This window comes from Oryx dammah, unplaced genomic scaffold (assembly GCF_014754425.2).
Source record: "Oryx dammah isolate SB20612 unplaced genomic scaffold, SCBI_Odam_1.1 HiC_scaffold_25, whole genome shotgun sequence".
NCBI lineage: Eukaryota > Metazoa > Chordata > Mammalia > Artiodactyla > Bovidae > Oryx > Oryx dammah.
In genome coordinates this window covers 8,553,496-8,625,584 of record NW_024070209.1, presented here as the reverse complement: position 1 = coordinate 8,625,584, position 72,089 = coordinate 8,553,496, and positions in this window count along the sequence as shown.

Here is a 72,089-nt window from a genome sequence, read left to right as displayed (position 1 = left end):
CCGGTGGCCCAGAGAAGGTCCCAAGCCCAAACTTCCATGCACTCTGCTTTCTTCTTTCTCAGGACCGGCCCATGGCCCATGGCCACACAATTTATTATCCAATTTTACTGGTCATCAGGAACTGAACATGTTAAAAAAAAAAATTCTGGTGTGTCCTGGAGCCGGGGACCTGATCCAATTGTCTTCTGTAAATCAAAGAAAGACCAGCTTAGCATGGCACAAATCTGCATTCTCCACCCCAGAATCTGTTGTCACACTCACAAAAAAAAAAAAAAAAAAAGCCGTTCAGACCTCAGGAACAATCTCCCCTCTCAGCCGAGCGGCGATGATGTCAGCTTTCTGATTACAAACTGCTTATTTATGCTTCAACAGCTGCCAAGAGCAGCAAATAAGTGGCTAAAAGAGTGTCTAGACCAGGCTTTCAGGCCTCTATTGTCTGGAGGTTGTTACCTGGTTGACAGCCATGGGTCCAGCTGCCTGGTGTGAAAGGGAGCAGAGATGGGGAGGCCGTGATTGACAGCCGGGCCCTGGGGGTCAGCCCGGATGGCCCCACGTCTTTATCCTCCCGGCTCTAAAGTGAAAGCCAGGGCCCTGCCTTGAGGTTGGAGGTGAAAGGAGATGTTGGAGGGTAATGAAAAAAATCTTTTGGCCAAATTTGCCATCATGAACACCTCCCCCAGAGGGGAATAGAAGCCAGAGCAAGTGGCCACCGAGTAGCCAGGAGTGGGCCCCCAGAGCCAAGGGGGGCAAGAATTTCTGGTAAACGTCGGGGGCCCCTGGAGGGACCATCCGTCAGCACACACACATTCACTGTCTTCTCTTCTTTTTTTCTTTCATTTTGTTCTCTGATATGGGGTAGTTAATCTCCAGCAAATGCATCTGTGGTCACCTTTTAAATTCACCATTCTGATGGTTCCACGAGCATTTCAGAAGCGTTCTCTGTTAGGACATTTCAGTCGAAGATGGACACAACCTGAAACACTCCAACATTTGGGAAAACAAGGAGCTTTGCAAGCTGACGTAAATGTCTCATTAGAATTTTCTACCACCACTTGCAACCTTCGAATCTCCTTTCCCATTTGTTCCCAGCCATGCACTCCATCTTAGCATTTCTGGGGTGGGGGGGTCTGCATGTGCCAGTCTCCCCCTTCACCGCCCAGCCACACGACTCACTGCTGTGATCAGCATCGAACATTTGTGGCTTCATTTCTGCTCCCCTCTCGTTTTAGAGTTTGGGTTTCCTGAGAAGAAAAGAATGCTGCTAAATAATCATCAGTGAGAAGCACTAACCTGAGCATAGTAATAATAATAAAAGAACTTCCTCCACGTTACACTCTCACCAAGGTACTGCTACTCAAATGCTCTGTGTCATCTTGGAAACTGTAGTGTTATTATTTAGACACCCTTGTTCCTACAGAGACAACTAAAAAGTCTAACCCCCAGGGAGTGTGGCAACTAAGACAGATCCTTTCACGTTTTTGATCTGATTAATTTTTTCCCCAAGCATTAAAAATAATATTTCTTCCATAAGTTGGCCATGATCAAAGATGCAAACAGTACAACTCTGATGGTTCTGTAGCCGTAAAAATTGTTAAGTTAGGGAAAAAAAAAAAAAAGACGACGACAAAGAGACAGCTTTCCACTCTGTGAAAAATAACATCCATTTAAAACATGGTAATTCCCAGAAGCTTCCAGATTTGAATGAAATGCAAGGGGGCACCTGAGGAGTCAGAACTTAATTTGTGTATACAGTTGGCTTTCTCCGTAATATCCGATTCAGACTCTGGAACGAAAATGAAATCACGTTAAATTAACTGTAAAAAATAAGTTGATTTAATTAAGCACAGAAAGACTTAATAGATATAATAAAATGTTAAAAAGTCAAATGATGTGCAGTTACATTTCAGTTAACACTGCTCAACAAATGTATTAAATTTATTCCTTTCAATAATGATGTGTTTTGAACATTTAATTAGATAAATAATGTCTAATCACTTCAGCAAATCTGAACTGGAAGAATCCTTGTCATCAGAGGTGACTCAAGCTCGTCACATGTACCTTTTAAGGGAAGGTGAAACAGACAAACTTCAGCGCTTTTCAAGGAGATGAGCAGAAACTATGATAAAGTCTGTCTTTCAAGCCTCATTAAAATGCAGGGTTTGCTAAACAAACTAGTATTTACAGTAGGATGAGTGTTCTTCGGAATAGACTTTTGCTTGTTTGTCTTTTTTTTTTTTAAACATCAGAAACTATAAGCAGCTGATAAGAAAAGGTATTCAGTGCAAGAAGTCCTATAATTCATCGTAATACTGTTTCCTTTAATAACTACTTTGCTCAAGTGATTGGCATGATTACAAGAAAATTACTTCAAATTATTCATCTCTTATCTTTCCTCTAAGATGTCCTAAGTTGGGTGATAGTTAGCATAATGGGGCTCTATTAATTACTAATGTGGAAAGTCCTTCACAATTTGGATAGAGTTTGTAGCCCAAATAAAGAGAATAGTGCCAAGTACAAGCTTGCATCATCTGCTTCTTAAGATGGTGCCACCCACTGTCTATTAAATGGAATGTCAAGGACATTTATTTCTTCATTGGGTATTTGCTATGATGAGCCCAGCCTGTTCAGGAAAAATATTCACATCTAGAGATGCAGACACACACCTATGCCTATGTGTGCGCACTCACACACACACACACACAAGCACACTAGTGCATTGCACAGAAGTATCTATGCATTCTGAAATACAGAAGATGATTAACATAAAATTACCATTTCAAGTTTATGGTGTTAATTCATCCATATCTTTCTGGGGAAAAAATTTCTTGGTACAGAATCTTTCCATTTATGATATTGCCTCAACTGATTTGTTTTGGGAAATTTACCTATAAATCTATTTAGTGCATTCCAAGCCATAACATAGTATGAAATTCCGTTAAACTCCAAGAATATTTTGAACGTATGGATAGATTATTGTTAAAAATATCTTCTATTTCTTCCTTTACTTTGAGAGTGGCTGCATAAATAGAACCCCAACTAAACATACAAACTCAGAATTTTCATTCATAAACAGTCAACTGTTTCAAGTTATGTTCCTATCTATATGATGCTTTGTGGAATAATTTCTTTTTTAGCATTGCTTATTTTCTATTTCCAAAATCTTTTTTTCCTCTGAGTATATAAGTTTTGTAAATCAATGCTGAGAATGCAGGCTTATGTAAGGTCAAGCCTAGCAAGGTTAGCATTTTAAATATAAAGATTATCTTTGAATGTAAATAACAACACTGAGTAGTTAGGGCTAATTTTATCTGCCTTGAAAATTTTCACCTTTTTACTGTATAAACTTAAAACATTCAAAGTTGCATTTGTAACATATATATGTATATACACATATACATTTAAAATTATATTGTAAGATACATTGACAGAAGTTTTACTTGTATGTATGTTTCATGGCCTTCTTCACCAGAATATAATCAAGATATAATTAAACATGAATATTTACCTTTATGTATATATATATATGTATATTTATATACAAGCATACTCACATATACATAGAGTTCAACATAAAAATCGAGAAACCATGACCAATATTGAAAACTAGAAAGAGAAATTAATTATCACTGATTCTATTTACTGGAGCTAAGTGTTTTACTGGGTTTCCCACTTTGCGCTAATGGTAAAGAGTCTGCTGGCCAGTGCAGGAAACACAGGGACTTGGATTTGATCCCTGTATCAGGAAGATCTCCTGGAGAAGGAAATGGCTACCCTCTCCAGTATTCTTGCCTGGAGAATCCCATAGACAGAGGAGCTTGTGGGCTACATTTCGCGGGGTCGCGAAGACTGGGACAAGACTGAACATTCATGCAGTGAGTGTTTTGCTAACAATCTCACTTCCCTGGGTCTACTCTCACCGGCAGCTGTAGTTAGAATGCTCTCTAACTGCACTTCAAACCCCATACAAACCTTCAGCGCTAGGACATCCCACCACGATCCCCTGGAACTTCCCCTACCAGGGACTAGGTGAGGAGACCACAGGCAAACAGCATTTGACCTAAGCTCAGAACTGTTTGGGGTCAAAGGCCTTCCTCTTTCCTCCCGTGTCTCTTTCATTCCTCTTCACCGGGTCTGTGAGTTTGTCTGCTTCTGTTGTTTTTGAGCAGAACTTCTTGATGCTTATCTGCATCAGCTTTGTAGTCATCACTGGGGTTTTAACCTGGGGGGCCACTTCTGGGGATCTTACCCAGGTGTCTTATCTTGCTACAGTATTGCCCATCTTTAGGCTGGGACAAAACTGTGAAGGGTAAAATATACTCTAGAGTAGACATCATGTTCAAATATACCGTACAGCAAAACAGTAGGAAAACTGTAATGTGAGATGCAAACGCAAGCTCCTGTTATGGTGGTTTGCTCAGATGTCCATCAGTTAGGTAACATTTTGCTAAGAGTAAGGGTGAGCTCTGTCGAAATTTTAAGTTTATTTATGGTTACCAGGGGAAGGTTAAGGGGAAGGGATAGTTAGGGAGTTTGAGATGGACATGTATACACTACTATATTTAAAATGTATAACCAACAAGGTCCTACTGCTCAATGTTATGTGGCAGCCTGGGCGGGGGGGGAGTTTAGGGGGAACGGGTACATGTACATGTATGGCTGAGTCCCTTTGCTGTGCATCTGAAACTCACAACATTGTTAATCGGTTATATTCCAGTATAAAGTAAACAGTTAAAAAAAGAGCTATGTAAATTTTTTAAAGTTCATAATTGAGCATGAAACACATAAAAGGTGAATACTGATACTTAATGATGTCTTGGTTGTATATTGTAGTGAAGCCATGAAACCTACATACAAGTAAAAATTTTTTTAAAAATTTCTAGCAAGCACAATGCATCTTACAATATAATTTAAATATTGTAAAGAAGGTGTTTTTCGTTCTCATTCTCGTCATCATTTTCCAGCTTATTTGTCCATCTGTGTGCCTATACTATAGGATTTTTGCACAGTAAAACTCGGAATTTTATGCTTACTTGCAGGCAATTTGAGACTTCTATTTAAAATTCAGGAAAGTAGTCTTGTTTGGGTTGCCTTTTCATGTGTAAGTTGCATAGTCTGGAACTTGGCCCTTCTCTGGAATAAATTAAGCTTCCAAAGTCCACGGGAGCCTGGGCTTAGCCATGAGGGGCCCTGAGAGAAGGGCCTCATCACTCTCTGCCTCAGTGTTTCCATTTACGAGTGACCCACCTTTCTTAGCAAGACTGTTTTTAAAGCTCACACTTATGAGAGAGTAATACGGCTTGGAAAAAAGATAATATGTATTACTAAAGCTTGCTATTTTAGAACACAAGAATTGGAAAAAAAAATACATAGAAGGAAAGAAAGAACTGGATTTTATCTGTCCTTTGAATGGGCTTATTTAAACATCTTAGAGATTCTGCCCAGACCATCCATGAATTAAAGAAAGAAAGAAAAGAAGGAAGAGAGGGAGAGAAAAAGAGAGGGAGGTAGGAAGAAGAAAGAAAACATATAGGGTTTGAATTGGACATGATGTGGACACAAGATGATTTAGGGCCAGGATTCTGAGCTGACAGAAGCCCAGGTCTTCTGCTCTGAAACCATCCAGCTGGCCTTGCCCTTGGAAGGTCACTACCCTTCAGGGAAGCCCACTCCTCCACTGTACATGCTGTTTCAGGAAGGATGTTCACAGTAACTGAGCTTCAACGAGAAGCAAAACCTAAGGCGACAAAGAGGCAGAAATGATGGTCTTTTTTCCCCTCAAATTCAATTGGTTAGAATATTATTGTTTTAGCCTTTCTGAGTAAGACTACAGGAAGAATATTTGTGTTGCCCAAATCAAGGAAGTGTAATGTACAAGAAATACAGAATAGCTGTGATTCTTCCAGAGTCTACTAAGAGTACTTTGAAACATCCATTTCAGATTTGTGGCCGGAAGAGGCCTTCTGGGCACAGTGCAAAGTGAGAAAGGCAGAATTTCCCTTTGGACCCTCTTCCAGACACTAAACCTGGCAAACCTGGGACCATGGCCGTGGCCCCACAGTCGTGGTCCCACTAGCATCTGTCTTTGGGTAGAAAAGTACCCAGGGAGACACTAGTAGTGGTGGGGTGGTTGTGTCTGATTCTTTGCGATCTCATGGACTGTAGCCTGCCAGGCTCCTCTGTCCATGGCGTTTCCCGGGCAAGAATCCTGGAATAGGTTGCCATTCCCTCCCCCAGGGAATCTTCCGGAACCCAGAACGACACTGGATCCTTCAAAGCCAGAATTCAATGCACATTCCTCGTGGTGGGGAGCCCGCAGTAAGACTGTCAGCTGCCAATGGCACCACTATAGTGGTAACAGGGAAGAATAAAAGACATGCAAACGTGTTCAATTATTGAAACCAAAGGGGTTATAAAATTGGTGCAAAGTTTTATCTCAGTGTTCTCTCTTCAACTGTGAAACAAGTTTCCTCAGGTCCTCCCTAGGAAATTAATAGCACCCTCAAGCATTAGAAAGAGTCCACTTATTTGAAAAATGAAACTTATGCAGATCAACCATTATAAAAAATTTTAAATCCGTGCATTTTATTATCAAGCTTATGTCTTTCATTAATGTATTAACTCATCTAGATAATTATATTTTTAAATTGAAGTATAGCTAATTTATAATGTGTTCATTTCAGGTGTCCAGCACAGTGATTCAGTTATACGTTCATGTACATATATACATAATTTATTCCTTTTTCAGATTCTTTTCCCTTATAGGTAATTATAAAAACACTGAGTATAGGTCCCTGTGTTATACAGTAGGTCCTTGTTGGTTATGTATTTTGTATATAGCAATGTATATTTGTTAATCTCAAACTTGCTATTTATCCCTCTCTTCTTTCCCTTTTGGTAACCATAAGTTTGTTTTCTATGTCTATGAGTTTACTTTTGTTTTGTAAATAAGTTCACTGGTATTTATTTTTGGATTCCATATATAAGTGGTATCTGGATAACCATCTTACAAGTGTTAAATGTAGGATTTCCACATATTTAAAGTGTACATGTTGACTATCCATTGATAGTAAGCTGATGTTATAGAATTTATATTTGTAACATCCTCAAAAGTCTGATTTAAACAATGTTATCTAAAATTAGCCAAAATGATAGATCCAACTTAAACAAATTTTTGTCTATGAGTTTGGCCAATGAAATATGGAAATATGTATATTTTAGGGGAGCTGGTTACATAAGGTCCATAAGTCAGGCAGGCTCATTTTCATTTATTCACTCAACAAACATAAACTGAACATCTATAACTAACAGCCTCTTGTATATTTCTGGGACTAGAGTTGCATTTCTGATTTTTCCTATTTTCCTGTTGCTCATGGCTTGTGAGCTAGACACCAACAAGTCTTTAAATATAATGCAATAAAAGTCAAAATAAAGGTATATCTCTGTTGCTACAAGAACAGAGAGAAGAGTTGTGGGCTCTGAAGTCAGAAAAAGACAGTCTCCTGGTAGGCCAGAGGAAAATCAGCAACTGGAGCAAAGTCAAGTCCAGAGAGGTTAGCCATCAAAGAGAGAAGGAGCCAGGTATCTTAGACCTAGGAAAGCCACCCAAAGTCCAGGATGTCTCTTTGCAAATCATGATCTAGTTAGCAAATTGGCATCCAAAAAAGGCTGGGTTCAGGGAAAGTTTTGGCAACAAAGGAAGAGAAATGAACTCAGGAAGGTCCAGGCAAGAAGATGAAATCTCAGTGGGAAGACTGGATGGTGGATGAGGGTGTGCAACTTGTTAACAGTGCACTGGAGAACTTCCTGAGCTGTTCCGTCCTTTTAGGAACTTCCTGCTAAAGCCCCTGTTTGAACATGTTTGATGGAGATTGTCTACCTAGAGAACCCCTCTTCTACAGTAGTGGCAGGAACCTGGGCCAGAGGGATGATGCTGACTCACATTGGTCTCGATTCAACACAGATGTAACTCCTAGGAACTGGGTGTTTGCTGGTGTCTCCTCTCTAACCCCACTGCAAGTGGAATGATTGCCCAGGAAAACCCCCATAGTCAGACCTAAGTTCTTGAAGACTCTCTGATATTAACATTTGGATACCCATCCATCCACATCTCTATAGATGGATCAATATCCCTTGTGAGCCCATCAAATCTGCTACCTGTACTCTCCCTAAAGGTTCATGAAGGATGGTGGTGTGTGTGCTTAGTCATGTCCAACTCTGCAACTCTATGGACTGTAGTTCACCAGGCTTCTCTGTCCATGGGATTTTCCAGGCAACAATACTGGAGCAGATTGCCATTTCCTACTGCAGGGGGTCTTCCCAACCCTGGGATCAAACCTGAGACTCTTGTGTCTCCTATATTGGCCAGTAGGTTCTTTACCATTAGAGCTGAAAACAGGGAAGAAAGATTCTCTGAAGATTAATAGACTTGGCGATTGTGTAAGAAGCATACAGACAAACATGGGAGGCAGTGTAGATGGCTGTCTGTGACAGAGAAAGAAGAGAGTGATTGTTATTCCCACCCAGTAATGATTGGGAGAAAACTCTGGCCCTAAGAAACTATTCTGCGTAAAAATCTGAAAAAAAAAAAAAAAAAAAAAAAAACAAAAAACAGGTAACTATCTGATAAGGCTGAGTAGAGCTCACAGCTCTTTGTTAATTGGCCAAGGTCCTGGATGGCCCAAGTTTAGTAAGTGCTGCTGGCAGGCTTTGTCTGAATAAGGGAGTCACTTCCTTCCTTCCTACACCACCTACTGTCTTAAGAGTGTTAAAAGATTTGGAACAGGGCAGAAAAGACATTTTTGACAGCATAATGGTTTTAAGGTAACAATACAGCTCAAAAGAAGTAAAGCAAATAATAAGATGATTTTCCAAGGACCGATGCCTTCCTCTCCTTTAGATAATTTGGTGGCATTGAGGCTATTGTTTTCCCTACACAGGTCAGAGAGGAGGGTGCCATTCCCATGTATGAGCATGTCCAACATAGAGTAAGCCTCTTGTGCTATTGATAATTATCTTCAGCTGGTGATGGAACCAAGTCACATCAACAGAAAGTCATCTTTTGTGAAGAACACAAAAAAATTATTGCAGTGATCCTGCCAATTCCTTGAAATTGTAAGACGTTTCAAAATAGTCACCATTTTTAGAGAAGAATACTTGCTCTAAAATTTAAAAGCAGCTATGAAAAGCCATAAGGTCAAAAGGTATAAACTTTCACTTATATTAATAAACAATTTCTAGGGGGATGAGTGTCCAGGATGCTGACTGTTTTAACAATACTGTTTCCTATATTTGAAAGTTGCTAAGAGAGTAGGGCTTAAAAGCCCTCAACATAAAGGAAAAAATTGTAACTGTGTATGTTGAAGAACATTCACTACACTTGTGGTAATCATTTCATGGCATATTTACACATCAAATCATTATGTTGTGTAACTTAAACTTATACAATGTTATGTCAATTGTATTTCAATAAAACTGGAAAAACAGCTATTAAAATGGAGAAAAAGAGACTAATGAATTACTGTAGTACACTATGTACATACAAATGCTTCAGAGTAAAATATTTTTCTTCTTGTTCAAATTCAACAGTAATTCTAAAAGTGGTAATTGCTGTGTGTGCATACATAGGCACACACACATATGTGTGTCTGTGTCTGTGTTTGTATGTTGTGAAGAAACAGGAAAATACTTGATTCTTTGTTATTTTGTTCTATTGTTGGTGTTGCTGTTGTTTAGTTGCTCAGTCGTGTCTGACTCACTTGTGACCCCATGGACTGTAGCCCGCCAGGCTCCTCTGTCCATGGGATTCTCCAGGCAAGACTACTGGAGTGGGTTGCCATTTCCTCCTCCAGGGGATCTTCCCCACCTAGGGATCAAACCTGACTCTCCCGTGTATTGTGCATTGGCAGGTGGATTCTTTACCACTGAGCCGCCTGGGAAGCCCTTTTTGTGAGTGGTCATCGACTGACCCACTGGAAAAGACCCTGATGCTGGGAGGGATTGGGGGCAGGAGGAGAAGGGGACGACCGAGGATGAGACGGCTGGAGGGCATCACCCACTCGATGGACAGGAGTTTGAGCAAGCTCTGGGAGTTGATGATGGACAGGGAAGCCTGGCGTGCTGCAATCCACAGGATCGCAAAGAGTTGGACATAACTGAGTGGCTGAACTGAACCGATAGATTATTTTGAAAGTTTAACTGAATGTCAACTTAATAATCCCCAGAAATACAGGCCAGATGGTTTTCTAAGAGGACGTGAGGCCACATGGTAGTGAGATGCTATAGGTGACACTATTCAGAGGTGTATTCAGGGCCAATGAAGGTGGTCAGATCCACCTGCTCAGACCTCTGAAACAGAGCCTGGTGGTACCCAGGAGCCATGGGGACAGGAGTAGGCTAGGGCATGGTTTGGAAGAGCAAAGTTCTACCTAGAAGGAAAGGGGTTATGCCAGAAAGAAAAAAGACTAAATTAAAAATCAAATAAATAATATAACAAAATAGAACAGAATTTCTTTCCTTTTGTTGCTCTTGTTTTATCCTGGCTTCAAGGACGTAGTCTCCGAAAACATAGCCACAGCGACTGCACGTGGTTCTTCCCCAGTTTTCTGTGGGCTCAATCCTGAAGAAAAGCAACCCTGAATATTCATTGGAAGGACTGATGCTGAAACTGAAGCTCCAATACTTTGGCCACCTGATGTGAAGAGCCGACTCATTAGAAAAGACCCGGATGCTGGGAAAGATTGAGGGCAGGAAGAGAAGGGCGTGACAGAGAATGATATGATTGGTTGGCATCACAGACTTGATGGACATGAGTTTGAGCAAACTCTAGGAGATAGTGAAGGACAGGGAAGCCTGTCATGCTGCAATCCATGGAGTTGCAGAGCTGGACATGACTTAGCGACTGAACAACAACAATAAATCAACACCTTGGATTTCTGGGTATTTTGCATCAACATACTATGTCGTGTTATGTTCTGAGGCTGTTTCCTAAACAGTGCAGTCACGACCTCAACAGAGAAGGCAGACCCCAAATCACGCCTGAGCTACCCTGGGGAGGCTGAGCTCTGCAGGCAACCTTGAACTGGAAGAAAACTTGCAGGTTAACCAAGTTCTTGCTTACAGTGAATGGAATTGCAGCTAGGTCATGGAACAGTAGATAGGACCTGAGGGGTCACACCACGCAATCTCCTCGTCCTGTGGGGGAGGAAACTGGGATCCCAGGCACACACCTGTGAGGACAATCAAGGACCCTCCTTGGCGTGACTTCCTCTCAAATCCCTTCCTGGATTCCTGGATTAAAAGTAGACATCTCCAGCCTCTCTCAGAGCTGAGCAGTGTCTGAAAGGTAGCCTGTGGAGTACTCACTGATGCTTTAGAGTGGGTCAGAATGTGGTCCCTGAGCGGCCCTGCCCCCAGCGGAACCTGTGCAGCTCAAGGATCGCACACCTGCCCGCCTCCAGGGATGCTCATGGCCAAGGTCAGAGAATGGGAGGAGGTGCCATGAAGGGGAATATGCCCCTGGGGATGTACCAACCACAGCCCAAACCAGCAGAATGAAGGCAGCCAGGGAAGATACAGTTTGTATTTCTGAAAGTAATAAATGAAAATAGAAGGTTATAAAAACAATAGTTCTGAGACAGAATTCTATTTCAGTTTGGCTAAAAATCACTTTATCAACTTTTTAGAAAGAGTTTCAGATTAACACCTGCTACAATCATCATCATTTCCCATCAAAATGTTACAAATGATCATAGTTCTCTATTATGTTATCACAGTATTCATTTCATTTTCAGATTGGTGGAAATTCAATGGCTTCATTAAAATATTCATTTTTTGCTTTGGAAAATATTTATTTTTCTCTTTTTTCCACATTCTTGAAGAACAATGAATTTAATAACAATTAGAAGGAGAATTAAGTGAAAAAAATCACAAAGAAAACACTGGCCATCAAATGCATCTCTCGAGGAAGCACTGAAGCTTCCTCCTGCAGGATTTTTGATGAGAAGTGAGGAGGTCTATGTTCCAGCAGCTCCCTTAGCTCTTGTACACTAATGGGTGAGCTTTCTCATTTCGAGTTACTCAAACTGAGGCCACTGTATATTTCACACTCCAGCATCAAATACGTCCTGGCCTCCTGAGAGAGAGCCAAAAGTCAGTTTTAAAAAAATGAGTAAATGATCAGTGAAACCGATACTGCTTTTATTTTTTAAAAATATAAGTTTTCTATCATGTCTCCCACTGTGACACCTTGGCCCCCCCTCCCCTCAACCCCTTCCCTCTGTGTTGGAAAGAAAAGCCGGGGCCCCAGCCGTCACGGCGCTGAGCAGGCTGAGGGGTGCGGGGTGCAGCCTGGAGCCTTCACCAAGGATGATAAGCCTGCATGAATTTTACGAGTCTCAGTATCAAGGTTGCCCTAGCCCGAGGGATTTAAGAATAAGGGGGGGGAGAAAAGAGAAGGCAGATGTATGAATAACTGGCATTGTAAATCTTCACCGTGGCAACCCACAGCTCGAAAAAGTCTGTGATGGGTTCATGACTTGGGAAGAAAGCGACGCAGCAGAATGTGAATGGATTTTCTTCAGCTACTTAATACACTGCTTAGAGCAGCTTAAGGGGGTGCCTGTAAGGGTGTGTGTGTGCGTGTGTGTGTGTGTCTGTGTGTGTGTGAGAGAGAGAGAGAGAAAGCCTGTGTAAGAGGAGGAGCTCTCTGGAAATTCGTTAGAAGGAATTACCAGTGCTCTACAGCTTGCCAGCTTTGGGGGCAAAAAGAGGACCGTTTAGCCTCAGAATATAAATGACCGGATTTTGCTTGGGGGAGGGAGGAAAAAAAAGGGCCGCGGGGGAGGGGCACAGGATTATGAAGCGAGTCACAATGAGCAAATTGGACCCTCCGCCACACAGCGCAAGGTCACAGGGAAAGTCACGGTGGTGTTGGTGGAGGTGGTTGATAGGAGAAAGTGGCTCATGATAAATCGGTTCCCATTTTGCAAAATCTGGCAGCTAATGAAAATAAGATGCATTTGAGTAGTCTCTGTGAACACCTGATTTTTCCGTCTCTCTCTCTCCCTGAACACACACGCACACACACGCACACACGCGCAGGGCCTGCTGATGTATGAAAGCAGAGCCCCGGCTCTAATTGTGCAATTATAAAACGGAAATGAGGCAGGTTTGGCAACACCGGGAACGAAGGAAGCTCAATAACATTGTTTAATAACAAGCAAATAAAGCTCAGAGGGGAAAGAGGTGACTCTCTCTGCTTTAGACTCATTAAGGAGCCTGCAACATATTGTAAAAGAGTGATATTTAATTATGGGCCGGACTGATAACAGAGAGCAGGGCCTCACTGGGAGAAAGAGACCCCGTGCTCCTAGGAGCCCGCAGCTCCAAACATCAATTACCATGATTATCTACCCGGTGCTTACAAAATGCACGGGCTCCGTGTTCCATCAGCGACCCGTAAACAGGCTTCGCATAGGCAAATTTATGGGCACAGCAGCCAGGGCCAGGTGGGAAAGCCAGCCTCCCATTGGTGGTTCCCCAGTGAAGGAGGAAAGAAGCAGAGGAAAGAAAAATCTGTCTTTTGCACTGCTGAAAGAACAATTTATTACAGAGCATTTGTGGAAGACAGCGTTGGTTGCCCTGCTGTTTGCTTTCTTTCTCTCTCTCTCTTTTTTTTTTTTTCCTCAGCTGCCTGTCTGGATGAGGAATGAAGGAATATTCAGCAAGTCCTAGTGACGGGACCATGTGGCATGGTCCCATCAAACTTTCTAGTACTGTAGAGACCATGAGTGAAGGACAGGGAAGCCTGGTGTGCTGCAGTCCGTGGGGTTGCAAAGAGTCGGCCACGACAGCCGCTGAACAAGAGACCATGGTTCCAAGCCACCAGGAGTCAGGAGTGAAAGGCTGCCTTCTCCCTTTACCCTCAGATTCTAGGAGTGGGGAGCTTGACCTATCAGCTTGTGCACGTGACCTTAAAATTTGGTAGAATGACAAGTGCCCAGAGGAGGCAAGTGACTTATTTTGCAGACCTTGGGAAGTATCTTCAGGGGGTGATATGCTTTCCTGGTATAGATTCCATTTCCAGTGTGGACTGTGGAAATTCTGAGGGATTAAAAATGCTTGGAGATTGTTGCACTATCCAATCTTTTTTTTTTTTTTTAACTTTTAAACTTTCTATATTGGAGTATATTGGTGCCACTGGTAAAGAATTTGCCTGCCAATGCAGGAGACGCAAGAAACTCGGGTTCAGTCCTTAGGTGGGGAAGATCCCTTGAAGAAGGAAATGGCAACCCACTCCAGTATTATTGCCTGGGAAATCCCATGGACAGGAGAGCCTGGAGGGCTACAGTCCATGGGGCCACAAAGAGTTGGATACGACTTAGTGATTGAGTGTAGTATAGTTGATTAACAATATTGTGCTCTTTACAGGTGTACAGCAAAGTGACACAGTTATACATATATATCTATTCTTTTTCAAATTCTTTTAACAATTAGCTAAATACTAACACTGTGTGTATCTATTTGTCCAAGGAAATACTCAGTCCCTTTATGTTCAAATCATTCCAACAACTGGCAGAAATGTTGACACAATTACTCAGATATTTTTCATATATTATATTTGACAATAGAGAATGTCTTCCTACTTTACCTTTACAGCACAATTTTGTGAGGTGGTAGTAACCTCCTGAGGCAAGGACATAGCACTTTTTCTCTCTTTGTAGTTGGAATATAGTTGATTTAAAATATTGTGTTAGTTTCAAATGTATGGTAAAGTGATTCAGTGATATACACATGCATTTAAAGATTATTTTTATTATAGGTTATTACAGATATTGAATGTACTTCCCTGTGCTATACAGTAGGTCCTTGTTTATTTTATGTATGGTAGTTTGTATCTGTTAATCTAAATTCCTAATTTTTCCATGCCCCCCCTTTCACCTTTTGTAACCATAAGCTTGTTTTCTATGTCTGTGAATCTGCTTCTGGTTTTTTTTTGTCCCCATTGTGGTTTATCATGGGATATTGACTATAGTTCCCTCTGCTATCCAGTAGGACCTTGCTCTTTATCCATCCTACATACAATAGTTTGCATCTGCTAATCGCAGACTCCAAATCCATCCCACCCTCCCCCCATCCCTCTTGGAACTAGAAGTCTGTTCTCTATGTCTGTGAGTCAATTTCTGTTTCATAGATAAGTCCATTTGCAGAAGACACCCCACTTAAACTTACTCAAGCTCTTTTGTGACCACTTTGAATAAGGTTGTCTCTGAACCATGTGTGCTGAGCGGTGGACAGCAGGTGACTGGACAGAGCCATGGTGGGTGTAATTGGTCTGCAGGGCAAGTCCTGCTAGTCCTGCTCTACCTCCATGTACCCCTGGAGCCGGAATTTCTTGTGCTTTGCAACTTGCTAAGGACTGGGGAACACTACCGGCGGTGAATGTTCTTGTCAGCCCCATCTTGAAGAACAAAGGAAATTTGGGCTACTTTTTAATTCTGCCCTCTCAGCTCATCAACACTTGGTTTGCATTAAAATGTAAGAACATTACACTCCACACTCTGCTAATAATCAGAAAGTACTGCTTTGAAGTTTCCCTATTTCTCAGCTACTACCCATGACAGATGTTTGCCAGAGAAAAACTCAGGGGGCATTTTCTTGCAAGCATTTTGGCTGAGAACGGTACCCATTGTGCCACTTAATATTTCAGTGATCTCTAGAGTAATCAGGAAATAGCAGTGACTTATTTATCTCACGTCTTACTCCTTGCGAGCCCCTCACCACCACGGGCACGACCTCTGAAGGCACACATTAATTTCACCTCTGTATTTCTATAGCATCAATTAATAAAAACTGACTACGTTTCTAACAAATGCACATGTCCTGATAAATGAGGGTCCTGACTTAATTGCTCTGTAAATTAAGAGCTCACAATAGATAGTGTAGGTGGTGACAATAGGGAAGAGTTTTAATATTTAAAAACTCATTAAATTGGTGTACTTTTTGAATAATTAAAGTCACAGGACCACTTTAAGGAGCTAATTTCTGTTTCATTCTTAAATGTTGTGATGACAATTCACGTGCTCCAAAAAAGTTAGAACTGTTCTTGGAATTACTACATTGATTACTTTTTGTCCTGATTTGTAATGGGCTCTCTTTTCTTCTTTCTCTTCTCTTTCCTCCTCCTTCTCTTTTTCTAATTCTAGTGACAATGGCTGAATTAAGACCATTCGGATAAAAGGTTTTAAGGTCAAGTTATCCGTTTACTCAAAGATATAGATCAAAAGGCAAATGTCACCTGGTTGATTTTTATCTTTTCTATCTCAACCAAATCTTTTCGTTTCCATTCCATTACTTTCATTTGACACACGTGCAAATTTTTAGGTATAAATATTTTTCAGGGAAAAAGTTTCTGTTGTTTTTGTTTATGATTTACAGCTAGGGAAACATCTAAATGCTGAAGTATGTGTCGTGATGACAAGCCTTGAAGGAATCCGGGCTGACAACAAATCTTGAGGTTTATGAAAGGGAGATCCTAGAAAGAGCTCCCATCTAAGCTGGGAATTACCACGAAACACACCGAGTGGAGATATTTTTCCCCTTTAAATCAGAAGCTTGACTTTCAAAGTGATGATTTGCTCTGAGAATGATACATGATTCCATAGCCCAGTGTTAACAGTTGGAAAGTAGTCTAATTCTACGTTGACCAGAGCTCCATATTATCCTCACACCTTTTTTGTTTCTTACTTTTCACACGTGTGCATCACACTACCTAGTAGTGTCATCGGTATTCAGCCAGCAATTAAGCTGCCTGTCCTAGTAGTATCATCAATATTCAGCTAGCGATTAAGCTGCCTGTCCTGCTCAGTTTTCCAAGTTCCCTGGACATTCTGAAATGTGAACTCTCTGGAGAAGGCAAACATAAGGAACTCTGTCTGGCATTTGTTTCAGGAAACTTAGAAGCCATTTTTTAAAGTAAATTCTTCTTCTTTCTTTCTTTTTTTTTTTTTGGCCATGCCATGCAGTATGTGGAATCTTAGTTTCCTGACGAGGGTTTGAACCCTTGCATTAGAAGCTCTGAGTCTTAACCCCCGGACCTCAGGGAATTCCAGGAGCCATTTTTTTTTTTTTTTTTTTTAATTTGAGAGAATTATTTTCATGTGAACTTGAGACTTCAGAAAATAGAAACGAAAAATACTGGGGAGGGGAAGTGAAGTGAAGTGAAGGTTGCTCAGTCATGTTCGACTCTTGGTGACACCATGGACTATACAGTCCGTGGGATTCTCCTGGTCAGAACACAGGAGTGGGTAGCCTTTCCCTCCTCCAGGGGATCTTCCTGACCCAGGGATCGAACCCAGGTCTCCCTCATTGCAGGCGGATTCTTTACCAGCTGAGCCAGAGAGGAAGTTTTGATTAAAATAGAACACTGATAGGTCTTCAAACACTTTCCATGGAAAAAAGGCGTGAACGGAGAAAACAATACTATTCATAAAGCACAGTTTTCTCACAGATCAGAGAAAATGAAGTGGTTTTTTTAGGATGTGGGATCAGAGGCAGGCCTGGGGGTTGGGAGGACTGGCATTTTATTCGTGAAACGAGTACTATTCTGATCATTGTCTCTGTAAAGAACTAAGTGAAGGTGGTAGCAATTCAAAGTGTGTGTGCCTGTGTTCTTCTCACAGAAGCAACTGTAAAGAAGCAAAGAATCACTTGTAAAATCGTAGTGAAAAGCAGGCAGAAAAAGCACATGCAGAATGCAAATCCTAAAAGACAAAGCATTTTTTACTCCATCAGTTCATTAACTCAACCCTGCTTCCTGCCCCTCTGTCTTAGATGAGGGTATATCAACCTAGAGTTCTCAACTCTGAGAAGACTATTATAGTAAAATGCTCTCGCAGTGCATCTCGTGGGATTGGGGAAAGCTGGGTTGCAAATGGGATTTTGAACCGTGTGAATTGCCAATCCCCAAAGATTGTGAAATCCTGTGGCTAGGCACCACGTTCAACAAGATGTGCTTCTGTGACAAGGCAATATCACCCCTACATATTATTTTTACCTTTGGCAAGAATTTCATAACACTTGAGAGCACAGCACACTCAAACGTGCTTCTCTAAGGGTGACCCAAATGGAAATGAAGTCTCCCTGGGTGCACTACCATCGTCCATTTATTCATTTGTTCTAATATTGTTTTTATTTGGCTTGGAAAATACATGAACACTTTAGGTTGGGGCTTCCTTCCTGGCTCAGATGGTAAAGAATCTGCCTGCAATGTGAGAGATCTGGGTTTGGTCCCTGCGTTGGAAAGATCCCCTGGAGGAGGGCATGGCAACCCACTCCAGTATTCTTGCCTGGAAAATCCCATGGACAGAGGAGCCTGTCAGGCTCCTGGGACACATGTGGACAGCCTGTGGTCCATGGGATCACACAGAGTTGGACATGACTGAGTGACTGGAACTTTCACTTTCACTTTTAAGTCGCTAGTTCTTCAAAGTCATTCATCTGTTGAAAGCAATAGTGTAGCCAATACTACCCCAGACATTGGAGAGCAAAAGATGAGGAAAAGGAGGAAAATCATCACGGATGGATGCCAGAAAAAAATTCAGGGAGGGAAAGAAGGAGAGATCAAAATATATTTTGTCTTTTTAGCTTCTGGTTTGGCTATGAGCTGAAGAGAAGGGAAAAAGAAAACAATGGGGAGGGAGAAACCCATGGTGGAGAAGACCCCAAGACCACAATGCACACAGCCACATACCCCCCAAAAATGTCTCTTCACATATTAAAAGAGAGGAAGCACAGAATTGCCCATATTAAATGGTTTCTTTATTACAAAGCATTCACCAGGAAGAAAATTGGTTAAATCTGACCACATCATAGTTTGCGTTTTTCAGAAACCTACTTTCAGAAATTCAGTGAAGTCCCCATTTTTACAAAGAACATAATGTGGCTGAGCTGGTAAAGAATCTGCCTGCAGTGTGGGAGACCCGGGTTCAATCCCTGGGTTGGAAAGATCTCCTGGAGAAGGGAAGGGCTGCCCACTCTAGTATTCTGACCTGGAGAATTCCATGGACTCTATAGTCCATGGGATCTCAAAGAGAGGGACACGACTGAGCGACCTTTACTTTCGTGGGCCTGTAGAAATGTGTCTCCATCTACCAGGGGGCAGAAAGGAACCTTTTGATTGGACAGAGGTCTCTGGACTTCAACTTTGATTTTTTTTTAATTTATTTTTTTATTGAAGGATAATTGCTTTACAACAACTTTGATTTTTGAGCAGTGGCAATTTGCATAGCCTTTTCACTGCCAGATATCATTCACTGGGGATGGATCCGCAGAGGCATCTCTAAGAAACTCCATCCTTTAGTGTTAAGCTCTGAGTTTCACTTCGGGTATAATCTTTCTTTCTTTGCACTAAAGACATTGATGAAAGTGTTGGGTGCTCTGTTGGGTGGTCTTCATTTTCTGGTAGGTTTGTTTTTTGAGGCACAAGATATATTTCCTCTCTGTGTCTTTTGCAAGAACGCAGATAGAAATGAATGAATTAATAATTTCAATGTGTGCCATTTTATACAGCATTTTGCACTGAATCTGGTCTCTGAAAACATAAAGTTCTTTGTCCCTCTGTCTTCCTCAGAGGGTTTGGTTCTTTTCATTCATGATGGATCCTTACTTGTGGTTTTGGTTGGGATGTAAGCAGTTTTTTTTTTTGTTTTTTATTTTTTTTTTGAAAGAAGGGACATGCCGCATACCCTGAAGGGATATCAAATCATCCTGTGCTGGCCTCAGTCTGTCCAGGGTGAGTTACTGGTCCTGGCTTACCTCGGTGGCAGAATCAAAGAAAGAGTAGCCATTCAAGAGAAAAGCTAAGTGTTGGAAATCATTAAAATCACTACAACTGGTATACACCCTGGGGAGCCATAAGATGTAGTTTTCTCTGCTGGTGCCAAATGTCTATCTGAACTGAAATGTAAACCTTTGACATCTGAACAAGGAAAAGAAAAAAAAAAAAAACAACCTCTGCCTTGGAAATGGTCATTGCAGTTGGTTGCTCACCACACTGGCGAATAGTGTACATCTGTTGACCAGCCCGAGTCCTACTTAACATATGAAATCTGATGAGAGATCACAGTCTGAATTAATAGATGTGAAATGGTTTGAGTTTAATTAGCACATCTTTATGATTCCGTGTTGAGTATTTGGCATGTAAAGAAAACTAGAGCAGTGTTCAGTAGCACAAACACTCTAGTATGCAGAGATTTAAAAATAAATCATAATAAGAAACACAAAGCCTATTGACTGCCACTAAGAAGCCAAACCACATGGAGGTAGCCAGTCAGAAAGTACAGCCCCTGGAACTGAGTCTAAAAATCTGCCGTACCACTCTGTCTCTACTGCCAGATCCCATAGGACATCACCATGATCTCTGCAGAAGAAATAAAACAATAAAGCAAATCCAGGTGATTTCAGAACCATCCTGATTTCCCTCAAAAACAAGTTTAAAATGTATTCTTTTGGTTGTTGGTGCTATTTCCTGACAGAGATGGGGTTCTCTGGTCCCAAACTTGAACTCTCTGCAAAAGGACACATGCGTAGGTACTCAGGTACCCTTTGCTGCACTGCCTGTGACCAGAAGGCTCCAGTGACGTGGCTGTATCTTCATGACTTTCTGGGATGACGTTGATTAGAGACACATGGCATTCAAGTGGTAAAATCTACAAGAGATAAATCCTCCAGTAATGTAAGGGCTTCCCAGGTGGCTTAGTGGTAGAAGAATCCACCTGCTGATGCAGCAGACATCGGTTTGATCTCCGGGTTGGGAAGATTCCTTGGAGAAGGATATGGCCACCCACTCCAGGATTCTTGCCTGGAAAACTCCATGGACAGAGGCACTTGTCAGGACAGCCCATGGGGTCACAAAGAGCTGGACATGACTGAACAACTGAGTGTGCACCAATAACATATCCATAGGCAAGATGGCCAGTAGCTCAATCTTTCCTAAAATTATATCTCACGTACTCAATAAAAGTTTGCGACATTCAGGGTGTTTTCTATCTATTCTATTCATCTCATTTCTGTTTTTTCAATATTCTAACTTTATGAATGTATTACTCTGATGTGATAACTCTTAAAGCTATCCAGCTTTCAGATTTTGATGAACAGTGATTTTGGTTTTCTTTGTCACATAATCAAGAGGCGTTTCTAAGAGCTCCCGCTTTGTAGGTGAAAATGATGCTACCATTGGATATTAGTAGGCTTTGAGGTATTTTTCTAGATGGATTTATACTGATGGTTTCATTTTTCTCTTCCCTGGTCCTCCATTTCTTCTCCTCCACTATTGCTTTTTTCCAAGAACAATGGGTATATATTGTGTTGTCATTAGGCTTTGTAACAGTCTGAAACTTACAGACCTGTGTGTGTGCTCAGTCACTTCAGTAGTGCCCACTCTTTGTGACCCCATGAACTGTAGCCAATCAGGCTCTTCTGTCCAGGGTATTCTCTAGGCAAGAATGCTAGAGTGGGTTGCCATGTCCTCCTCCAGGGGATCTTCCCTACCCAGGGATCGAACCCATGTCTCCTGCATTGCAGGAGACTCTTTACTCACTGAGACACCTGGGAAGCCCCTTACAGACATAGTTTGATAAAAATATTCATGTCTTGGGCCTCCATGCCCAGTGCTCTATTCAAGAATCAAGCCAACCACAGGAGCCGCATGCTTCTGATACTCTCCAGAAGTATTTTAATTTCATTTGGCTCCCTGTTAGACACTGCAGAATTATGCAACATCATATGTTTAAAAGTCATCTGTGTGGTCAAAAATCTATCCATGAAATTTTTGAAGGTAGTTTCTCAGTGTGGAGGAACAGAACAGTCATGTCAAACCAATTAAAATATATCTACCTAATTGCTTGCACCTTTGAGGCCACTAGGAACTGTCACTTAAAGAGACAGAAGTAGACCTTTGGTGTCCTGTGACTGCCATGAACTTGTAGCTGATGAGGATGGACCTCTTCAATCTTACAGTTCCAGAGACGTTTATATCTATTTTAGGGATAATTCTGGATTCTCAGTGTTAAAATTTTAAGTAGCTTAATATTACCTGAATGAAACAAGATTGAAAAACCTCAGAAAAGAAATTTTTTCTTTGATCTAAATACAAATCCTGCTTGAACTCCAGGAATGTAGATCAAGTCCATTATAATGTAACCAAAAATGATATTCTGATGAAAGTCAGAAATTTACAAATCCTATTCAGATATGGATTCTTACGGTACATCTGGGATCCTTGATGTGAAGGAAAGCACAGGCACTGTTTTAAGCTCCAGGTAAGTGACAAATAATACAAAACTCTATTTCAAGGAAGAAATTTGATCAGCACAAGCTCTGAGTATATGAATGGCTTAACTGTAATTCAGACAGTAATGAATGTCAGGCTAGAGTAGCAACTAGGTGTTGTTATGATAAGTTCTTTAAATGCTCTGCAGCCTAGGGTTTTGTTTTTTGCTCTTTTTTCAAAATCCAGAAATCAAGTTCCAGTGCAATCTTGGAGATTTTCTTCAGAATATCACCCATGACTATATTTTGCTTTTTCTGAAATTGTGGTGTGTCCAGTGGCCTTGTGGTGTGTCCAGTCCTCCCCTGATCACACATTCTTAACCAAATAATGACTAACAGATTCAGGGCTTATTAAAATCCTAAACTATCCATCATTTATCTTTTCTCTGCTTCCTCAATCTTCATCTTTTGGGTCTACCATATCTTCCTTCAACAGAAATCTTCTGAAGGAAACAGTTTGCAGATTATCATCTGTAATTAACTTAAATTCAAAGATTTAAATACACTCCTTTAATTTCTTTTGGGGGTATGATCAGGGAATTCATTAGTAATCAATATATTTAATAAGTGTGTGGTGTGCCTATTGGCTATCACACACAGCATTCTAAACAACATATCATGTAACTCCTGCAGAGTTTCCAAATCTTGATTATTTAAACAAAAGCAGATTTACCTCTGCAAATCTTTACAAAGATTTTCAACAGCCAAAAGAAAAAAAAAAAAAAAACAAATGGTTATTTGGTTTCAATCTAACATGTGCATCTATCTGGACTTAATAATTTCCCTCTGTTTATTTTCCATTAAAGAGGAGGTGGTTATACAATCCAGTGTGAGTATTTATAAAAACTCAGAACTTTGTTTGATAGAGTATGTTATTTCATACCATTTTCCAATCCATTCAGCTCTGAGTGTTTTCTATCACACAAATTGCTGTGTCACTGAGTGTCATTCCAAAGCTGGTGGTGTGAACCCCACATTCATTTCAAAGACTCTCCCTCCCCATCAGGAATTTCCTTTTTGAAAAGATGCACAGATAAAACGGTGATTGCTTAGAAACCAAGTTGCAATGTTCATCACTTTGTAAGTACCATGACAAATTACAGAGCATTGTTGTTTAAATTAAACGTTAAAGTAGGTTAGTCCAGACATTTATAATGGTGCATGTAATTAGCCCCAACACAGATGAAATATCAACAAATTAACTGTTTTCGAAGAAAAAAAAAGTCATCTTCAAAATATTCCCGTATGAGCACTGGAGCCTTTAAACAAATGATGTCACCCAGGCTGGGAGGGCTTTGTCATGTTCAGTAAATTAGCACGACCTAACCACAGCAGAAAATTTCCTTGAGCTGCAATAAAGACTAAATGCTTTCAGACTCCCATGATCCTTTGTAGTCATCATTTTAAAGCACTGCCTTAGTGAGCTAAACCTGTAAAGTTTTCTTTGGAGCGGCTGTGAGTTGATTAGATCTATTTCAGCCTAGTAGTGGTAATAGGCTCCTCTCTGAGAAACTGCTTACCCTCTGCTCCCCGGCAGCTGGAGAGACTGGAATTAATCAGATCTGCTGGGGACTTCCTCTGCGTCTCCACAGGCCAGCAACTCTGGAATCATTTACCGCGGAATCTGACTGTCAACTCTTTGTCATTTAGGCTTTTGATTATGCTTTCTTTCTTTCGTTTTCTTTTTTTTCCCCCCAAGGGGAAAAAAATGGAAATGGATGACAGATTATCCTAATAAAGAAATTTACATGTGACTTATACTGATATCGGTGATCACCTTTGATCTGTCCTTTAAAAAAACAGAGGTGTGTGATAAGGTAGGGAGGATCTGCTATTAAAATTAACTTTTTCCCCACCCTTTGTTAAGATATACATCCAGCCAAAAGAAAGCAGACACGGTTAGGTACATTGTCTTTTGGAGAAGGGTGTATTCGGAGATCTCACTTTTGAAGGACCTTTACGATTCTCTTCGACAGCTTTCTGTAAAATGGTTGGTCTGTGTGTCTAGCTCAAATTTGTCCGTCTCAACATGTACAGAATCACTACCTACAACACAAAGCCTATTAACATTCATGGCAAAGCACTACCAAGTACCCATTGAAATGACAAAGAAACATTCAAGTCCACATAAAAATCTATGAGTCTAATTTCACTACTTGATTTTCTCAGATGCAAATATCTTGATAATTGAGTTGCATGATTTTATGCTTAAAATTAAAAAAATATATATATATTCCCATAATGTCATAACAAAAATAAACCACCCAAAATCAGAGGACAATTTTACATTAAGAATTTTTATCTTGGGGCAACTTTTTCTTCAATTTAGAAACCAAGAATATTTTCTCTTATTTCAGCGTTCTAATTGTTTGACAGTGTACTCTTTCTGAGGGAACGTATACCCAACAGATAGGGTAAAGGCATTTAAATATCTTCTCTAGGGTATAACCATAATAAGTATATGTAAATGCTGGGAACTAATGTTTCTAAAATTGTGATACATAATATTCTAGGATAAATGTAATCCCCCTAAAAGTATTTTTGCAAACAATATTTTCTTTCACTTAATTGGTATGAAGGCTGTAATGAGTCAAATTGAGAAACTGTATATTGTACATGCCAAGATGTTATGGATACATTGGGATCACGCAGCCCAGACCAACAAAAGTGTTACAGAACCAGACAACAGACTAAATGTATTTACCTTACAACATGAATGTCCTGCTTTCTGTACCAGTTTGCAGGGCAGGGCAGCGGATTTCAATAAGGAATTGTGTCTTACATGGGGCTTATGGACTCTATATAAGGCATAGCCTTCTTGTCTGTCCTTCTGATGCTGTTTAAGTCTGGCTGAGCCACAAAACAGCCACAAAGTGAGTGTAGATTTGAGGGCTCACTCTATGTGTGTGTGTGGCAGGTGGAGAGTATGTACCTAAAACACCCCTTCCAAGAAGAGGGAATAACATCTCAGTGGAATGATGGAAAAGGTACATCGCTGATGGACACGGTGCCAACATTGTGGGCTTATGTCGTAGTTTTGAGAATCGTATTTTCTTAAGGGATGCAGGCTCCCTTTGGATCATTCAAATGTGAACAACTGAGCAGAGCGTCTGCTTTCTGGCCCACACTCCTTCCCTCATCTCCTCTCCTCACCCACTCCCTCCCACCCCCGTCTCTGGCTGTGGCTGGCACCTCGCTCTTTCTTCTGTTTGGGTGGGCAGGGTGCCCAGGTGCCTCCCGAGGGGCTTCACCTACATTGCTCATTAGCCCCCCTTCAGAAGGAAAACCTATCCTGCCACGATGCTCTCTGCTGCCTCGCGGTCTCCAAGGCCCTGAGATGCTGACTTCTCCTCTGCTCTCAGTGGTCCCAGGAACTGGGGCTACAAGAGGATGCGGCTGGGGTTCATTTGGCACAGCCCCTTGCAAGAATGCAACTTGCATTTGGCCAGATTCAATGAGGAGCGAGGAGAGAGAGAGGGAAAGAGGAAGAGAGAGAGAGAGAGAGCCCTGCTCACTAATTGAGCTATTTAACAGACTGCAGAGCTACCTGGAGAGCAGCCAATCATTACTCAGTGTCTTAATAGTGCTGAGACTCTAGCATCATTCCAAGTAAGTTTCACATATTTGTTTGTTTGTTTTATTTTAGTTTGTCTTTAGTGGTGGTGGGATGAGGAGAGGGTGGAAATAAGAGCAGAGATGGGGGAGGATATGAAATGAGGACCACTGTGCCTTGTGTATTAATCCAGACACTGAAGGAGGAAAAGCCAGTGTGGTTCTCAGACTGGCAAGAAACAAATTCAAAATGGCAAAAAAAAAAAAAAAAAAAAAAGTTTGAGATTTATTTACAGGACTTTGTCTTCATAATTTTTTTCTTGCCTCCGCTTACATAGGTCACCTTCCCCATCCTGGGGCATCTCTTTGGCTGCTTGTCATTGGCCCTTTCCTGAGTGGCACTGACCTGTCAGGCTGTCCTTGCTGACCTGGTCTCAGGCTGGAGCTCTGCTCACAGGCTGGAACGATTTCCTTCTGAACAGCTCTTGGATGGAGAGGGTTTGTTGACTGGCAAGATGGCTGGAATGGGAAGACCCTGCCAACCTGGAGCCGGCTCTTCTTTCTAGACTTGGCCCCAAAGCTCTCTTCTCCTGGAATCCTCTGGGACGACTCCCTTCTGACTTCTCCATTCTGTACTTTGTAAGCACAGTTGGCATCAGTGTGTCCACGGGGCATCTATTTCGACGCCTCCATTTCTTTTTGAGCCCTTGGTGTCTGCTTCGTCTTCTTGATCAGAATATAAGCCCTCTCACTGTGGGAACCGTATCTTCCAATTCTTCATTTCTTTTTTCTACCATACTTTTTCTCATACTTCGTGAGCTAAAAGCATTTATTAAGGTTTATTTTGACACACAAAAAAGTTGGACACGACTGAGCAACTGAACAACAAACAAGTTTATTTACTGAATGACTGTGAGGAAAAGTAGTTGTTAGATGAAGTTTCCTTTTCGTGGAAATCTTGGCCAGGCATTGACCATTCTCCGTGCCCCACTTGATCAATATTAAGAACAAACACAAGGATGCGTTTTCGAACGTTCTGTGAAAATTAATGGATACTGAGTGGCCATAGCCCAAGATAGTGACTAAGAGGGCTGGCTCTGGAGCCAGGATGCCTGGGTTGAATCCTGGCTCTGTACAGACTAACTGCTCAATAATTATAACACTCTAAATTTTCCAGTTTTAGGCTCAACAGTTACTGAATATTTACTCTGTGCCAGCCACGGTGACGAGCACTTCAGCAGCATTGCCACAGCACCCCTAGGAAACAGATTCAGTTATTATTCCCATTTTACACATGAGTAAGGTCAAGCGGTTAACATGGTGCTTGATGTATGGTGGGTGCTTAATGGTGACATTGAGAACATGTGATGAATTCAAAGTGTACTGAGAGCTGAAGGGAGAGGAGAGGACGAGCTTCCAACTCCTCTCTCCCATCTTCCTCAGCTCATACCTGGGGCCATGGTGTAGGATGCAAGGCAAGCCTGGGACGGTGTATCTGCAACCCCAAGCACAGTTTACAGTGATGGCAGAAATGAACAGAGTGAAGCCTGCTTGCGATCTCGCCAAGCCTGTTCTCTCTCACGGCACATTCCTATCTGAATGTCCCAGCCAAGGACCCATAAAAGGGTTTTACCACTGAGACTGGCTTCTCCTCAAACTGTCAGAGCTATTGCCAAGAGTTGCTGTCAAACAGTGGTACATCTTCTCCCTTTCAAATCCTGCAATTCTCTGTGGCTTAAAAAAAAAAAAGTGCATTTGTCTATGTATGTGTTGTTTGTATTTCTTTGTGTGTGTGTTCTCAGACACCAGGGGTGACTTATGTTTTGGTCTAATTTATAAATGATTATATCAGTAACTGAACTTGTCTGAACACTAACGCACTATAGATGTGTCTAGAATTTAGTGAGCATTTGGTGTGCTTTAAAAATGCTAAAAAAGTGTTTTCTACAGTTTAGTATTTTCATTGTATGACTTTCTTTTAAACATTACAATAATTTTTTTGTTTATACACTTCAGTAATATATTTTTATTTTTAATATTAAAAATAGACATCATGCCATCTCTTTTATTTCTAAATTATTTGATCAGTTTTCTAAAAATGTTAAAGTATACAGTATAAGAGTTTGTAAGATCTAAACTTATTTTTTAAAAAGTGTTCCCAGTTTTATTTTAAAAAAATTACTAAGATTCAAAGATGATTAACATGGTCTCACAGAAATTCAATATGGCATTATTGATTTTTTTTGATATTTTAAAACAAGAACACTTTCTAAAATAATTATATCTTCCACTTACTGAGCAGTTATTAATTCATTCAAAAAGTGCACGTGTGCTCAGCTGTGTTTGACTCTTTGCAAACCTGTGGGCTGCAGCCCGCCCGGCTCTTCTGTCTTTGGGAATTCTTCAGGCAAGAATACTAGTGTGGCTTGCCATGCCCTCCTCCAGGAGATATTTCTGACTCAGGGATCAGACTTGCAACTCTTGTGTCTCCTGCACTGGCAAGCGAGTTCTTTATCACGAGTGCCACCTGGAAATCCCCCATCCAGCTCTCATCTATCTGTTATCATCAGGGTGACATTGGACAAGTTAAATCACTGAATGCCCTATGTGTCTCTCAGTGGGTAGGGATCTCTAGTTATTGCTGAGAGTTTTGGGGGAAAAAAGACACTCTTGATTTGATCCAAACTTTCAGCACTTCTGCAGAAATGATTACATTCCTGAGAGAGGCCATAGCCATCACTTATTTTGCAATCATCATGAGAAATCCCCAAGTACACAGTGCAAAACTAAACTCAGGCTCACTGGAAATGTCCCAGGTGGTGCTAGACAGATTCTGCTTGTCAATGCAGGAGACACAGGGAACTTGAGTTTGATCCCTAGGTTGGGAAGATCCCCTGGAGAAGGAAATGGCAACCCACTCCAGTATTCTTGCCTGGAGATTTCCATGGATGGAGGATCCCGGTGGGCTACAGTTTGTGGGGTTGCAAAGAGTCCTGAGCAACTGAGCACTGGGAGCTTCAAATGCCTGGCTGCCCAGCCTGGCCACCTCCCTGTCATGGCTTGGGCCACATTGTAGGATGAGCACCAGGGTTGGGTGTTGAGATGAACATCACTGTAGGGCCGGATCTGGGTTCAAGAGCCCTTGGGTGGGTTCTAAACTTGTTTCCTCTTCTGTAAACTGTCATAGAGCTTCAGTCATAGCAGGGATTACTTAGAGGTCCTCCAACAGCACCCTCATTAGAGTCATCATTATGAGCACTAGCATCGCACCAGCACGAGTATGCAGGCCTATTGATCAGAGTCGTAGGAAAGTTTCTTGAACTCTTTAAAGCTGTGCTGGCCAGTAACCTCAGGTGACCACTGAGCCCTATATATGTGACGTGCTGTGGCTGTACAATACATACTAGATTTTGAAGACTTAGTATGAAAATGAGGATTTAAAGCATCTCATGGATTAAATGTATCATCACAAGTTGAAATGATAATAATTTGAAAACATTAACTTAATAAAATATATGATTAAGATTATTTTTACCTGTGTTTTTTGACTCATTTTGAATGTAGTTGCTAGAAAATTGAAAATTTTAGTGGTGGCTCCCATCTGCACTAGTATTATGTTTCTATCAGACAGAGCTTCTCTAGGGATCCAAGTTATTGGGTTGGACAAAAAGTTTGTTCTGATTGTTATAGGAAAACCTGAATGAAATTTTTGGTCAACCCAATAAAAGCCTAAAAGGAAATGCAACTCAGCTAAACCCTTTCCTTTTTTGTTCCAGTCCTCCCATCCTTTATCTCTGTGTTCTGGGAGGTTTTGTCCTGCACGATATATTTTAAATATACATATATAAAGAGAGTGAAAGAGGAGAGTGTAAAAGCTGTCCTAAAACTTAAAAAATTCAGAAAATGAAGATCATGCATCTGATCCCATCACTTCATGGCAAATAGATGGGGAAACAATGGAATCAGTGAGACACTTTATTTTCTTGGTCTCCAAAATCACTGTGGACAGTGACTGCAGCCATGGAATTAAGAGATGCTTGCTCCTTGGAAGAAAAGCTATGACAAACCTAGATAGCATATTAAAAAGCAGAGACATCAATTTGCTAACAAAGGTCTGTATAGTCAAAGCTGTGATTTCTCCAGTAGTCATGCATGGATGTGAGAATTGGACCATAAAGAAAGTTGAGTACTGAAGAATTGATGCTTTCAAACTGTAGTGCTGGAGAAGACTCCTGAGAGTCCTTTGGACTGCAAAGAGATCAAGCCAGTCAATACTAAAAGAAACCAACTCTGAATGATCATTGGAAGGACTGAGGCTGAGGCTGAATCTCAAATACTTTGGCCACCTGATGCAAAGAGCTGACTCCTTGGGAAAGACCTGGATGCTAGAAAAGATTGAGAGCAAGAGGAGAAGGGGGCAGACAGAAGAGGAGATGTTTGGATGGCATCACTAACTCAATGGACATGAGTTTGAGCAAACTCTAGGAGACAGTGAAGGACAGGGAAGCCTGGCATGCTACGGTTCCTGGGGTTGCAAAGAGTCGGAATGACTTAGTGACTGAAAAACAACAACAATACATATTTTAAAATACATACATATTTTCTCTACTAAATGGGATAAAGCAGAGCTAACAAGGATGAAACATATAAGACACTTAAAAACAAGTGTTGTGAACACAATTTCATCCATTAAGAGAAGATGATTGTTACTTTGAAATATTTTTAAAGCCTGTAACCAGGTTAAAGATTTACATCTGGATGTATTTTTTGCTTCTGACACATCAAGAAACCTTCAGTGTAAAAGACAAATTGCAGAGTGTACCAAGTAGGATGATACCACCTGGACATTTACTGAAAATGTTGCACCATTTTAGTATTGGTTTGTCTACTGAAAATTCATAGAGGAATAATTGAATAGCATATGTGTGATTATGTGACTCACGGTTTAAAAATTCAGTCTGTATTTATGAGCCAGGATTCCACACTCTTTTCAAATTTTAAAGTGGAGAAAACGTAGAAATATCCACCACTTACTCTACACTGTAGATAAACATTAACGTTTGTCTTTACTTCCTAGGAATGTGAAATTCTGGTGAAGCAATTTTTGTGTGTGTGATAAACAGAAATGCTACAATTATTTTTCTGCTTCACCTCTTTGCTCTGTGCAAAGCTGTTGAACTTGCCCTTTTAAAGATTAATCAAAATCTGCATTTACAATCAGTTGAAGGCTGTCTCTATAATTTTGAGCTCATGTAATGTGATAGGAGTTAATTTGATTAAAACAAAATTAAAGCATGCATAGTCCACAAAAGCAGAACACATTCACAGGCTTCTTAGTGCCAGGGCTGGTGCTGAAAGACTTGCCAAGGAAATGGTTTTGAACTGGAAAGATCTTGCCTCTTAGTAGATGTGAAAGATAAGTGGATGTGACTGGGTGTTTTACTGTAACATTTGATACTCCCAGAATGATCCCATTTTATTAAGAATTGTGAAAAAATAAGAGGGGTAAAGTAGTTTAGAGAAATCCGTTGTTTTTTCACTCCCCAGCATTGCAGTTCTTGGAGTGGGTGCTGACCTGCTATCCATGCTCCCCTCCCTCACTTCTCCGGTTTGGTTGGACCATGTAAGTTTGGGATGGAGTCAGGGAATGAGAGGGCTTCCCCAGTGACTTAGTGGTAAAGAGTCCGCTTGCCAGTGCAGGAGACAACTGGATGTTCGATTGGAGACGAATGCAATGTTCGATCCCTGGGTCAGGAAGGTCCCCTAGAGAAGGAAATGACAACCCACTCCAGTATCCTTGCCTGGAGAATATCATAGACAGAGGAGCCTGGTGGGCTACAGTGCATGGGGTTGCAAAGAGTTGAACGTGACTTAGTAACTAACAGCAATAACAGGGGATGAGAGTGTATTCTTACATACATGCTGTCCACTGGGGTTGAGGAGTTAGCTTGGGCTTTCTCACTTGGTCTTATTTCTGATGTTAATGGTTTCTTCTGCCCATGTGCTGGCCCCTGAATAGATGGTGTGCGTGTGTGCTTTCTCAGTTGAATCTGACTCCTTTCTGACCCCACAGACTATAATCCGTCAGGCTCATCTGTCCATGGGATTTCCCAGGAAAGAGTACTGGAGTGGCTTGCCCTTTCCTCCTCCAGGTTATCTTCCCAACTCAGGAACTGAACCCACATCTCTTGTGTCTCCTGCCGTGGCAGGCAGAGCCCCCTGCATGGATGGTGTGAGGTCTGCATAGGGTGGCACTCCTATGCCTCAGCTGAGGACTCCTCCAAAGATAGGCAGTCCCTGGGGTCCCTCCATTGGTCCATGGCCCTAGCTTTATCTCTGGGAAGGGAGTCCCCTCTTCATCTCTGAGCACCTTCTATGGACCCATGTCCTCTTTTCCTGCCTCTGGGGGCCAGGGGGGGCTTTCCTGGTGTCTCGGATGGTAAAGCGTCTGCCTACAATGCAGGAGACCAGGAGCTAGGGAAGTACTTATGTCAGGCCTACTCTGCTGCCACAGGCTTCCCCAGCAGTCCTCTCGCATCCCCTCTCTCCCCAAAACTACCAGACCAGTTGTAGATACCAGCTCTGGCATTTTCTCTGCCAATTTCAGCCAGGTTATATAACCACCTGTATATAAGCACGTATATACTTATATAAGCATGTATATAAGCATGTATGTGACAGTGTACGCCAGACATGTGAACTAACTTACATGATCAGACATGTGAACACACATTCTCATCTCTGGAAGTTTGTGACTTGAAGGTTCGTATGTGGGGCAATCAGTAGAGCTCTGATCGCTTATGTGTGGAATTGCCTTGAGTCACAATCTCCTCCCCTTTAAAAAAGTGATGAAAACCATTGCATGGCTATATCTTCCAAAGCTCACTGGAGAGAAGGAAGTTGTACTCTGTTCACCTGTGTTCTACTTTCTCAGGTAGGGTCTACAGGGTTCGATGGGCACCAGGTCAAGTGGTTCATACCCAAGGTCGAAGAGTATTGCTCAACTTACCTGCTAGTTGAGCCAAATGTCTGGTGGAAACCATCCACTCTTTCATTTTGCCAGACTCTTAAGGGGAAACATGCAGTAAAACATTCTAGATTTTTTAACATGGGTGTTACACTCTAGATATAAAATTGTGAATCACATACTTGTGAAATACTCTGAATACTGGCAGTTTAAATGGGAGATGGCTTTGAGTAAAAACTACCTACAACACAATAATTAGGGTCTGATGAGTCCTGCCCCGTAGAACTAAATCTAGGAGAATCTCAGGTCTCAAACTGCTACTTAAGTGCCCATGGGCTAAAAGTTGCAAAATGGAATGGGCAAGTAAGGACAGTCATTAAAATTTAAGTAGATGAAAATTGGATAATTGCACGCTGCTTTTTATCCTGACACACATTGTATTAAGAGTTACTGTGTAGAACCATCTTCTTGAGAAATAAAGAGATGAGATGGTTAAACAAGTGACTATTTCTGAATTGTATCAGGGAGAGAGGCACATTGGAGACACAGTCTTACAGCTCATTCCATGCTCAGCTCAGGGCCCCACATGTAACCAGTGGCCCATAAATATTTGTGGAGTTTATTAATGTAGGAAAGTAAACAAATATCTTATCTTTCCATTAAAACTGAGTACAATGGAAGACATTTAAAAATGTAACCCAGAATCAAACACAAATCATTGCAATTTAGCCCTTAATTAGCATGAAGAGTCCATTGTTGTTATTAGTTTTCAAGATCTGTGTAGCGATCATGAGATAGTTGGGCATCTTTATAATGTGTTCTCCAGGTTTAGTTAATGAGAAAATAATATTCTTCCCCATTGCATTCATGTAATTGGCATCTTTTCTGTGAAGTGCTAAAAATACCATTTTGGGGTACATTTTAGAGAGGCTGAGGAAAATAGCTGAACTATAAAATTCAAATTGCAGTCTCCTTTTCAGCTTCAAGCTGCAGAAAGTAGTTCCACGTTGAATATATACGTCCTCTCACATCTTCCAGGGCTTGGGTGTGTTGGAGGTTGCTGATGCAATCTATGCAGTTTTGTGCTCAATGAAAGCTTTCTGACTGACAGATGGATGAAGGGAAGGCTGCAAGGCGGTGTATCTATTCATCTAATTGTCCGGATGATCTGTAGCAGTTAGAAAAGCTTCCCATTGCTGATGGGGGTGAAACTGGGTAATCACAGCTTTCAAGAACTTGAATTTCCAGTTAAAAACAAAAGTTCCTCAGAAAGAGAAGATGACTAGCCAAGGGAGAACCTCTAGGGTGACCAAGGGATTCAACCGAAAACAACAGAGAGGACCTAGAGCTCATTCGCTGTGGTTGCTGCTCTTCACAGAGAAACTCCTCTTTTTTTCATATATATATCTCTATATATCTTTCCGTCTTTTCTTGAGTGTTCCCTCACTCAGTCACGTCTGACTGTTTGTGAACCCATGGACTGTAGCCCTCCAGGCTCCTCTGTCCACGGGATTTCTCTAGATTTAGAATTTCAGGGAGTATCAAATTCCAAAGCGGTAATTACTGAACATTCACTACCATTCTCTGTTTTCATTTTCTCATGCAACGCACTTAGACGTTGAAATATACTTATGCACTTAAATAAGATTTTCCTCTGACTAAATTGCCAATCTCCTGAGAAAAATCTGATAAACTAAATTTTAATTAATCTCTGTTATACCCTTCTCATCTTTCCTCAAATGAATTAATTTTTTTCCCATAGCAACTTAATACCTAATTCACTCAAACACTGTTTTACTTTAGAACCCTTACTTTTGCTTGCGTTTTCTCTGCTTGTATTTTTTTCCCCCAAAGGTCACAGCTTTTAAACACAGGTGTTTTTTTTTTTTTTTCCCTAAGATTCAGGGAATGTTTTATTGTCTAGTTTTTACATTTAATTTATTCACTGAAAAAATAGGTACTAAGCATCCTTCATCACCTTCCTTCTTAGAGGTGATGAGTGACCCAGCATCACTGGCCTGTAAGTAGCAAGGCTGGAATATGAACTCATGCCACCTGGCTGTAGGGTCCGCCATGTGTCTGTCTCTATATGGGTCTGGACTAGAAAGGGACATAAGTAAGGTGTTTCTTTAGCACCATTTGCCATCTGGTAGTACAAGGAGAAAAGGCAAATGGATTGATGGTGTGAGCAAAGGTGATGCACCTCTTGGGTGAGATCTTAGTGTTAAATGACTGGTTCAAAAGATGGAGAGTGTAGAGGAAGACCATGAGTCAAAAGCCAAGAGGTAGTTGTCATTTAAACAATCAAGCTATGACAAACCTAGACAGTGTATTAAAAAGCAGAGATATCACTCTGCTGACAAAGGTCCCGATAGTCAAAGCTATGGTTTTTCTAGTAGTCATGTACAGATGTGAGAGTTGGACCGTAAAGAAGGCTGAGCCCTGAAGAACTGATGCTTTTGAATTGTGATGCCAGAGAAGACTCTTGGGAGTCACTTGGACTACAAGGAGATCAAACGAGTCAGTTCTAAAGGAAATCAGTCCTGAATATTCATTGGAAGGACTCATGCTGAAGCTGAAGCTCCCAAACTTTGGCCAAGAGCCGACTCATTGGAAAAGACCCTGATGCTGGCAAAGATTGAAGGCAGGAGGAGAAGGGGATGACAGAGGATGAGATGGCTGGATGGCATCACTGACTCACTGGACCTGAGTTTGAGCAAACTCTGGGAGATAGTGAAGGATAGTGAAGCCTGGTGTGCTGTAGTCCATGGGGTCTCAAAGAGTCAAACACAACTTAGAGACTAAACAACAACAACATTAATCAAACCTCAAATCAAATGAAAACAAACAATTTCTGATCCCTTGCCAAGTACCAGATACAGTTAGTGGCCCCAGGGCTATAAGCATTCAGAAATCATGGTCCCATCCTCAGGAATGTGGAATGTTGAGTCAGAGTCCTGAGTCACATAGATGACAAATAGTGACAAGTGTGACCTACCAAAGGCAGGAGGGCAACCTACCTGAGTCTGCCAGGTCAGAGAGGCTTCCTGTAGGAAAAGCCACCAAGGTCACTCCAGAAGGATGTATAGGATGTGTGACTCTGAACCTTTTGGAATTCAGATGCCTCAGTTTTGAAAGGAGGATCAAAATAGTCTGACACTGATTGTTTGAGAATCAAATGTGGCAATTCAGCGTGAGCATTTCCACTCAGGGATTTTTCATAGTTGTAAGAGACATTTCTTAAGAGGTTAAACATTTTCTAGTCCTACCTACCTCAGTAAGCATTTCTCTAATTCTTCAACCTTCTTTCTAGAAGCCTATGGCTGTTGCTTAGATTTCACAAACAGCAATGATTTTATTTACTAACCAGTTCTGAAAAATCAACTTCATATTAGAAAATTGTAGAAGTTGAGCATGACGCCAGGGACTTCCCTGGTGGCTCAGACGGTGAGGAATCTGCTTGCAATGCAAGAGATCTGGGTTTGATCTCTGGGTCAGGAAGATCCCTTGGAATAGGAAGTGGCAACCCACTCCAGTATTCTTCCCTGGAGAATCCCATGGACAGAGGAGCCTGGCAGGTTACAGTCCACGGGGTCAGAAAAAGTCAGACAAGACTGAGTAACTAACACATACACGGCATGACACCAAATTATAAATTGCATTGAGCTCAGGAGCAAAGGAGACATTGGGTGCAAATATACTTATGACAATAAAGTTTATGTGATTTTTATTTAAGTGCATTATTTCCCCCCAATCTGGTTATTTCATTGAGTAGCATCTTCAGACTCAAATATGTATTCGAATCTAAGACCGTGTCTTTCCTTGAGAAAGGAAAGTCATCTTCAGGAAGGAGCCCTGCCTTTGCAAGTAGAAATAATTGACTGAACAGGCATAATGTGATTCCCTTTTAAAGACTGTTCTTCACCATGACACTTGGGTAGTAATAGTAACGATCTTTCTTATTTTATGCTCCACTAGGGCATATGTGGCCAATTGTATCGCCAGTGTAAGTCTGGATGACTTTCTATTACTTTCTATTGATAGTTTTTAATAACTGAAGACATTTGGAACTAGAAGGCAGTCAACGGTGCTTGCAACAAAGCAGGGGCAATTAAGATGGGTAAGTATTCTACACCCTGCGTTGGTCTGTGCACACCGGGAGAGGCAAAGTCAGCCATTAAAAAAATTAAACCGTTTGGGGCTGGGGTAAAGGTCTGTGAACTGTTTAATGTCATAATTGCCTGCTGCCTCAGTCATCAAACTGAATGAACTTCTAAGTTGAAATGTCATAAATGCTCAGCATAAAGATTTATATAACCCAGGTATCCGACCTACCGCCACGCTGTGCCTGTGGCAGGAAGTGTTTGTTATGTCTTACTCAACCTTTGGGGAAAAAAAAATAAATAAATCCGGAAATATGCTTGCTCTGGCAATGATCAAAACATTAAGAACTGATTCTGTTATCAGTGTGGTGCGTTCAGAATCTGTGATAAACATAGCCATTCTCTATAAAAAACACTTTAGATCCAGATTCCTTTCATAGATGTGTGTGTTTACTATAACAAATGAAAATGGTCAGTCTGATGTTTTCCCACTGTGCATGTTGCTAAAATGTGAGAGGAACATTTCCAGTTAAAGCTGTGTTATGAAGCTGTTTTATGATTCTGTTTTATGAAGAAGCGCAATATTCTGTGCTTATCACTTCCATTTTGAGCCTTCCTAGAAAAGCCCCCAAATTTTGTATATGATAAAATGTATGTTAAACGTAAAAGAGTAATTTGTAGTTAAATATTATTTGGAATTTCCCCCTTTTTGAAGATTTTTTGGATGTGGATCATTTTTTAAAGTGGTTACTGAATTTGTTACAATACATTTTCTGTTTTCTATTGTGACATTTTGGTTGCCGGGCATTGTGGACTCTTAGCTCAGCCAACAGGGATCAAACCTGCACCTGCTGCATTAGAAGGTGAAGTCTTAACCACTGGACCGCCTGGGAAGTCCTTCCCCTTTCTGTAAAATGTAGGATTATTTTCAAGTCGGAGATTTATGTAACTCAAAATAATGGCACATCTCACTTAAAAATTTAAAATCAATGAATTTCAGAGTCCTTGTGACAAAAGTTCTCATGAAGTTCTATCAAATTTAATGCAGTGCCAACCTATAAATCATATTTCTCAGATTATCAAAATTGTTACACTCTTACAAATCAATAACACAAATTTAAAAATAAATTAAAATGGGCAAAAGACCTGACTGAATCCTTGATAAAAGAAAATGAGTGTGTGCTCAGTTGCTCACTCGTGTCCAACTTTTTGTGACCCCATGGACTGTAGCCCACCAGGCTCCTCTGTACATAGGATTATTCTGGCAAGAATGCTGGAGTGGCTTGCTATTTCTTACTCTAGGGGATCTTTCTAACCCAGGGATTGAATCTGCATCTCCCGTGGCTCCTGCATTGGCAGGTGGATTCTTTACCACTGCCATCTGGGAAACCCGATAAAAGAAAATATGTAAGTGGTTAATAAGTATGTGAAAAGATATTACACCATTCATTCCCAAGGAAACACAAATTAAAATAACAATGGAATATTATGGTAAATCTATTAATATGGTTGAAATTTAGAATGCCTTAAAATACTAAGATCTGGTAAAAATGTGGACCACCTAGAACTCTTATGCACTGAGGATAAGAACATGTATTAAATGTCTAATATTTAATTCATTGCACGCATGCACTGAATCTCTTAGTCATGTCTGACTCTTTGAGACCCCATGGGCTGTAGCCCGCCAGGCTCCTCTGTCCTTGGGATTTCCCAGGCAAGAATACTGGAGTAGTGTGCCATTTCCTTCTCCAGGGGGTCTTTCTGACCCAGGGATCAAACCTGCATCTCTGGCATCTCCTGCATTGGCAGGTGGATTCTTTACCACTGAGCTACTTGGGAAGCACTGTATAATATATGAGCTTCTCTGGTAGCTCAGAGGTTAAAGCATCTGCCTGCAATGAAGGAGAGCTGGGTTCGATCCCTGGGCTGGGAAGATCCCCTGGATGAAGGAAATGGCAACCCACTCCAGTATTATTGCCTGGAAAATCCCATGGACAGAGGAGCCTCATGGGCTATACTCCATGGGGTAGCAAAGAGTTGGACACAACTGAGCAACTTCACCCAGCCCTAAATTAGAGACAAACAAAAGTGAGGAAGTATTGATGTAAGATGGAGAAGGCAATGGCACCCCACTCCAGTGCTCTTGCCTGGAAGATCCCATGGACAGAGTAGCCTGGTAGGCTGCAGTCCATGGGGTCTCGAAGAGTTGGACACGACTGAGTGACTTCACTTTCCCTTTTCACTTTCATGCATTGGAGAAGGAAATGGCAACCCACTCAAGTGTTCTTGCCTGGAGAATCCCAAGGACGGTGGAGCCTGGTGGGCTGCCGTCTCTGGGGTCTCACAGAATCAGACACGACTGAAGCGACTTAGCAGGAGTAGCAGCATTGATGTAAGAGGGTGGCCCTGCCTGTGAGATGGCTGGTCTGGTGAGGGAGCTGGTCAGGTGGGCAAATGATCACCACCCTGGATCAAATATAGGGATGCAAGAGGCACTCTAGGAACCCATGGGGTGGCATGTGCATGCCTTCGTGTGCTAAGCCACTTCAGTAATATCTGCCTCTGTGCAACTCCGCAGACTGTAGCCCACCAGGGTCCTCTGAGATGGCTGGTCTGGTGAGGGAGCTAGTCAGGTGGGCAAGTGATCACCACCCCGGATCAAATATAGGGATGCAAGAGGCACTCTAGGAACCCATGGGGTGGCGTGTGCATGCCTTCGTGTGCTAAGCCACTTCAGTAATATCTGCCTCTGTGCAACTCCACAGACTGTAGCCCACCAGGGTCCTCTGTCAATGGGATTCTCCAGGCAAGATTACTGGAGTGGGTTGCCTTGCCCTCCTCCAGGGCATCTTCCAGACCCAAAAACCTCAATCAAATAGGGCAGGGAGTAGAAGAGACATAAGATTTTAGGTGGTTTATCAACTAAGCCAGAGAAGACCAGGTGTGAGCCAGGGAAAGAAAGGAGAAGGAAAAATATTAAGTCAGAAGAGCAGACTTGAAGTGTAGGTCTGTGAAAGATGACGGCTGACCTGGGATGCTTCTGGTAACAGTAGAATCAGAGGAAGGAGAAGTAGCAGGAATGTGACCACAGGGAAAGGGAAAAGCCACCCATTCGAAGGACCAGGTACAATTTCATGCTAAACTGTTTGGTCTTCATCTTCAAAGCCATGCAAATTCCATAAAGGCTTTAAGTGCCGTGATCAAATTTGATTTTTGCGGTATCTGCTCTTTCAGCAGCATTAAACATGGGTTGGGTGTAGGTAAGACTGAAGACAAGGTGATTAATGACTAAAACCCATTTATAACTCACCACCCATGAGCAGTGTAGACTTACCTCCATCAGTGATCCAGATCTTGGTATCTGGAGGTTTTGCCCAAACATGTGTGTGTGTTCTTGCAGGTTTTTTTTTTTTTTTTCTTCCTAAAAGTGCTGAATGCTCCTCAGCAATGCTGCTAAAGAAAGCTTAGGCAGATGATGACAACAGTATTTTTCCAAGAGATGATCACATTCCAAACAATGTTTCATCACAGAGAGACCCCCGGAAGCCAAGGCTCAGGCAGCCTGTTCTTGGCTCTGATGCCCTCCAGCTTAGCTCAGTGGGACTCTGAAACTCAGTGAGGCTGTAGAATCAGACCAGTCCCAAGCCTTCCTCTGTCAAGATTAAAGGTTGTCTCTAAAAAGTTTGGGCTTCTCTTGTGGCTTACATGGTAAAGATTCTACCTGCAATGTGGGAGACCCAGGTTTGATCCCGGGGTCGGGAAGATGCCCTGGAGAAACGCATGGCTACCCACTCCAGTATACTTTCCTTAAAAATTCAGTGAACAGAGGAACCTAACAGGCTACAGTCCATGGGGTTGCAAAGAGTCAGATACAGCTGGGTGACTAACACTTTCATTTTTTTCTGAAGAGCTTGGAACAGGTAACTTGTCCCAGAAGTACCCACTGAGAAGAGGTTCCCAGGCTGGTCACAGGGTCTGTGCAGGGGACTTTGGGAAAACATCCCCTGCCAAGGTGGCTTATTATGGGGGTCAAACACAAAAGCAGACTACAGAGATACTGGAAGAAACTAAAATGGAGAGAAGTGGGACAATCTAGAAGTCAACAACTGCAAAAAGTGGCTACCTACCCAAGGACTGGAGAGGCCGGGGTAAGTGGGGTTGGAGACTTGGAGGGCAAGTCTTCTTTGTCAACAGACTTCTAGGAGAGAGGAAGCTGCTGCTGGAGAAGCCTTTGGAAATAGAAGAGGGGTGGAAATACTATGGGCTTCCCAGGTGGTACAAGTGCTAAAGATCCCACCTGCCAATGCAGGAGGTACAAGAGATGCAGGTTTGATCCCTGGGTTGGGAAGATCAGGTTGGGAAGGCAATGGTAACCCGCTCCAGGATTCTTGCCTGGGAAATGTCATGGACAAAGAAGCCTGGTAGGCTACCGTCCATGGGGTCGAAAAGAGTTCCACACGACTTGGGGACTGAACAACAACATTCAGGAAAAGTAGTAATTTGGGGGTAAATATGGGTTTCTTGTACTGAATTTGTGTGTGGATCCTGAGTTCTTCAGCACAGGAGCAGGACTTGAATGAGAGACAGGATTCTGGGCAGCATCAGCTTGTAGGTAACCATGGTGGGGGGAGTGGTCAACTCAGATGAGTGTGAGTGAAGGTGAAAGGGGACCAAAGACAGAAGTTTATGGATGATAGTGCTTTTGATTCAGGCAGAGAAAGAGGAAGGAGCAGAAAATAACAGCAAAGAAGTTCAGAGAAACAGAAGCACTGAGAGAGCTTAGTTTGTATGAGCCAAGAGAGGATAAATTTGCAAAAAGGAAATGGAGCAGTGGATTGGATTTGGCCACTAAGGGACTACTGGTGACTTCTGACAGCCAGTTCATTGAAAGATGAGAAATGGAAAGTCAGTTGCAGGGGGTGGTGGTGGAACAAGGAAACTTGCTTGAGAAATCAAGCAGAGTAAGGTTATTCTGCTCTTCTTGAATGTAGGGGTTTCCATGATTATTAAGAGTAGTGTAGACGTGTCCACTGGGCCATGGAATTTGTGCAAAGAACCTGGGGGCTGAGGCTGGGGAAACCACATCAAAGCTTAGATAGCAAAGCTGATTATAAATAATTCCATACACCACCCCACCAAGATCCCAAAGTATTTCAGTCTGTCCTAAGAGTTCCAATACCCAAACCACAAAATAGCCCAGGGACGTAATGGCAATCTGAGACCACATACAAATGAGATTAGCCCATGTGCCACTCTATTCCTGCTCCTGCTGGCTGACCCCAGGTCTCTCCAGTAACATCAAATCCTTGTAATATCAGTGAAGTAAGTTCCATCTGGGAATGTTTAGATGCTTTAGTGATGGCCTTAGGCTGAGATAGATGGTAATATCCACCGAAATGAGATTCACCGTCGCAGGAAATTCCAAGGCGAAGTTTTCATGGGCCCCACATTTTCAAGATGGAACAAGCATGTGATAACTACGTTAACAAATTAGGCACATCACCCCAGTGATATCGAGACAGTCAAGATCATATTGGTCCTTGTCCAACCTGAACCTCCGCTTTCGGCATCCCGCTTGGTCAGACCCTTTGGTGAATCACAGTTCATGGTCTACTGATCTGCTATTAATACAATTTCTGTTGCCCTTTGAGCTTTTAGCCCCACATGTGTAATTCCTCCGAGAAATTCAGTATGTTATCTGAAAGGTCTCTCAATGGCACTGCATCAATGCAAACCAGACCACACTGAGATGAACAAAGGGAATTTAACTTTCATAAGTTGGTTTTAAAAATGCATTTACTTTGACTGCACTGAAAGAATCTAAAAAAAGATGAAAAGCATCTTTAGCATGCCAAAAACATCTGGTTTCATATTTTCAGACCAAAAGGAAATTGCATGAAGACTCAAATCTTATGTTTTGATTTATATTATTATTGGAGGGCTGAGAAGCTGCCAGTCACTGAGTAACATTTTATGATGATAAATAAATAAGGAAAACAATCTGACAAAACATGTTGGGGTACAAAGCTGCGTTTCAAGTTTAATTAACTGATAACAATGTTTATGATGGAAGAACTGTGCCACCAATTATACAGTTAGTAAATGTAGGCTCCCAGCAAGAAGATGAGCCCATAAAACCATACAATGGGCTTTTTCCTCAACACATTCTTCCTCTCAGCATATCCAAGCAAAGTTTTCCATCGTGCAGAAAATTGGGCATCAACCAAGACCCTCTCTGAACACATACATGAGCTAGTCTTTTACAGGTGGTACCTCTTAGAGATGGTACCTCTTAGAGGTAAGCACATTTTTTAAAGTTTATTTTTATTGATTGATTTGGCTGCACCAGGTTTTAGTTGTGGCACGCAGGATCTTTTGTTGCAGCATGCGGGTTTCTTTCAGAGTGGCATGTGGGCTCCAGAGGGTCTGAGCTCCAGAGCACGGAGGTTCAGTAGTTGCAGCGCCCAGATTAGTTGCCCCACAGCATGTGGGATCTTTGCTCCTCCACCAGGGATTGAACCCTCATTGCTTACATTGCAGGACAGATTCTCAACCATTGGACTGCCAGGGAGGTCTCTAAGTAGCACATTTTAAATTGAACAGTAGTGAGAGTGATAATAAGCTGAGTAATGGTGTCTCCTGCAAGTGAGAGGCGCTGATAAAGCGGAAATGTAGCAGTCAGGGAAGAAAGAAAAAAAAAAAAAAACAGCAGAAAAGAAAGGAGACCGTTTTCATCTTTTAACCCTATGCTTTTCCCTCCTCCCTCAAAACCTCAGACAAAATTCTAACAAAGTGCTCCTGTAAGAAGGCGTTCCTGGGGCCTGCCGATCGGCAGTGAGCTGGAGGTAGAAGTTTTCCTTAATCATATATGGTAGAACACGCTCTGTTTGCTGCTCTGAATCTTGCTTTTAAAAGCATTTCATACTCCATTGTTGCAAATCAAAGAATTAGGATCACAGCCTTTGTTTGTTCCCAGAATAAGCTGTTTCCTTTCAGTTCACCATTGAGACAATCTCATGCCATGTTTCAGCATTTATTATATTTCTAGAGGGGAAACTTTTCTTAGCAGCTCTTATAAGCTGATTTACTCATAACGCTGAAAGACAGAAACCAAGGTGGATAAGATTTTGTGTCTAATTTTCCTCAATTTTTGGAACTTTGGACTCTTACAAGATTTAGGAAATACTGAACTCCCTTGATTTTTGGCCCATTAAGTATTCTGCTCACATCCCTCATAGCAACCTTTCTACAGCAAAAACTCCCCCTGAGTATTTGGTCTTTCTGATGCTGACTGCCCATCCCACCCACAAATGAGATCAGTTAGCACACTGAACAATGCATTCTGAATATTAGGTACTTTCTTGATGGATGCCTGATGGAATTTAAAATACATATATATCTGATATCAAAGGGCATAGTATTCAGTCAAATGTTTTTGTTGATAAAACTCAGTATTCTGTAATCAGACAGAAGGCTCACAGAATGCCGAACAGTTGTGTAATATTCTTCCTGGAACCTGAAGCTCAGGTATCACGGCCATCAAAAACATTCTGAACGTTTGTAGATTCATAAGGACGTGCAAAGCATTTGGAATTTTTATTTTCCTAGAATTCATTCAAATCTGTGAATGGCTGTTTCCTGTGTGAGTTTTATTTTCTTTCTTCCAGTTGTGTTTGTTCATGAGTTCATTTCATGCATTTAGTCACTTCTTATTAAAATAATTAGCAATCCTGGGACTTCCCTGGTGACTCAGTGATAAAGAATCTGCCTAGCAATGTAGGAGACACAGGTTTGATCCCTGGTCCGGGAAGATCCGACATGCCTCAGGGCAAATAAGCCCATGTGCCACAACTACTGAGCCTGTGCTCTTGAGAGTCAGCTATGGAAATCCACGTGCCCTAGAGCCCGTGCTTCTCAACAAGAGAAGCCACCACAATGAGAAGACAGTATACCACAGCTAGAGAGTAGCCCCCATTCAGCCCTACTAAAGAAAGGCCACGCAAGATGAAGATGCATCACAGCCAAAAATAATGAAGAAATAAAATTTAAAAATAATTATTAGCAATCCATTCAATGGTTTGGTTGGCTCTTTTTTTAGATGTTTCTCTCCTTTAGGTGTGTATGGTGATTGTCATCTCTCCTTGATGAAATGAACCTTTCCCCACTCTGGGAAGCACGCTGGTTCACTTCGTGTCTGGCTGCAAGCGTCTATGTGCGTGGAAAAGTTAACATCCTGTCTTCGTGGCTGTTGGGAATTACTCCTGGCATGTTTTGACTCATTATCTTGAATCTTAATCAGCTGATGAAAAAAAATTTAGTTCCATCCGCCGATGAAGGCTCAGGGTAATGAGTCAAAACTTCCGGATGGAGCTTCTCTGCAGCCAGAAATGGGACTGGAGTATTCTACCTGACACAGCTCTAGCTAAGTGCTGCCCAACACATGCTTTCTCCAGTCTAGTTATCAGCACGCCATGGTCTCAGGATAGCATGGGAAGTGACTGGCAAACCATGAACTCTGTCTTCTTCTAGGAAGACGCCTTCTACTTTTTGCATGCTTTTATGGTGGTGAGTATACAGAACCCAAGATGGCTTTCCAGGTGGCACTGGCGGTAAAGAACCCACCTACAAATCCAGGAGACATGAGATCCCTGGATTGGGGAGAACCCCTGGAGAAGGGCATGGCACACCACTCCAGTATTCTTGCCTGGAGAATCCCATGGACAGAGGAGTCTGATGGGCTACAATCCATGGAGTCACAAAGAGTACATAACCGAGCAACTTAGCACATACCAAACCCAGGAGGGCCATGTTAACTATCCTTCAGTGTGAAATTCAGCAGCATTAAGCACATCATTGCACAACCCTCACTCTGGCTCCAATAGCTTTTCATCTCCCCAAGTTGAAATTCTGCCCCAGTCAACAACAGCTCTCCATTTTTCCCAGCCCTGGGAGACCACTTTTTGGCTTTCCTGTGAATTTGACTGTTCAAGTTTCTCCCATAAGTAGAGTCATAGAGTATTTGTCTTCTGGTGACCGGCTCATTTCACATAACAGAAGGCTCATCCACACTGTAGCAGGCGTCAGAATGCCCTCCCTTTTCAAAGCTGCCCCGGATTCTGTGGTGTGCACAGAACACATTTTGTTTATGTTTTTGTCTGTCAGTGAGCACTGGGTTGCTTCTTACATTTGGCTACTGTGAGTAATGCTGCTGTGACCCTGGGTGTACACGTGTCTGTTTGATAACCTGCTTTCAATTCTTTGGGTTATGTACCTGGAAGTGGCCTTGCTGAATCACACTCTATTTAAAAAATAATTAAAATATTTTTTTTGACATGGACCATTTTAAAAGTCTTTAATGAAATTGTTGCAATGCTGCTTCTGTTTAGGTTTTTTGGCCATGAGGTGTGTGGGATTGAACATGCACGCCTTGCATCGGAAGGTGAAATCTTAACCACTGGGTCACAGGGAAGCCCATTTAAAAAATTTTTAGTGGAGCGCGGTTCATGTACAATGTAGTGTGAGTTTCAGGTGTACAGCAAAGTGAATTAGTTATACATATGCTTGTATCCACTCTTTTTGTTTTTTTTTTTTTTAGATTCTTTTCCTGCATAGGTAATTACATAGTACTGAGTAGAGTTAATCGTGTTGTTGTTGTTCAGTTGTCGTTAAGTCAAGTCTGACTCTTTGTGACTCCATGGACTATAGCCCATCAGTCCCTTCTGTCCATGGGATTCTCCAGGCGAGAAAGCTGGAGTGGATTGCCATTTCCTTCCCAGGGGATCTTCTCAAGCCAGGGATCGAAACTGCATCTCGTGTGTCTCCTGCTTTGCGAGGCGGGTTCCTTACAACTAGGACCACCTGGGAAGACATATACTTTACGTTAAACCCCGCAAACCCATTTCTTTTCTTGGCTAGAAGTTCATACTCTTTGACCAACATCTGCTCATTTCTCTCCCCACTCAAGCCTCTGCTGGCCACCATTTTGCTCTCTACTTCTACAAGATCAGCATTTTCTGATTCCACATAGGAAGTGAGAACATACACATTTTTCCTTCCCTAACTTCATTTAAGATAGTGCCCAAAGGTCCATCCATGTATGAGCTTTAAAGGGAGACTCTGGGGCATCTCACCACTAGCTGTTTTCCTTTGGGCACCTCAGTTAGAACCGACACTGAACAACAATTTCCCCCAACACTGCGTTTGCTCACTATTATTTGTGACTGTCACCATCGTTCCCTTTTCCTCATGTTTCTTTTCCAAATAGGCACTTTATTTAGGTCAGATTTCCCTGATGCAGTCATACAACCAGAAACCCACTCAAAAGAAAGATGAAATAAATGAGAACACAGAAGGACTTCACTGACACAGTGAGGAGAGTCATAGGAACAAGCAGGGGGTGAAAAATAAAAGCAGTCATCAGTTTGAAGTAGAGAGATGTCAGCCAGGTTTTAGGAAATTTGAAATCGTGAATGCCAAGCTGATGATGGGGGTGGAGAGGATGGCTGTCTATAACTTTAAGTTACAAATACCACTTCTTGAAATGTCGATGATAGAGTGTCATGGATGTTTCAGGCTGAAAAACTTCTGAACCTAAGGAACTGTCAGGAACACCAGGGCCCCGCTCTGTGGAGTTGGAGTTAGGATTATGGTTAGGGTTAGCCCTAACCATTGGGGACCTGGGCACCTTGTGGTCCACAGAGTTGTTAAGGGCAGAGCTGGAGCTGGGAGGTGGCAAGAGTGTCAGAACGTTCACCCAGAGAACAGACTGACTGCTTTTCGCTCATCTGTACATGACTAGAAATTATATTTTCAGGCTTCTCACGTTTTATTCTGCTTCCCCCTGCCTAAATAGGTAAGTTTCAATGTTTCCTCTGCTCCCACAGCTCCTTCCAAGTGAGATGCCCACTCCATACCTGAACCTTTCATCATCTACCCATCACAGGGCACCTGCAGGGTACCATTTTGGTTTTTCCTGGCTGACCATTTTCTTTCTCTGGTGCATTTCTGTGGCTCTTCACTTTATGTCATTGCACTAATATGTCACTCAAATTATTTGGACCCTTACCTCTCCCCAGTACTTCTCCTTCTCCTGTGGGATCACAGTTTGAAACTCACTTATCTTTATAGCTCCTAACAGGTCTAATAGTTGCTTAGTGGACAGTGGGGAAATGGAAAGTATTTTAAAAAGAAGCCAAGGAGAACACCTATGAGAGTCATAACTATCCCTTGATCTTCTAGTGCGATGGAAGGAAAAAAAAAAAAAACCTTCTGCCAGATTATACTAATGTATCACTAAATTAGATTTTATGAAAGAAATTTTAATTTTGACAACAAAGCATACTTTCCTGGACTGCATTCCTGATCACCTTTACAGCTCCATACACATCTTTTAATTCACCATGTCATTAAGCAGAGAGAGGACCCTAAGGATTGCCTTTTGCTGGCGGGTCCCAAAGATCCATCTCTGGACAAGAAGGAACTAATTAAGCAAGTGAGCAGCTTTATAAACACACCTCAGGTACCACTTTTCTCTTGATGTTTCCCTTGGAATCACACACAGACATTTTCATAGCTCTCATGTCACTGCTCACGGTTCATCAGGATGTGCCAACAAGACTTGGTTCTCATGCCAAGACTGCATGGTCAACTCCAAACATTTTTAGGCCTGAAATTAAGGTTTGGAACTGAAAGAGTGATAGCATTTCGAGCAATATGCAAAGTTCTTAGAGGTAAGATTCAAATCGTAAAGCATCGTCCTTGTCTCCAAAGGTGAGGCATGGTACTGTGGCAATGTTTTCACAAGACTGAGGTCATTCAAGCCTGATCAGTGTGTGTATGTATATGTGTGTGTTTGTGTGTGTGTGTGTATGTGTGCGCGTGCCTGCCCGCATATCCATACAAGCACAAAACCATTCCTGTCCACAACCATTAGCATCCAGCTATTGAGTCTCGCATCTTTTAGTATTGTGTAAATGGTGTTATTGTTCAGTCACTCAGTCATGTCCGACTCTGTGACCCCCTGGACTGCAACACACCAGGTTCCCCTGTCTTTTGCTGTCTCCCAGAGTTTGTTCAGATTCATGTTCATTGAGCTGGTGATGCCATCTGACCATCTCATCTTCTGGTACCCCCTTCTCCTTTTGCCTTCAATTTTTCCCAGCATTAGCGTATTTTCCAACGAGTTGGCTCTTTGCATCAGGTGACCAAAGTATCAGAGCTTCAACATCAGTCCTTCCAATGAATATTCAGTTTGTAAGTATTGGGTTGGCCAAAAATTTCATTTAAGATTTTCCATAAGATCTTGCAGAAAAACCCAAATTAACTTTTTGGGCAACCCAATATATTTTGGGGAAGCATCAAACAATAAAATGTATCATCTTTATTGGTAAACCCAATGTTATATTTGGAAACTTGGAGGAATGGTGGCTTGACTGTGAAAGGCATATCAAATAAATAAAGAGTCACAATCATCTGAATCAGCAATTATAAGTAAAGCTGAGCTTTTCAAGTTGAAAGGAAAATCAGAGTTCCAGGGTTTGCATAGAATTTGTTGGCTAGTTTGAACACTGCTTTATTTAATGGTTCATTCTATGTTTTAAAACAAGAGTTCTAAACTTTGTTTTCTTTTGCTGAATTTGTTCTCCCAGAATCATATATTTCAATTCAGTCACATAGCCTTCAATCTTTGGCAAAAACCTTTACATTTTCTGCTCTTTTTCTGATGGTGTCAGGGGAAAAAGCACTACCTTAATTGCCATGATGTATTTTTCTTTCAAAATCGTCCTCTTCTTTTTCAAAAAAAAAAACCTCTCAACTTTGAAGCTCTCTGAGATTACTTTGGCATAATTGCTATTCTTGAATCCAATTTATTTTTCTGTGTTTATTATTCTTCTCAGGTAATGAAAAATGATATATTCTTTCTTATTTTGAAGAAAAAAAAAAAAAGAGAAAATCTGTCCATAGAGGCTAGAATACCTGGGATGTAATGATAATCCATGTTTGTTCAATTAAATGAACAAGGAGGACGATTCTTAATACTATGCTGCCAATGTTGTGTATTTGAAGAAGTACAAAACAACCTGTATGATAGTTCTTCTTTTTCCTTAAAAACATTTGATAATCCCCTCTCCACAGACACACACAAAGTGAGGACTAGTAATACTGTACGAAGAATTAGCAGTTTGAAAATATTTTGCTGTTCTTTATTTTACTTGTAAGACATCATTACTACTGAGTCTGAAAGATAATGATGAAAGTATGTGTAGATACTTTTGACTCTTCCTCTTCCCCAGGTGGCATTGGGCTTCCCTCGTGGCTCAGCTGGTAAAGAATTCACCTGCTGAATTGAACCCAGGGAGACCTGGGTTCTATCCCTGGGCTGGGAAGATCCACTGGAGAAGGGAAAGGTGACCCATTCCAATATTCTTGTCTGGAGAATTCCATGTCGCAAAGAGTCAGACACGACTGAGCACCTTTCATTTTCACTTCCCCGGGTGGCATTAGTGGTAAAGAATCTGCCTGCCAGTGCAGGGGATGCAAGAGACCAGGGCTCAATCCCTGGGTCAGGAAGATCTTCTGGAGTAGGAAATGGCAATCCACTCCAGTATTAATGCCTGGGAAGTCCCATGGACAGAGAAGTTTGACACACTACAGTCCATGGAGTCACAAAGCATCGGACATGACTGAGTGCACGTGTGTGTAAGCGCGTGCACACACACACACACACACACACACTTCCTCTCTTAGTTTGTTACAAACCCATTAAAATTTCCACTCACATTTTATTTAGCCCAGCCACAGTGTTGATATTGTGAACCTTGATTTATGACAGATAAATTTTGTATTGTGGAAGATGTTGTGGGCCCTATTCAGCACTGTTGAAACTGGCCTTTCTTTTAATTAAAATGTCTATGATAGCTCTTCAAACATCTTAGTTTATTGAACACTTTGAATAAACACTGATCTCATAATCTCATCTTGAGATTTCTAAATCTTTATTGTTTAATTAATTTGATTTTGACTTTGCACAACTTGGTAAGCTGATTTCGGAACTCACACATTGAAACACTTCCAATTGTAAATCGAGTGTAGTGTAATAATTAATAATAATAAAAAGACATACATCTTCTTTAACTTTCCTGGTGATTTCTAACAACGTTAAAGACGCTATAAGATAGGCAAAATTTTACTTGTCATGGCTTCTTATTTTTTGGGGGGGCGAGGTGAAAGAGTGGCTTTATTAATTTGCCAAACAAAGGGGGATCATGGTAGGCTAGCACCTCAAGAACTGTGATCCCCTTATCCTGTCATCTAAACCAGAAATTCCTTTTCATGTCAAAGTATGGCAAAACCAATACAGTATTGTAAAGTAAAATAAAGTAAAAATAAAAATAAAAAAAAAGAAACTTAAATCTCACAAAAAAATAATAAGTTCACACTTATTTAACTGAGCAAAATAATTTCATCATGGGCATCTTGTTTAATTGTTTATATCTCACACTTCAATATTTACAATTTCTTTTGAGGCACTGTTCTATATTCTTTTCAATAAATTGTGATTTTTTTAAAAAGTGGAAAAGAAAAAGTAATTTTGGGCAAATTCAAAGAGATAAAGGAAAAGGAAGCCTGGTGTGCTTCAGTCCATGGAGTCGCAAAAAATCAGACATGACTTAGCGACTGAAATACTGAACAGCAATTTCAAGATAAATCTACTTTTCTCATCATGACTTAACTCAGCAGACAATAATTTGTCTGAAATATTTATATCATGAAAAATAATGTTGGCTCCACAGTTACAATGTTTCAAGTGAATTTTACTCATTACGTTTTCTGAAAAGTTCCAGAGCTGTTTTCTAATCAGAAATGCCTTATGCAATAAGTAACCCTTTTCTACATATGTTTTTTTGGGGTAAGAATCTGCCTGGTAACAGCACATAAAATCTTTATAACACTTTAAACCAATCGCAAAGTCAGAAATATCAGAATTCTTTGAAACTTCAAAAAGCAAAAATGAAAATTTAAGAGAATTGCCTTAAACTTTCTTACTTAAAATTTACATTTTCCTGGATGTAAATTTTTGTGAAATTCTATATGCATGTCCATAATCCCAATTATGTGCAAGATATACTCCATTCTCTAATTATATTTCCATATCACATGGGTTTGTTATTATGATGATAAAATGCTGTTGTTTCTATACTACTTTCATTACCCACATATCTTGACTATCCTGGTAAATTATTAGAGATATGTGTAGAAAAATGAGATGATATCCACTTTTGTTTGAAAAAAGTTTTCATATAATAGAAATAGGAAAAGCATAAACCTCAGATAATCAAATCTGAAGTATGGGTCAAATGGAGGTGATTACAAGATAAACAGTTTTGCAAGTATCAACACCAACGGAAATGTATGTGGATGTGGTTGAACCAGAAATCAACTGAGAAGAAATGATAAAGTTGGAGAGTACTCATGAGCCCAGTTTTACTTAAGCTCTCACAGTTTTCCTTTGCTTTCCATCTCTGTTTGTATGAAACATGTGTATTTTTGTAGCTTCAGAAGAAAAAAAATAGAAACATGATACATTTCAATATTTATATGGAAAACTTCACATGGTTTTTACCATTTAAATATGTTTCTAGTCTCTGAGAAGTTGGCGATGTTCCTGTCTCTCTTACGCGGGGCCCACGTGGACCCTACACTCCCGCAGTGTATGAAATAATGCCTCTGGATCTTGGCTCTCTGCCTTTCTTCACCTAGATGTCAGCCCTCACCCTCTCCAGAGAGATTTCCTGGGTCTCCATCTGCCCAGCTCCGGGGAAAACACACTCAGAAGAGGGGAAGGGGGAAGGGCACTGATTGCCTCCCAACTCCACGACCTATCCTGGAACAAGTCTAGACTTTCAGGGACCCACGGTGAGTGGGGGTGCTTTGTGCAAGATAGTATATTCAGAATTTCAAACTGCCTTGCTGTATGACCCAGCAATCCTACTCCTGGACATATACTTGGAGAAACTATAATTCAAAAAGACACAAGTACCCCAGTGCTCCCAGCAACACTATCTAGAATAGCCAGTACACGGAAGCAAGCTAGGTGTCTATCAACAGCTGAATGGATAAAGACGTGGTACATGGATACAGTAGAATACTACTCAGCCTTTTGTTCCTTTAAAAAGGAACAAAACTGTGCCATTTGCAGAGACATGAATGGACCTAGAGACTGTCATACAGAGTGAAATAGGTCAGAAAGAGAAAAACAAATATATATTAACATGTGGAATCTAGAAAAAAAATGGTATAGATGAACTTACTTGCAAAGCAAAAATAGAGACACAAATGTAGAGAATAAATGTATGGATACCAAGGAGGGAAGGTGGAGTGAGGTGGACAGGGAGGTTGAAATTGACACATGTATACTACTGATACTATGTATATGATAGAAGGGTCTTCCCAGGTGGTGCTAGTGGTAAAGAACCCACCTGCCAATGCAGGAGATTTGAGACTCGGGAGAGATTTGAGACTTGGATTTGATTGTGGGGTTGGGAAGATTCCTTGCCAGAGGGGATGGCAACCTACTCCAGTATTCTTGCCTGGAGAATTCCATGGACAGAGGGGCTATGGCCCATAGGGTCACACAGAGGCAGACACAACTGAAGCAACTTAGCACCCATGCATAAAACAGATAACAAATGAGAACCTACTGTAGAGCACAGGGAGCTCTACTCAGTACTCTGTGGTGACCTAAATGGGAAGGAAATCCAAAAAAGAAGGGATATATATCATACATACACTCATGATATATATAAATATATCATATGTATCTGATATATTTACCATATGTATATGTAATATATACATATAGCTGATAGATATATACATAGATATATATCTGTATATATACATATAGCTGATTCACTTTGCTGTATAGCAGAAAACTAACATGACATTCTAAAGCAACTATATTCCAATTAAAACACAAAAGACTGTCCTAATTTGTACTTGAGTTCAATAGCATGACCATAACATTACAGAACCCAAAAGGAGAATTTGGCAGGATCTGGTTGAATCAGGATTGAGGATCATGCAATAGTTTCCTATTTCTGTGTGGAGAATCCGCAGGGAACAAGATGCTTATCATAAAGTTTATGCAAATTGTATTTGGTTCTAGGTTAGATATGTATGTGTTCTGTGGAGGTGAGATTAGGCTGGAGGGGTTGATTTTGTGCTGTAACCTGAGGCCCTTGGCCCTTGAAGTCTGGGGTCCTTGAGTCCGGAATCACTCAGTAGGATTTATGAGATCTCCCTCTATCTACCTGGAAGGACTGATGCTGAAGCTGAAAGTCCAATACTTTGACCACTTGATGTGAAGAGTTGACTCATTGGAAAAGACTGATGCTGAGAAAGATTGAGGGAAGGAGGAGAAGGGGGTCAGCAGAAGATGAGATGGCTAGATAGTATCACTGACTCAACAGACTTGAGCAAACTCCGGGAGAATGTGGAGTACATAGGAGCCTGGTGTGCTGTGGTCCATGGGGTTGCACGGGGTCACAAACAGTCAGACACAACTTATTGACTGAGAAATAACATTTGTGCATGTGTGTAGTTCTGTGCTATTCAATGCTGAATTTTTGTTGTATTCATCAGGCCTCCAGGCCTCAGGATGACATGAGTTTAAGTTGTCTCAAAGACGTCAGATGGTCTGACCATTGTCATAGACTTTTGTTCCTCACTTTTGATGAACCGCCCTCCCCCTAAGCCATCCAGATACACACACAGACTTGTACCCAGGGAAGAGATGGCCCCACAAATTATAGTTTGTGATACCAAATTGTGCCATAGTAATTTTTCCAACCAGGGTCTCAGAGACTGACCTAGTTTTTGTGAATGTTTGTGTTTTCTGTAATCATTTTCCATTAAAAAAGTTACTACATCAGTTACCAGTTATGGTTGACTAACTCGGAGATATATTTATCTCCTCCCACCCCACCCACAGGATAATTTCCTTATGAGAAAGCAAACATTGTATTTTTTGGTATGATAATTGATAATTATATGGTTTCTTTCTTCTGCTTTTTCTCCAGCTTTCAACACAACACTTGAGGACTAAGCAGTGAGTTTAGAGGCAGGAGCTCAAAACTGTTGATTGACAGTTTTCCAGGAACAAACACGTTTGGCTGGCAATGCTACCTTCCCTCTCCATCTAGGCACCAAGCCTCTGCTCCATGTTTCAAATTTCATAGGCTCTGTACATGGCAACATGTTCCTGGCCAAAGATTTACAATGTCATGTTAGTTTCTGCTGTATAGCAGAGTGATTCAGTTATACGTATAGATACATCCTTTCTCATAGTCTTTTCCATTATGGTGTATCACAGGATATGATATGAAGCTATGGAGCTTCCCTGGTTTTAGAAAACGCAGAGGAACCAGAGATCAAATTGCCAACATCCGTTGGATCATGGAAAAAGCAAGAGAGTTCCAGGACAACATGTATTTCTGCTTTATTGACTATGCCAACGCCTTTGACTGTGTGGAGCACGATAAACGTGGAAAGTTCTGAAAGAGATGGGAATACAAGAACCTGACCTGCCTCTTGAGAAACCTATATGCAGGTCAGGAAGCAACAGTTAGAACTGGACATGGAACAATAGACTGGTTCCAAATAGGAAAAGGAGTACGTCAAGGCTGTATATTGTCACCCTGCTTATTTAACTTCTATGTAGAGTACATCATGAGAAACGCTGGGCTGGAAGAAACACAAGCTGGAATCAAGATTGCTGGGAGAAATATCAGTAACCTCAGATATGCAGATGACACCACCCTTATGGCAGAAAGTGAAGAGAAACTAAAAAGCCTCTTGATGAAAGTGAAAGTGGAGAGTGAAAAAGTTGGCTTAAAGCTCAACATTCAGAAGACTAAGATCATGGCATCTGGTCCCAACACTTCATGGTAAATAGATGGGGAAACAGTGGAAACAGTGTCAAACTTTATTTTGGGGAGCTCCAAAATCACTGCAGATGGTGACTGCAGCCATGAAATTAAAAGATGCTTACTCCTTGGAAGAAAAGTTATGACCAACCTAGATAGCATATTGAAAAGCAGAGACATTAGTTTCCCAACAAGTTCCATCTAGTCAAGGCTATGGTTTTTCCAGTGCTCATGTATGGATGCGAGAGTTGGACTGTGAAGAAAGCTGAGTGCTGAAGAATTGATGCTTTTGAACTGTGGTGTTGGAGAAGACTCTTAAGAGTCCTTTGGACTGCAAAGAGATCCAACCAGTCCATTCTGAAGGAGATCAGCCCTGGGATTTCTTTGGAAGGAATGATGCTGAAGCTGAAACTCTAGTACTTTGGCCACCTCATGCGAAGAGTTGACTTATTGGAAAAGACTCTGATGTGGGGAGGGATTGGGGGCAGGAGGAGAAGAGGATGACAGAGGATGAGATGGCTGGATGGCATCACTGTCTCGATGGACGTGAGTCTGAGAGAACTCCGGGAGATGGTGATGGACAGGGAGGCCTGGCGTGCTGTGATTCATGGGGTCGCAAACAGTTGGACACGACTGAGTGACTGAACTGACTGAGTGGCTCAGACAGTAAAAAATCTGCCTGCAATGCTGAAGACCCAGGTTTGATTCCTGGATCAGGAAAATCCCCTGGAGAAGGGAGTGGCTATTCACTCCAGTATTCTTGCCTGGAGAATTCCAAGGACAGAGGAACCTGTAGGGCTACAATCCATAGGGTTAGTAGGACCTTGCTGTTTATCCATCTATAGATAATAGTTTGCATCTGCTAATCCCAAACTCCCAATCCATCCCTCCTGCTCTTCCCTCCCCCCTGGCAACCACAAGTCTGTTCTATGTCTGTGAGTGTTTCTGTTTCATAGATAAGTTCATTTGCAATGTGTTTCAAATTCCACATATGTGATATCATATGAGATTTGTCTTTCTCTTTCTGACTTACTTCACTTAGCATGATCATCTCTAGGTCAGTCCACGTTGATGTAAATGGCATTATTTTGTTCTTTTTTAGGGCTGAGTAATATTCCGTTGCAATAGGCACCATATCTTCTTTATGCATTCATTTCTTGATGGATATTTGGATTGTTTCCATGTCTTGGCTATTGTGAATAGTGCTGCTATGAACATAGGCATGCACCTATCTTTGTGAATTATGGTTTTGTGCTGATACATGCTCAGGAGTGGGATTGCTGGATCATATGGCAAATCTATTTTTAGTTTCTTAAGGAACCTACTGTTCTCCATAGTGGTTGCATCAACTTAACATTCCCACCAACAGTGTAGGAGGGTTGCCTTTCCTCCACATTCTCTCCAGCATTTATTGTTTGTAGATTTTTTTGACTATGACAGTTATGACTAGTGTGAAGTGATATCTCTTGTAGTTTTGATTTCCAGTTCTCTGATAATTTGTGATGTTGAGCTTCTCTTCGTGTGCCCACTGGCCATCTGTATCTGACTGTAAAGCTTTCATCAGACTACTCTCTCTTTAGCTGTGGGTGTGGGGCTTGATTTTGTTTTAAAATGAATATTGTGGGCCAGTTGGTAGCTAAATAGAGGTGAGAGTTGTAGGTTTAGGGAACGCTTGTCTGAGCTGCAGTGACTCAGGGAAGCTTAATCAGAAGGTTCTGATGAATCCAGAGTCAGACTAGTATTTGGGGAGGGTTTCAGACAAGCCAAGGTGTGGTCAGTCGAAATGTTCTTTCTTCCCCACAAGAAAGCTTATCCTCAGGGCACAGGGATGCTCCTGCCTGGACACTGTCCACCCTGTGCTGCCCTCTGGCCATAATTTCTGCTGGATTCCCTTCCCGGCCTCCTTCCCTCCTTGCTTCCGCAGACTCTCACTTGGTCAAATCCAGCGCCAACAGAGAATAGTTACTAGGTCACTCCTATACAACGTCTTTCCATCCTACTGAATGGACATGATCACCCCAAGTTATTCTGCTTACTCAGGCTGTACAGAATGACCCTTGCACATTATAGAGGTTACAACTGCATGCTGGTCAAAAAGGGAGAATGGCTTTGATTCCAGGAGACGTGTGCCTGGGAAACTGGGAGGTTGGGGAAAAGGGGAGGCATTCTTAGTGGCTCTTGAACCCCAGATGGATTCTCTCTGGACCAAGCTCAACCCAACAGTTCAGAAGGACAGAGTGTGGCCAGAATGCAGAAAATAGCTTCTGGGAAGCAAAGGTCAGTATCTGATCCCTGGGCCTGGACAGAGTAAGCCCGAGAAGGTGAGTTCAGATGTGCAGTGGCTCTCAGAGCACAGCTGGTGCCCCTGACCCAAGAGGAAGCTGTTCTGCAGCCAGTGCTGCCCAGGGGAGGGCTGGGGGGGGGCGGACAGGCAGGCTGCATGCTCACCACTGTTGCTGTTCAGTCGCTGAGTCATGTCAAACTCTTTACAACCCCATGGACTGCAGCACGCCAGGCTTCCCTGTCCTCTGCTATCTCCCAGAGTTTGATCAAACTCATGTCCATTGAGTCAGTGATGCCATCCAACCATCTCATCCTCTGTTGCCCACTTCTCTTCCTATCCTCAATCTTTCCCAGCATCAGGGTCTTTTCCAGTGAGTCAGCTCATTCCATCAGGTGGCCAAATTATTGGAACTTCAGTTTCACTCCTTTCAATGAATATTCAGGGTTGATTTCCCTTAGGAATGACTGACTTGATCTCTTTGCAGTCCAAGGGACTCTGAAGGGTCTTCTCCAGCACCAATGAAAGCATCAATTGTTCAGTGCTCAGCCTTCTTTATGGTCCAACTCTCACGTTCATACATGACTCCTGGAAAAATCACAGCTTTCATTATAGGACCCTTTGTCATCAAAGTGATTCTCTGCTTTTTAATATGCTTTTAGGTTCGTCATAAGTTTTCTTCCAAGAAGCAAGAGTCTTTTAATTTCATTTTGAAAATGAAAATTTCTTTGTTCCTTCTATGTTTTGTAACTCGGTGTTTCTGAAGGTGGCTTAGACTAACGGGCCTCACCTAGACTACAGGTGCAAAGAGCTGGGTTTGGTTCTGTTCATTTTCATTCAATTATGGTGATTTTTTTCTAGATTTCAAATGCCTAATCCCTAAAATATCAATAATATTAATATCAGCCCAATTACACTTATGGGGGCTGCTGGAGAGCTAAGTAAGAGGAAAGAGGCAGTGCATGTTAAAAAAAGAAAGTTTCTATGAAGCTGCATAAGTTCAGTTGTACTTAAAAATATATGTTTGGGGTCGACATTTGCACAGGATAAAAAGGAATTTGAAATTTGGTGTAAGTGCAGAATGAAGACAAATCATATGAGAGGAAACAGAAGGAGGAGCTAGGATTGAACTGTTTATATGTTACTATAACTCTGTATTATATTTTGTTGACTACGAATTAAACTCAGCATTTAAGGTGAGAAATGACAGGGAGGTCTTTTCTTTTTTTTCCTAGTCAGTGGAGCAAACTGGAAATTTTTGAAATGATCAGTTAGATACTTTTGATGACAAAATCTCTATGATTTATAATAAGTTTTTTAATCATCGGTGATGTTTTTACATTTCAGTTTTAATTTTAAGAAAAAGTTTCCAGTTGTCACAGGAAGCTGAAAAGTTTACCTACTAGAGTAGTTAAAATTGTAATTTAGGCTAAAAAGCAAACATGTTTCAGTTGTAGAAAAAAGCAATTTATTTCCAAAATTTTATTGATAAATCTCTTGTTTTACAAACGATCATTGACTTCAGAGATTTGTTTTTTTTCTTTTAGGGCCTAAAACAAAAAGATTCCTTAGAGAAATACTACAATCACTAGTTTCCAATACACATATAATTTATCTGAAGAAAATTCTACCCTATGTAAAATTACTGATAGTAAAACAGCTGGATGGATATTAAAATATCTAAATTATGGTTTCATTGGAATCATTGTCAACAAAATTTAAATCCACATACCTCACAGGAATTAAATTGATAACAATTAAAAGATGTATCACATTTTGGTAAGCACAAGTTGATTTCTGTGTTTTCTTAGGATAATTATGACTACTTTTCTCTGAAGAATATGCTTTCGTGTATCTTCTCTCATTTGTTACTATAATGTCCCTGCAGGGGACAGATATAACAGTCTTCAATTTACAGATGTGGAAAGAGAGATACAGATGGCCGACTTTGCCTAAAGTCAACTTGGGCCACCATGCTGTCTTCTGCAGAAACTTTTATGATTTTGGTTAAATTCTTTGCTTCAATGGGAGGGTAAGGTGTATAGAATACCAAACCAATGGAAATTGTTGCTCAGCCCACACCTTCTTTATTTCCTTCAGAAACAAGAGCAGCAAGTCACCATTTACCAGTCTATCCATAACATGGAGGCAAATCTAATCTATCTTACAGTACAGTTTTGGATGGGTGGGTTTGGAACAGAACACCCTTGATGGTAAAACATAATCCAAATCAGACTAAATTGCCATAGCTTCTGACATAGGTTTGCCATCTTCTGCAAAAAACTTGTCTCTCTCAATTTGCCACATTAGATAGGAGATAGAGGCACAGATGTAGAAAATAAACTTCTGGTTATGAGCGGGGAAAAGCGGGAGGAGAGAGATAAATTGGGAGATTGGTATTGACATATATGTATTGTTGTTGCTGTTTAATTGTTAAATCATGTCCGAGTCGTTGTGACCCCATGGAATGTAACCCATCAGACTCCTCTGTCCATGGCGATTCTCCAGGCAAGAATACTGGAGTGGGTTACCATGCCCTCCTTCAGGGGATCTTCCCAACTCAGGGATCAAACCCAAATCTCATGCATCTCTTGCATTGGCAGGTGGATTCTTTACCACTGAGCCACCTGGGAAGCCCCATTATATTTATAACAGAATCCATGTTAATAACTAATAAGAACCTACTGCATTGCACAGGGAACTCTATTCAGTACTCTGTAATGATGTTTACGGGAAAAGAATCTTAAAGAGTGGATTCATGTATTTGAAAAAGAGAGAAAGAATATCATCTAATTTAGGGATTAGAAAGAATTGTAAATCTATATGCCTTTAAATCTATAAATCCTATGATTGGAAGGAGTGGACCAGAGCCCTGGTTGAGAAGGATTCTGAACTCCAGTGGAACCCAAAGCGACAGGAGGGCTGTGACATCAGGACCCTTCAGTGTGGGACCCAGGACCACAAAAGCAGCAAGGAGGGACACGAAGTGGTAAGAAGTATATGTATTAGTTATAAAAGCTGCTCTGAAACTCCATGGCTTTAAACACAATCATTGATTTGCTTCTGAGCTGTACTTTGGTTTGAGCTGAGCTGGGCGGTTCTGGCCTTGGCCTGGGGCTGCTTATCAACTGCCTTCAACCAGTGTCTCAGCCGGGGCTGGATGATTCAAGATGGGCCTCGTTCACACGCTGGTAGTTAGTGCAGGTTCTCTCTAGAACAACTTGCTTGTCTTCTTGAGACTTCTTCAGTTGGATGGCATGGATTATCATTTGTGGTGGATTCATGTCAATCTATGCCAAAACCAATACAGAATTGTAAAGTAAAAATTAAAAATAAATAAATAAATAAATTTACAAGTGCCAGCAAAAAAAAAAAAAATGATACAGGCAGTGCTCCAAGAAAGCTAGCCTCACTTACAAAGACTCATCAAGCTCTTGCTGGTATCTCCCTTTCTGTGGCCCCATTGATGATGGCAACTCACGAGGCCAAGCTCAGAGTCAATGTCAGTGGTGGAGACTGTTCGAAAGCATGGTGACTGGGACAGATGAGCCACTGGGTAGCACTTCTATAATACCACGCCCCTCCCCTGCACACAGTGCAGCTGTGATTTCTGATATCTGGGGGGAAAATGCGGTCCAGGGCTTTCTAAAGCTGGGTTCAGTCTCTCTCTATACACACACACACACACACATATTTTCTTTTTTGGCACACAAGCTTAGTTGCTCTGTGGCAAGTGGGATCTTCCCAGACCAGGGATCAAACCCGAGTCTCCTGCATAGGTAGGCAGATTCCTCACCAGTGAGCCACCCGGAAGCCCTGGGTTCACTCTTGGCACTGACCTAAATTACCTTAGGTTTCAATTTCCCTCCCAGGTGAAGGGACATGATCACATTGCTCCTGTTAAATTTGTAAGATTTGTCATCCTGAAATTTCTCAGAGAACTTTATGAAAAGGTGAAACTTCATCAAAATGGTTCAGTTTCCTGAATACATATTAATCCTTAAGTGTTTTGTGCTGCTGCTAAGTCGCTTCAGTCGTGTCCGACTCTGTGCGACCCCACAGACAGCAGCCCACCAGGCTCCCCCGTCCCTGGGATTCTCCAGGCAAGAACACTGGAGTGGGTTGCCATTTCCTTCTCCAATGCATGAAAGTGAAAAGTGAAAGTGAAGTCAGTCGTGTCCGACTCTTAGCGACCCCATGGACTGCAGCCTACCAGGCTCCTCCATCCATGGGAGTTTCCAGGCAAGAGTACTGGAGTGGGGTGCCACTGCCTTCTCCGCAAGTGTTTTGTAGACAATTCTAAATCACAAGTGTCAAATTCTGGCCTTTTGGGAACTGAACGATAGCAACACACCAAAACCTACAGCACAAGGGGGACTTCTGTAAATATTTTATGAGTTTTATAGACAATGGATGCTATAGGGCTTCTTAAGTAGGAACATCTACTTTGGGGAAATCAGAAAACATTTTGTGACGCTCATATGTAAAGAAGGCCTGGAAAGATGTATCAGATAAAGCCATTTTTTTTCATTACAAAAGTAATTTATTTCAATTTTAGAAAACTTAAAGAAAAGGGAAGAATGTGCAAAACTTTCATTTTTACCATGCTTGTATATCTAGACACGTTTGTTAATAACTAATATCATGAACATATTCTACAGAATTAAATAGGCTTATTACTTTCCACTTAAATGGTTGCATTACATTCCAACTAATGTTTTGTGCAATAAATAATTTAACAGTCTATTGATGGATCTTTAGGTTATTTTCTTGTCTTAAACAAGGCTGCAATAAAAATTCATGCAAGCAAATCTTTGCTAATAATTCTTATGGATAAATTACTAAAGGTGAAATAATTAAATCACGTTATATAGAGATCATATGTAAAACCTTATAGTATAATGCATTTAATGACAAACTGGTTAGATAGCGTCACCAACTCAATAGATATGAATTTGAGAAAACTCCAGGAGATAGCTGAGGACAGAGGAGGCTAGCGTGCTGCAGTCTATGGGGTTGCAAAGCGTCGGACACAACTTAGCAACTGAACAATGACAAGGAATTCACATTTCTAGAACACCCCACTTGCAGGGGTAGGGTTGTAGAAAAAGGAAATAAAGCTAAATGGCAAGGGTAAATAGTTTTATCAGCATTTTATGGAATATTTGAGAAAACCATCCAGTTTATAGCCTGTGTGGAATACTTGGGGTTGATAAAGGAGTTAGAATGTTTACCTTAAAAAGTATTTTCTCAGCATCAAACCCAACAACAGTGAGGATCCTTGAAATATTTAAAATATTACAGACAATTTCTGATTCACTATAAATTAGCACAGTGTGGGTATGTGTTGCTATCTTAATACATATTGCCTAACATTTTTCTAAAAAAAATTTTACCTTTAGGGCAAGCTCATACCTCCTTCATTGTTGCCTTGGGACTAGGATAGAATGTTAATCAAATTCAAACAGAAAAAGGAGAAAGAAGTAGCTTAAAAGAAGTTCAGGTGAGAAATGATATGGGTATTTTTTGATCGAAGTCCGGATATGAGAGCATATGCCAAAAAAGATACATTTAAAAAAAATTATTGGAATACAGTTGATTTACAAAGTTGTGTTAGTTTCTGCTGTTATTTTTTTAGTCACTAAGGTGTGTCCAACTCTTTGTGACCCCATGGACTGCAGCACATCTGGCTTGCCTGTCCTCTACTATCTCCCAGAATTTCAGATTCATGCCCATTGAGTCAGTGATGCCATCCAACCATCTCATCTTCTGCTGCCCCCTTCTCCTTTTGCCTTCAATCTTTCCCAGCATCAGGGTCTTTTCCAATGAGTCAGCTCTTCACATCAGGTGACCAAAATATTGAAGCTTTAGCTTCAGCGTCAGTTCAGTTCAGTTCAGTTGCTCAGTCGTGTCCGACTCTTCCTGACCCCATGGACTGCAGCATGCCAGGCCTCCCTGTCCATCACCAACTCCCGGAGCTTGCTCAAACTCATGTCCATTGAATTGGTGATGCCATCTAACCATCTCATCCTCTGTGGTCCCCTTCTCCTCCTACCCTCAATCTTTCTCAGCATCAGGGTTTTTTTCCAATGAGTCAGTTCTTCGCATCAGGTGGCCAAAGTGTTGGAGTTTCAGCTTCAGCATCAGTCCTTCCAATGAATATTCAGGACTGATTTCCTTTAGGATTGTCTGGTTTGATCTCCTTGCTGTTCAAGGGACTCTCAAGAGTTCTCCAGCACCACAGTTCGAAAGCATCAATTCTTCAGTGCTCAGTCTTCTTTATGGTTCAACTCTCACACGCATACATGACTACTGGAAAAACTTTAGCTTTGACTATGCAGACCTTTGCTGGCAAAGTGATATCTCTGCTTTTTAATATGCTGTCTAGGTTTTTCCTTCCAAGGAGCAAGTGTCTTTTATAATTTCATGACTGCAGTCACCATCAGCAGTGGTTTTGGAGCCCAAGAATATAAAACCTGTCACTGCTTCCACTTTTCTCCCTTCTATTTGCCATGAAGTGATGGACTGCATGCCATAATCTTTGTTTTTTTAATGTTAAGTTTTAGGCCAGATTTTTTCACCCTCTCCTTCATCCTCATCAAAAGGCTTTTTAGTTCCTCTTCACTTTCTGCCATTAGAGCAATATCATCTGCACATCTGAGGTTGTTGATATTTCTCCTGGCATATTTAGAGTTAAAGCTTAATACTTTCTTTTGGCCTTCTTCAACCCTGAGGATTCTCTCTCCCTGCATCTGTCTCTCCCTCCCATGAAGCTCCTGCCAGTGCCCCTTATTTAAGTTGTCCAAGTTAGGTAGCTTCTGCCCCATAGCAGTAGGCTTCTTTCTGGTCTGTTCAGTAGCTTTCTGACTATTCTGTTCTATTCTACACATATTCATCAGATTAATTACCCCTCTCCCACCAGAATACCTCTGATCCCCCCATTCTCCTGACCAGAACGGTCTACTGTCTTCCTATGAAACTACTGTTAAAAGTCTTTAAGCAACTTGTTTTGTTTTAAGATTTTACCCCCTTCTTTGGGCTTTCCTGATGGCTCAGTGGGTAAAGAACCCACCTTCAAAGCAGGAGACAAAGGAGACTCGAATTTGATACCTGGGTTGAGAAGATCTCTTTGGAGAAGGAAATGGCAACTCACTCCAGGATTCTTACCTGGAGAATCCAAGGTCAGAGAAGCTTGGCAGGCTACAGTGCAAATGGTGGCAAAGAGTCGGACACGTCTAGGCATGAACCGTCTCACCCCCTTCTCCAGCTTCATCTTTTACCATTATCCAAAATACAGCACTCACCCTATCCTTCCTCTCCCTGGCATTTCTTCTCCCGAACTTGCCCTCTACCCACTCAAGTTACCCAGCCCAAATGATACTGACCTCACAAAGCCTTTTCCTGAAGCAATGGCAGCTGTCTTTGACCACCCACATCCTTTGTTTGTATTCAAACCTCTTGTGTATTGTTTATGCTTCACACTCCTCGAGGGCAGACCTAGCTTTTATTTGGTTTTAAACACTTAGAGCTCCTAGTGCAGGATCTTGCAATGATCAAACCAGCAATTGTTTTGCTGGTGGAAGAAGAGACCCTGACCCTTTTTGTTTAATGTAACAGGTCTACAGACCTGGGATAAATCTAGATTCTTGATTTTGTGTGTGTGTGTGTGCTCTTTTGTTGTTTAGGACATGATCTCTGATTTTGGAATGTGGTGAATTTGTATAGCTTTCTTTTCTCCTGCAGTTAAGTTAGTTGTTATTGTTGTTGGTAGGGATGCTATGGTCCTTATCCCATAGAAGTGTGACCATCTCTGGTACTGGTGAAGGAGAACAGTTTGAGCATGAACCTTGGAGTCTCAGTTACTACCTGAAGTGCTTTTGTCATTATACTTTCTTTCTCTAAATGCCAATGATATTTCCTTTAGTCTTTAAATCTGTAATCCTAAAGGGTACATCTTTTCTTATAGCAATAAAAGGTAGGGGGAAGGATGGAGAGAAAGGATACTTTGGGAGTTTGGGATCACAGGTACACACTGCTATATTAAAAATGAATGACCATAAAGAACCTACTGCTGTATAGCACAGAGAACTCTGCTCAATGTTATATGGCAGCCTGGATGGGAGGGGAGTTTAGGGGGCATGGATACATGTATAAGTATGGCTGAGTTCCTTTGCTGTGTACCTGAATCTATCAAAACATTGTTAATTGGTTATACACCAATACAAAATAAAAAGTTTAATATAAAAAAGTGCATCAAAGCTATGATTCTCATTGTTGTTGTTCAGTTGCTCAGTTGTGTCCCACTCTTTGTGACCCCATGGACTGCAGCACACCAGGCTTTCCTGTCCTTCAGTATCTCCTTGAGCTTGCTCAAACTCATTCCCATTGAGTTGGTGATGCTATCTAACCATCTCATCCTCTGTTGCCCCTTTCTCCTCCTGTCTTTACTCTTTTTTGTCAAAAGGGTCTTTTCCAATGAGTCAGCTCTTCACATCAGGTGGCCGAAGTATTGGATCTTCAGTTTCAGCATAAATCCTTCCAATGAGTATTCAGGGTTGATTTCCTTTAGGATTGACTGGTTTGATCTCCTTGTTGTCTAAGGGATTCTCAAGAATCTTCTCCAGCACCACAATTTGAAAGCATCAATTCTTTGGTGCTCAGCCTTCTTTATGGTCCAACTCTTACATCCATACATGACTACTGGCTTTCCTGGTAGTCTCATGACAGTTGGATTTTTAATGCTATCTAGACGAATCCACAAGAACACTGAGAAATTTGTCACAAATGGTTAAATCCCAAACAACAAAGCTTCAGACTACGATTTTCAACAAATCCAGGTTATTCTGCTACTAATATTTCACTTATTTTCTCAGCTGGATAAACTCATTTGCCATCTCATATCAATTTTCAGCATCACCTTCCTTCAAGGAGATTTCTAAGGCTTTAAACATACACCGTAGCCATTCACTTAACTCTTCTACATCGCTGAGAGGACATTTGTGAATAAATGTTTTTATTCTTTCTCTTTAAAATCTGGGAAAAAAATTGAATCACATTTTAATTGCAACAGCACCAGAAGTTAAGTAAAATAGCTAAGTAACATGGACTTATACACATAGTTGGTCCAAAGTAATGTTTGTTAAATTCAGTCACTGGACAAACAATTCTTCAGTCACAGTTTCAAGAAGACTTCTTTCATCCTTCCATCCTTGAAGATTTCCTGTTTACTAGGTGGAGACAGATAGATAAGCAAGGGATCATTTATAACAGACTCTGCAATAAACCCTCTACCAAGAGCACCTGATGGATTGGATTCCAAACCTCATGACCTACTTAATAGAGAAGTTTTAAAAAAAAGAATTGACTTTTAAATGATCAATAGGAGTTTAAAAGTTGGAAAAGGTAGAAGAAAAGGTGCTCCTAGAGGAAAACATACAGCAAAGCATAAAGCTGTGGAAATACACATGTGTTTCTTTACTAATTCATTCTAACTAAATGTTGAATTGCACGCTATGACTCAGAGCCATGAGTATTCATTTAATTCCTTTCTAGGGGAATAGGAGGCTATGGAAGAAACAGAAAGGGAGTGGCCTGATGAGCAGAGGAAGCAAGGAGGTTGAGGCCTCTTTGGAATCCAAGGCAGACAAGACTTCAGTCTAGAGAAAATGCAGCTCATTTTGCAGGCTTCTCAGATGGTACAGATGAATCCACCTGCAATGCAAGAGACATAAGAGGTTCAGGTTTAATCCCTGGGTCAGGAAGATCCCCTGGAGAAAATAATGGCAACCCACTCTAGTATTCTTGCCTGGAGAATTCCATGGACAGTGGAGCCTGGTGGGCTATAGTATATAGGATTGCAAAGAATTGGATATGACATGCATGCTCAGTTCCTTTCACCAGGTGGGAAATAGACTTCCACACAAGGCAATGATTGAGGAGACTTAAGTTGTTGTTTTTTTTTTTTTGAGATATATGTTGAAACAGTTTTTTTTTTTTTAAGTATTTATTTCACTGCGCTGGGTCTTAATTGTGGCACTGAGGATCTAAGATCGTCATTGTAGCATGAGAGATCTTTAGTTGTGGTGTGTGGGATCTATTTCCTTGACCAGGGGTCGAACTTGTGCCCCCTGCATTGGGAGCTTGGAGTCTTAGCCACTGGGCCACCAGGGAAGTCTCAAAACAGCTTAGATTTTAGGTTCTAACATCAACGGCTCTCAGCCAGGATGAACACTTCAGGTGTCTATGAAGCTTTTAAATGATGCCCTCTGATTTAAATATGGTAGCTCTGGAACAGAAAATTTGCATTTTTAAAAATCCCCAGAAATGAGTCTGTCATGTATCCCAGTCTAGGAACCAGGGAGGTGCAGAGGAGTCATTACCTGGGTTTGTGCAAGTGACAAACAGGATCATACTGCATTTGGAAAGATTATTTTTTCCCTAGAGATCACTTGTTCTCAAACCTGGTTGCACAGTGGAACCCTTTGGAGTTTTTTAAACACACAGATGCCCTGGACTAACTGAGGCTAACTTAGATGAGAACCCACTTTGGTGGAGGTTGAGCTTCTGTATTCCTTGAAAGCTCCTCTAATGATTTTTGTAACTGTCATTGGTATAGAATAGAATGGAATGGATACTTGGAGCAGAGAAACCACTTAGGGTGGGTTATTGACAGAAGCTCCAGGTCTCCTAATAAATTCAGACCCATGAACGTACAGTTCAAGGGATTTGGTGACGGACAGTTCAAGGAGTACTCGCTCTGTATTTGCAAACCTTTGAGGGGTGGTTTCATTTGGAGAGTTCTACTAAGGGTAAATCCTGTCACTTCCAGTAATTTCCTGGATGGTAACACCTGTGTTCTGTTTCCCTTTTCCCCGATTTCTTGTGTAAATGTGTGATGGTCTTCCTCCTGGGCACAACCACTAGAGAAAGATCTGAAGAGTTTGACATAAATTCAAAGAAATCTGCCCAATTAACATGTGAAACCCAGAATAAAATAATAGATTTCTCTGTGCTTCAAAGTTAGAAAAACAGGAAATTAATTTAAAAGAATGAGCATTTGTGGCGTGCCCCCAGGGTTCCAGCCACTAACTGTTAGTTGCTCAGTCATGTCTAACTCTTTGCCATCCCATGGACTATAGCCCTCCAGACCCCTCTGTCCATGGGATGCTCCAGGCAAGAACACTGGAGTGGGTTGCCGTTTCATCCTCCAGGGGATCTTCCCGACTCAGGGATCAAACCCGAGTTTCTTGTCTCCTGCAATGGCAGGCAGGTTCTTTTCTACTAGCACCACCTGGGAAGCCCCTGTATAGTTGAAAGTAAGTAGTATCAAGTCTATAGCACTGTAAAATCAGTAGTTTGACTATGGTCTTGCTGTCCAGCCTTGTGTGACATCAATCTGTACAAGGCTTGACTGAATCTATGGGACAAGAGAGAGAAAAAAATCAAACGTGACACTAAGGTGTCTGCTCTAGTTGGTGGGGAGAACAGTGACAAATCCATCTATGCTAATTTAAAAATCTGATTTATTTATATATTTGTAAAAAGTTTGTACATTATACATGGTATTCAAAATAATATTATAAGTAGCATGCATTCTAAATCATAAAGCATAGATTAAAATCCTTATCAAGCATATACTAGCAGTGTGAGAAAAAAGAAAGTGATGAATTTATGGAGACATGAAAGCAGGAATTATAACCCAACAGAGAGATCATTTCTCCAGTCAACATAAAGGTGATTTTTGATTGAAGCAATGGTTACCTTAATGCAATTCTCAAATACCAACAATATTGTCTAGTTGCACTTCAGTCATGACTCAAGTCTAACCTAATAGTGTTTATAACTGTGCTACATTCTGGGAGAAAGAGTCATGTTGAAGACAACTCAATGTAATTTAATAATTACATTTCTTATTCATTATACCTTTGCTCTAGTGGTCATTTTAATCCAATGCTATGGCCAATATCAACTTTTTGTGAATGCATATGTAGTGACAGTGATATAAAATGGGAAGGGAGACATTGATGAATGCTTCTTGAAGGGAAATTCATGAATGAATGAATAAACAAATATCTGCCATCAGAGAATCTGACATAAGAAAAGTGAAGGCCATCTTCAGTCTGGACTTAACTCAGATCATCACATCACTTCTGCTTACTCTCTGAAATAATCTTTCATGTTAGTATATAGTTGACGTAGAGAACATGAAATCAAAGGATAGAAAAAGAAAATGATAAACATCACCTTCTGGCTATTATGTATGTATTTCAGTTAAACTCATTGGAGCACTATTAAATTTATTAGATGAAGACCAGTATGCATGAGACTTAAAAGAAAAGACTCTAAGTAGCCAACTTTGCAATTCCTGTGAACAATAAAATCATGAGTGTGCATTTTTTAAAATAAATAGATAATGAGATGTGAAATCATTACAAAAATGTCTTCCTAAGTAAAAACAGCCAACTTGCTGACATCCAAGTTGTGCCATCCATAGCTTAAAACAGCTGATGCTTTTCCGAAAGCCCATCCCTCTGCTGTCACATTCTTTTGCTTCTTTAAAAGGAAGGATTTATTCCACCTCTTAAAAATAATTATAGGCTGAGAAGTCACCTGTGGTCTCCTACCTACTTTGCCTCTAAAACTCTGGTTCTCCACAACTTCACTGGCAGAGGCCAGTCCATTGATGTGGAGAAGAACGTGGCTCCAAGGACAAAAGCCCAGCTGAGATGGTGGTGTTCTGGGTTGGGAAGGTCCCTGAGTGACCCAGCAGTTAAGGTAGCATCCTCCTGTGGTTAAATTTTGGGCAGAATTTTAGGTCCAGTTACACTCAGTGCTCAAAGCATCCATGATCTTTGGTTTACCAATCCATGGCTTTTTTTTTTTTTTTTCATTCTGTTAAGTCTGAGGTTTAGGTACAAGAAAAGAAGCAGAGAAGGTGAAGGAAGGTCCTAAGTGAAACCTCTTGCATCACTGTCATTCCCAAACCAACCACAAGTGCCACTCATTGCAAAAAAATCATGGCTAACCAACTGGGCAAACCTCTCCTCTAGCCCTAGAGTGATTCCTGACCTAACTCCACCTTCATCATTTCCAGTCCTTGCTCACCAACCATCCACCCGGCACCACTCCCGTAGCTGGAAATAAAGAATGTACAATGATATAACGTACAGTGATATAAACGCACAGGGCAGTCAGGAAATGCCTGACTTTTAATGCCCCGAAGACAGCCCTCAATCAATCAGGAATGCAAATCAATGGATAAATACCCCAGCTTCCTTACCCTTCATTTTACACCATGGTTCCTCCAAAGGTCTCCAGAAGGGAAAAGGATGGTAGAATGGACAGAAGAAGGACCCTTAAAGATATCCACATCTTCTCTTTAAAACTTTTTTTGTTTGTTGTTTTTGACTTTTTGATGTGGGCCATTTTTAATGTCTTTGTTGAATTTGTTACGATATTGCTTCTGTTTTTTTTTTTTGGCCCCAAGACATGTTTGATCTTAGCTCCCCATCAGGGTTCAAACCCATACTCCCTGCACTGGGATGTAAAGTCTTAGCCACTGGACCTCCAGGGAAGACCCCATATCCACATCTTAATTCTTCAGAGCCTGTGAATATGCCACCTTATGAGATGGGAAGGACTTAATCAGATGTGAATGAGCTAAAGATCTTGAGATGGAGAAGTTTATCCTGTATTATCCAGGTGGGCCCATGGGATCACAAGGGTCCCTGTAAGGGACAGAGGAAGTAGGAAGATGATTTGAAGATGTGATACTGCTGGCTTTGAAGGCAGAGGAAGGGGCCATGAGTCAAAGGATGCAACTGCCTTGAGAAGCTGCAAGGAATAAATTCGCCCCTAGAAACCCCAGAAAGGAACGCAGCTTGGCTGACAACTTGAGTTTCCAGGGCTTCATTACTTCTCACCTGAATCACTAA